This window comes from Leuresthes tenuis, unplaced genomic scaffold (genome assembly GCF_036924035.1).
Source record: "Leuresthes tenuis unplaced genomic scaffold, fLeuTen1.0.hap1 SCAF_5, whole genome shotgun sequence".
Lineage (NCBI taxonomy): Eukaryota > Metazoa > Chordata > Actinopteri > Atheriniformes > Atherinopsidae > Leuresthes > Leuresthes tenuis.
Genome location: NW_027325359.1, coordinates 27,061,119 through 27,132,768, shown reverse-complemented (window position 1 = coordinate 27,132,768; position 71,650 = coordinate 27,061,119). Strand labels below are relative to the sequence as shown.

At 41.7% G+C, this 71,650-nt stretch overlaps 3 protein-coding genes and 2 non-coding genes across 5 annotated transcripts; all 5 read left to right on the top strand.

Moving 5' to 3' along the window:
• The first annotated feature begins 2,693 nt into the window (after positions 1 to 2,693).
• LOC140307580 (uncharacterized) lies at positions 2,694 to 10,511 on the top strand. Its single transcript, XM_072386530.1, has 4 exons — positions 2,694 to 3,506; positions 3,602 to 3,682; positions 4,006 to 4,190; positions 6,407 to 10,511. Exons 1-4 carry the CDS (start codon positions 3,419 to 3,421, stop codon positions 7,286 to 7,288), a joined length of 1,236 nt encoding a protein of 411 aa, XP_072242631.1. The 5' UTR covers positions 2,694 to 3,418; the 3' UTR covers positions 7,289 to 10,511.
• A 2,668-nt stretch (positions 10,512 to 13,179) lies between these two features.
• On the top strand, positions 13,180 to 25,996 carry LOC140307582 (troponin I, fast skeletal muscle-like). Its single transcript, XM_072386532.1, has 5 exons — positions 13,180 to 13,280; positions 13,439 to 13,567; positions 14,885 to 14,974; positions 25,270 to 25,446; positions 25,603 to 25,996. The coding sequence occupies exons 1-5, from the start codon at positions 13,251 to 13,253 to the stop codon at positions 25,696 to 25,698; spliced, it is 522 nt and encodes a 173-aa protein (XP_072242633.1). The 5' UTR covers positions 13,180 to 13,250; the 3' UTR covers positions 25,699 to 25,996.
• A 5,068-nt stretch (positions 25,997 to 31,064) lies between these two features.
• Positions 31,065 to 31,136, top strand: trnaq-cug (transfer RNA glutamine (anticodon CUG)). The gene has a single exon. It is a non-coding gene; the product is annotated as a tRNA-Gln (tRNA).
• A 966-nt stretch (positions 31,137 to 32,102) lies between these two features.
• Positions 32,103 to 32,175, top strand: trnaq-cug (transfer RNA glutamine (anticodon CUG)). The gene has a single exon. It is a non-coding gene; the product is annotated as a tRNA-Gln (tRNA).
• Positions 32,176 to 53,311: 21,136 nt separating this feature from the next.
• On the top strand, positions 53,312 to 66,015 carry LOC140307581 (troponin I, fast skeletal muscle-like). The gene is made up of 7 exons (XM_072386531.1): positions 53,312 to 53,381; positions 58,486 to 58,521; positions 58,868 to 58,904; positions 63,332 to 63,460; positions 63,719 to 63,808; positions 64,513 to 64,689; positions 64,973 to 66,015. The coding sequence occupies exons 2-7, from the start codon at positions 58,511 to 58,513 to the stop codon at positions 65,051 to 65,053; spliced, it is 525 nt and encodes a 174-aa protein (XP_072242632.1). The 5' UTR covers positions 53,312 to 53,381; positions 58,486 to 58,510; the 3' UTR covers positions 65,054 to 66,015.
• Positions 66,016 to 71,650: the final 5,635 nt, after the last annotated feature.

Genomic DNA, 71,650 nt, shown 5'->3' with positions numbered 1-71,650 from the left:
CTTCCTTAGCTTCACATTTCGGACTGCTGGGATAGGCTCCAGCCCACCCGCTACCCGATTAACGGACTGTCGGTATAGAAAATGGATGGGTTCTTTAAAGCTTCTTCTGGAAAGACTTTCTGTGAATCCACTGCATGAGCTTTCTGTTCATCAGCACAACTGAATTAATAACTCATGCAAACTCAATCATTTGTATATGCAAAGGATTTAAAGAAAAAAACGACTAAATGGCCATAATTCTCTCATAGACTTACAAGTTACTCCAAAGAGTGGCTATGATGGTTTAAGTTTGTCACACATTGTATAAAATACATATATACAAGTTATTTATAAAAGTTATTCCTTGAATTGAGACTGTCCTTCGTCTAAAAATGACCCCATGCGTCATTTGCTCATGCAGGCCAAAACAACCCACAGTTACTTTCAAAGAATACGCCATATAGTATTCATGAGAGCAACTGCATATGATGTGTGAAAATGGCGTCCAGAGGAGTTACAGTCTTAGTCTGAAAACAATGAATTTTAAGTAATTAAATCAGGATTTTTCCTAACTCTAACCCAATAGTGTTATTGCGCCAACTCAAACAGGAAGTAATTCAAGTGTTTTTATAAAGTATTGCTGTGAAAAACGTAGTTATCCAGTCCCACATTTGAAAAAACACCAATTATTGAAAGTATACCTGCAGCATCCAGCTCTGCTTTCCTATGAGGACTTTGTGGTTTGTTAAAGGAAACAACTGAGTGACATTTGCTTTGATGCAGAAATACTTATATGAATCTTAACACATCTTTGCCATCTTCTCCCCCATATCAGAACATAATGGGACCTTCCTCTCTTGCTTATCTATCTCCAGCAGTCAGGTGAAGAGGCAGCTGGAGAGAGTGAACCGGAACAAGGATGCAGATCTATCTGGTGTCTGCCCCAGGGTCCTGAAGGCCTGCACAGAATGGAATGTGTTGCATGCCTTAATTGCAAAAATGAATGAATGTTAACAACAATGTTAACAAAATACGAAATATCTTGGTTCCATACTGTCTGCAAAGGGATAAAAGTAATGAAAGAATCAAAGCGCTTTTTCATTGTGTTTTTCATACATTACAACCTTTTCTGATTTTCAGGCTGTAATCACTGTCTTTTTTTTTTTTTAGAAAGAAATTCATTTTCTTTCACCCTGATTAATATTATTCAGTTGTAGGACAAAATCTTGTCTACAACCACTTTATTGTAGAAAACTGGGCCCCCTATCAAAAGCTTGATTCACCTTCCATGGGGTGACCCTTTCACATTTACAGTTACTGTGAAAATGTATTCTGCATACATACTGTATTTCCTTTAATTTCATGATTGACGATGTGTGTGTGTGAATAAATAGTAAACAGTAAAAATAGCTACCTCATTGTTAATGTGTTAATTCAAGGAGCTGTAGAAAACAATGGTGTGTAATTAAAATGAACAGGTTAATATGATAATAGTTTGAGGTGATAAAAACTGGGATTACGAGTGATGATAAGTATAAGAGAGAGAGTTTTCTGATCATCTCAAATCGCATCATGGCAGACATGACCTTCAATGTCAGGCTTATGTCCTGTGAATTTCCCTGCCTGCTTGTTGACAAAGGCAGCTAGATACACTCACACTTCATTATGAAGAGCTGTGACATCAGCAGTTCATTGGGTTACCAGGATACCTGGAAAGAGGCCCAGCCACCTAATTAAACACAAGAAGAAGAAACAGTGTGGACTCCAGATCAGCTCAGGGCCATTTGTTTTCAGACGGAGATGCTGCTGCTATAATCAACCTGCTGACACACTGAGAAATATCTACAAACTCCTTTCACGCACATGCGGTAAGTAAATTTGTTACATTGTGCTTTTTCCCCCTAAAGTGTGTTTGAACCTTCTTAACATGTATGTCTACTTTCATCATGCTTGAGTATTCAAAAATGTATTTCTTTATTAAAACAAGAAGGTCAAGTCAAGTTTTACAGGGAACAAATAAAAAGACTTGAAGTAAATTAACTTGACAGCTCTTTGGATATTGATGGCTTGACTAAAGCTCCGTTTTGCCTCATGAATTGGACCGCAGGGCGTATTGTCTTTAACAGGAATGACTTTCTGGATTTCATATCACTACAGCTTAATAATGAGGTTTTCATTCTCTTTGTCAGATCACAAATAAAAAAAAATGCTCACCGAATAATGGAGCTTTTGGTTCCACTTTCATGTGTAAGGACAAACATTTGAAGCTTTTAATGACTTGACTCTTTCAGTGCTTAAAGTTAAAATTAGGATCAAATAAAATAAAATCTATTAAATGACTTTGTGTCTATTGGAACACCTAGTCACAAGATCAATTTTATGATTTCTTGTAACATGAAGTAAGCATGATATTTAAGTAGGGATGTGATTAATATTACAGCCTTCGTTTTTAAAATTGAGAACGGAGACATGAAATCTGTTTTCTACAATAAAAACTTGCTGTTTGGAGTTGTATTCTACAGTTAAGTTGATAAAACTGGTTGTTATTTAAAAGAAAAGCCAAATATCTTAAAATGTCTCAATATTAAAAGGCGTCGTGTTTGTTGAATATAAAATGCTTTGCTCGGCTCTAATTAATTGGTAAATGGATTAAGCCCGCCCACCCGGGAGACCCTAGCACTGTAATCAAACATGTTAAGCAAGATTGAGTTTTGGAAACATGACCCATGTTGTTTCAGTTACATACAGACTCGATTATGTAGGTGTTTAAAGGCGGTTATTGAGCATTACGTGTCCTGTAAGACCAGCTTCAGGACAAAATGTTACCTGGTAAACGAGCTGCATTTTAACGGGTAGAGTCACTGCAGGGGGTCATGCTCGCGCGCACGGCGGTGACGCGACTGGGCTAGTGGAGGTGGTTAGGAGCAAGCCAACTCGTCACTGCACCTCAGTATGAATGAATACACACTCTTTAGCCGTGTGTATTCCAACACAACATGCTGTGGCTCTGACTGACGCTTTTTGCGCAGTGAACTGCGTCGCCCGCAGCACCTCGGCTTGCTCGCTAACCAGCGGTGGTTAGCTCGCTTACGTTCACTGTTTTGGCCGATGCTATTAAGGAAACGCTTCACTCTTCATGTAAGCCCGGGCTCCTTATGTGCATGCTTTAGCTTATTTCAACCTTGCGCCCCCACCAGCACTAACCAGCGGTTGGAGCGTCCCCCACTTTAACAACATGACTCACACTCAGCTAGCTGTTTGGTTGGGTAACATTGCGTTTAGCGGCTAACCTAGCTGCTGACGCTAGCAGCCGTGTTAGTTCATCTAAGGAAGAGCTGAGGTGATGTTTGTCCCATGGAGCTGAAGTGTTACTCGGCCTGCCAGATATGACGGGCCGCCTGAGCCTCCGTAACGTGCCTCTGTTAGCAGGAGGCAGAACATGGAAGCTGAGCAAGAGTGGACCAAAGAGCTGACTGCACACCAGCTGCTGGATCAAAAGGTGCTTTGCAAACAGAATGGGAGGCTCGGTAAGACTCTTGCTGTGTAATGCCTACTTTAAACAGTTAAGTATGGTCATCCCTCACTGAGCCACGTTTACTGCAAGGTGACTTCTCTTCCACAGGTTCAGGGACAGCTCCTCACAACATACTGAACACCCAGAAGACGCTGCAGATTCAGTCCATCTCCCGTTCAGAATGTGCTGGTAGGTGGAGACCTCTGTGCTCCAAATGCATTTCCCCTAAAGTGCATATGCTGCAGGATCTGATGAGTTAAAATATTTTTCGTTGTTACAGTTAAAGTGAGAAGGCACTTCACTGAAACATCTGAAGAGCTAAAGCATGATAATTAGCTGTTGGGATAGCTTCAGCTTGTGTATTTCTTTCAAGTTGCAAAAGTAGACCCAATCTCTACCAATAAAAACAACTTCATGAACACATTTGAAGAGGTTGTTTGTGAATGTGCAGACATGGCCACTGAGTGTCATCACTAACGGGGCTTCTGTAAATGCCCTCCTGTTTGTTTTAGGTTCCTGTCCAAATCTAATGATGAGTAGGAGTGAGCATGCAAATGCGAGGCCAGTCCCTGTGGCTCTCACCCCCCAGCTCCCTCCAAGAGCCCACCGGCCCCTCTGTGTGTCAGTCTCCTCTGACAGCAGTGGGCGCTTCAAGGCTCTGGAGACCCAGGAGTGGAAGAACAACCTCAAAGCTCAGGTAATTCCACAACACGCACATCTGTTTTTGTCCTGAGTGGGAGTCAGGAGTGAACCTGAACAAAATGCATTAGTGCCGAACAAAAATGTTATCTGTAGATGCACGAGTCATCAGAAATAAAAATGCTGTGCTTCATGGATAAATTGCAGAGATATTGCTGTTGGAGCCTGTAGACGTACATCAGTATGTGTTCAGGAGACGGTGAACCAACAATCATGGTAAACTGTAGCACCTGAGTCCTGCCGCTACAAGGTGAACACTGTGTGCTTTCATGTTTAACATTCGGCCTACACACTTTAGTGTTGAAGACCACTGAAAACTGCCCACCACCGCACCTTCTTATGTGTAAAGCACCATGATTCCCCTCTTCGGCCATCTCGAACCAGATGCCGGTGCTGCATTGGCACTACAGAACCACATCATTATGTGATAACTGATAACATCTCGTTCGATTTATAATTTGAGCCTTTCCCTGTCACACACGTCTTAATTGAATCAGTTTGTGTTGATGAACACTGTTAATACTGACACATGTTTTGAACTGCCGTCCATTAGGTATTAATGTCACCTCAAACAGGATTTCTAAATGCTTTTGTGAGTGAGCAGCTGGTGACATAAAAACACACTGCAGTAGTTGCAAATACAAGTTCAGTCATAAAGGATGACCTGAACACGGCGTTCAAACACTGACCTAAAATGTTATGCCGTTAAACACGAAAAGCAGAAGAATCATGAGCTCACGTGCTCCCTCACCGTCAGCTTCACGTCTCTGTTGAAGCTCAGTTTGCCATTGTTCTCACTTGGACTGTGGCCACTAGATGCTAAGCAGTTTTTTTTGATAAATCACAAGGGGTGTAACATTTTAACTGGCAGAGAGTTGGTGCTACTGCTGCACCAGTTTACCTGGGGCTGGTTCTGAGTTTGGTTCTGGCTGCAAATCAGCACCGGATATGAAGTGATTTATCGTGGGAATTGCTCATTGGAAAACAAACAAAAAACTGAAGTTTGCTGAAGAATTAAATTTCTTGCCTTTGAGTCTGATCAGTTTAAGTCAAACTCTGTTTTTCATCTTGTGGTTAATTCTGAGATTTTGTGTGCATCTCAACCAAGCCGACCAACCAAAAGTTCGATTTTTAATGTTCTACGCAGGGCTGTGGTCGTTGTCTGCTCTCCTTAGTGTGCAGTATTGCGGCGAAGCTTTCAACCAAACTCCACCATTACCTCTGTATCAGCAGCCTAACTCGATAGTAAAATGAGAATTCAGACAGAAGTGCTTCTAAACTTTCTCAGAGAAGATGACAACAGCTGTCATCTGCAGAAGGACATGGCAGCTGTTACTCCTAACACAGTGTGTTGCACGTTTGAATGAACTTATGAGCAATTTCTAACTGAGCAGGGCAGTGTTTAAAACCAATATCTGCCCACAGAATGGTGAGTTCTGTGTAGTTTGCTGACAGTTTGAGTGTCAGATGTACAAATGCACACCGCAGATAGTATAGAGTTGACTGTCTTCCATCTCCACACTGAAAAGGGAAATATTGTATAAAATGAAGCTAATAACTATTTTTAATAATGTAAATGCGTTTAAAAAGCCAGAGTTCTGCTCTCAGCTGCTCCATCCACTGCAGGTATGTTTTACACAACCACAGCACTTGTCAGACTGCAGTGAAATGTTATTTCATGACATGTTTTGACTGTCCTCATCACTGTTGAGGGTATGTGAGATATATGTGCGGCTCTGACAGATTGATGAAACTGTTAGCGTTGCTAACGTCTCGTGTCTAAAAAGGGCAATAAAATGTCCCGACCTCAGGGGGACCCATGGACGAGCTAATGTAGCCGGTTGAATCAATTAATCTGCTTCTAAAGAAAGTAAACATTCTATTTGCCAGTAACAAAGTTAAGCTTTGAAAATTGGATTTCCCTGAGCTAACGTTAGGCTAGCCGCAGGATGTTTTCAGTTTCATAGCACCAACTGACATCTGCCCAATGAGTGGCAAAGTTACCAGAAGGGCGAGTGCTGAGAGTTTCTCAGCAGTCACGCTGATAAGTGGCCAACGTCGTTCACTGTGGTTCTGACGAGGTTGATGAGCAGAAACTATTAATCATCCTGACACTTGGTCCTGTAAACAGCTGACATCACGGCACATTGTTGGGTCTGGTTTGGACAGAAACTCTCCAGTGAGAATTGTGTGTGTATTTGTGTGTTCTTGCAGATGGAGCAGGCTCATAGTGCAGGAGCTGCCAGCAGCACAGGTTCTCTGGAGCGAGCGTCTCTGTTCTGTGCCTCGGCCTCGACCGCAGCCTCGAGCTCCGGTCTGTCCAGCCCTGTGGAGATCCTCAACAAGAGCAAGTCCTCTAGTCGCTTTTCTCTCTTCTCTCCTCCATGGAACAGCAGTTCTGAGTCAGACTCGAACCCTCCGTCCCGTTCTGGCTCCAAGAAGTTGCGGAACTACAGTAGGAGAGCTGCCACAGGGCCGGCCGGAGCCAGGGGCCCTGATATGCCCGAGCCCAAACCTGGCGGACCAGAACACTTCCAGTACTCCGAACCTGTCATTTCTAAGGTGACTGATTACATCTTTGTTGGTAACCTGAATGCAGCATACAATGGGCGCACGCTTTGTCGTAACAACATCGACAGTATCATCGACATGAGCAGTGTGCCAGGAGAACCAGGCCCCTCCCTCAACATCATACCCTGCACATGCTCCCGCGGTGCCCGGCACAGCTGGTCCCGCCTCAAAGTGGACATTGGAGATGTGCCTGATGCTCTCGGCAATGGCTCAGGACTGAAGCACCGCTGCTTTGAGGACATCAACGAGTGCATAAATGCCTCCACTGAGAAGAGGAAACGTGTTCTTGTCCATTGTCGGGACGGCTTCTCTCTGGCGCCGACCTGTATTATCCAGTATCTGATGGTGAAGCAGAATATGAGGCTGATCGCTGCCTATGAGCTCCTGAGGGCCAAGTACCCAATCAACATTCGCGAGTGCCACCAAAATGTATTGGTGAGTTTAGAGAGAGCGCTGCGGCCGGGCGGCAACATCGACCCAGAGTGCTTCAAACAGGCCATCTCACGGAAAGTGGCATGGACCTGACTCCATCTCCCACAGTGCTCGGCTGCTGCTTAGAACTCTCTTTGTTCCTCCAATGGTATTGGATCTTTTCCAAAAGACAACCAAGGGCAGCTGTACTTCTTTTTGTAGACTGGTCTGCTGGATGTTATTGATCTCCTATCAGTTCAGTGGTTGTAAGAAACAGGAATTTGATGGTTTTTTTTTGTTTGTTTTTTCTTTCAGACCTGTAAATGTGATTTGGCTGTAGTTTCCCTCTTCATCCTTACTAGTTAGGAAATGCAATAGACTAAACTGCCATGTGTGCAACCTCTTGATAACAGTGTTCTAGTGTTGGGTGTATAGTGGATATAGTCCTGCTTCAGTTCTGTGCATTGCCTTTGTGTTGTTTTTCTATATCAGGGGAATTCCTATAACTGGTGATCTCAGGAGATTATTGATGTCACACTTGTACAACGTGGGAAGTGGTCTTTAGATTAGCTACATTCACACTTGGGAGAAAAATGCATCCCAAAGAGCACATAATATGAAGTAAATGTGTCCTGCCAGTTTACATTATAAACCTGTAAAATGTGTAATGCTGAATATGTGGGCTTATTATCTAAAATCAGTGAGGACACAACAGAGTGGAGACTTGAATTCAGGGGTTACTCTACATGCACAAAACACTGCTGCAGGTGGGGAACTGTCTCAGGCGTGAGAAAATCTCAACAGAGAAATTACGGGCACAGCTCATCATTTCACAGCTCATTTATGTTCTTTATGCTGATCATCTGCAGCGGTGGCTCCCTCTATGTGTCTGCCAGGTATGCAGATGTAGAGCACATCAGTCGGCTGTTTGAAACGTTAAAGGTGCACTCTGTCAAGAATCTTTTATTGCATAAACATGCAAGCACTTTTCTGTGGCAGCCAACTGCTTTGTGTGAAACAGCAGCTCGTTGCACTTCATCCTCACAGACTTCTGATTATCCACTAAATGTGTAATGAATTTATTATGTATGCAAATCTAAGTTTGACAGCCTCTGTGCAGTGAAAACTTTGTGCTGACCTTAGGGGGGCACGGACCCCAGGTTTGGAAACACTAAACGAGATCAGGACCCCCACCACATACAGCCCATATCTGATAAAATGTAACCCTCCTAATGACAGCAAAGAGACAGATTAGCATTTCTTTGACAGTGTTGTCTGCTGCAGTTAAACTGTTCTGCAAGCCGACTCCACAACAACATTGTTCTACTAACTGGCTGCTCTACAATCATCTTTTATTTTCTGAGATGGTCTGCTCACATTGATTATCTTTTAAATAAGGAAAACCAAAAGATGACTGACTGGCCAGTGGCTGGAAGTCCGTCCAACACGATGATTTATGTTGCTCTTTCTTGCTGACTGCCCTGTTCATTACGACCTGAGACGGTTGATAGTGATGATATGGAGATTCGCCATAGACTGTCCTAACACTCATATCTTGTCACATACAGTTTATCCCTCCTCACCTTTGTACAATTAGACTTTGAACGTTAAGTCTAGAACAAGCTTTCATTCTAAAATTCTTCTGATGCCAGTTGTGAACTGCCAACATCTGCTGGGAAAGCCAAGTTTGTGAGGGTGTGTTTGAAGTTAAGCTTTTCTTCCTGAAAATCTGCTACTCGAATCTTTATTTGGATCACATCTGCTCGTGTTGCACATGAACACCTGTTTTAATCTGACCCGTTTCTGTTCGTGAGCATTTCAGACCGAGTCCAGCCTGGACTCTATGGCCTGTCCTGTGTGGGGAACACTGTATCACCGGTCTGCTGCAGCTCTGTATAAAGTCCAGTATTAATGAATTAATGCCACTGAGCTGTGTTTTAAATTATATATATATATATATTTATACCACCACTTAACAAGTTTATCCAAAATTTAATTTTTCTGTCAACAAAGAAGGTCAAGGTGGGACGTCTTCTTAGCAAACAGGTGATCACACTGTGGCGGTTTGTCCAGGTGGGAGTCGGGCAGAAACACGGGAAAGAGCAGGTTGAGGCTAATGGTACCACATGAGTGTGACGTGCCTCTGATCAGGGTCATTCTGTGTATTTGGGGACAAAGCCAACTTTTCTCAATTATTTTGTTTGTTTGGATGGCAGTTGGAGAACAAACTGGGATGAGGATGTTTCACCTTTGAAGATGGAAAGATTTAGAAAAGCTGTGGCTTTATTGTGCCATGGTAATGCCAAACGGATGATGAGTAAAATGTTTTGGGTGCTAGTGGCATCCCTTTATTCAGCCATAGGAGAGAAGTTAATGGACAGAAAGGCACATGACCTACTGTATGTGGAAGTACCACAGAGTTCTGGACTCCTAACCTGCTGCAACTACGACCTCCATCTGAACTTCTGTACAGTTCAATCAGAATTAAATTTTAAACTTAATCATAGAGAGAAGCCAGGAAATATGTCCAACTCAGATATGATTAGATCAGAAAATCAATAAAGTCATACTTGAATTCACAGTCCAGACTGGCTGTCTAATGATGTGCGTCCACCAATACAAGCCTGGTTCTGGTTAGCTACTGTGCTAACCAGACTTAGCTTATTCTTTATGTTCCACTTCAGTTTACTGACAAATGGTAACGCCTACAGAAAAACATTAAGACACTTATTATTTTGTTTTTGATCTTTCTTACAGCCATGGGAAGAAGAGTTTGTACAGAACAGCTCAGCGTTTAGCCCTGACTGCTCAGTTCAGTTTCCATGTGAGAGGTGTGGTGGGAGTGGAAGTGGAAGTGCGGTGCCTTCGTTTGAAGTTGTCTCGTGACCACATGGGGACATTTGCACACTTTGTATGACTTGGCCTGTTGAAATGTCGTAAAATATTAAATATTTTTGGATGGTTTATTTAAAACAAAAGTATGCACGAGACATTTATGTAACGTGGTCTTTGCTGTGATATATTTGCTGTTCATCGGTGTACAGTAGCTGGGTTTTATTGACACAGGTGTTGATGAGACTGAAATACTGATGAGCCTCTGTAGTAGATGAAGTATCAGCAGATTTAGTTTTTTTGCTTGTAAATTCCTCATGTTGTCATTTCAAACTAACTAGATTTTGAACTCGTTCGCTCAGGTGATTTCTCAGTGGCCCAAAATGTTCTTGATGATTATGATGTTCAGAAATGTGAAGCAATGTATTTCTCATGTCATGTTTTTAAGTCTCATTGAATGTGTACTGTTGAAATATTAAAGAAGCTGATCTACTTGATCATTACTACGTTAAGTCGCCCATTGAATTGTACAGTAAGAATAAGCTCAAAGTGAAATAAAATGTGTGGATGGAAAGTGAAAACAGATTAAGAAGTTAGCTTTCGCACTTGGTTCAGTTTTCTTAATTAAATAAGCCAGTAACTTTGCTAAAATCATAAGGAAGTCTTGCTGTTGCTCATCATTTCTCTTACTTTGAAAATCCTGAGTAGGCTGAGTAGGTTCAGAAACTTTCTCTTTATCTTACAGGGACACCAGCTGTTAATGGTTTCTTAATAGCAGCCATTAAGTTAGTCTGGAATGATCCCTTTGAAAATCTCTGGTCTCCCACCTGCTGTGTCCTCAACTTTCATCACTTTTGCTCCCTGGTCCCTCTCGCTGAAAATCTGTTCCAGACCACAGATCTGTCCCACCCAGTAACTGCACCAGTCTCATTTATGATCATGTTTATTGAGTTATATATTGTTGAGTCTTCTCTGCACTTCCACCTTCACCTTTTTTTTCATCTTTTTAGTATTGTATAATAAGTGCCACAAGTGTCAATGTGAATGATTTAACAAGAAACACAATGCTTTGTAGAACCTAAACAACGTTAAGAAGCCTGAGCGTTAAGCATTTCGAAAGGTCATACTGCAATCAGCACAACAATCAAGACAGGTGGTTATTTATATTGTCCAAAAAAGGGAGGAGCCAGGGTGGGGGCCCATTGGTCAGTTTGAAAATTGACTCCCATAAAGAGAAAGACAGGGTTTCCTTCCTTTTTGGGAATGCAATATATATAAACTTCTGATGACAGAAACAGAGGTGCTGCCCAACTCTGTCGCATTCGTTTGTGTTCATCTTTAGCCAAAAGGTAAGGAATATTTAACTTATCTACTGCTGCTATTTACAGAAAAATCATTTGGCATACAGCTCCAAACAGGAAATTAGGTTTTTGGCTGTCAGGTGGAGGCTTTTCTTTAGCTTGAATGACAACAGATATGTTTCTCTGGATATTTTAACTGGCAAAGAAGTTAGCTCATCAGAAACTTCTACAGTAGAATGAGGGAGGTTGAGATATCCACTTGGGTGTCAATATTTTGGGAGCAAAGCTGTCAACGCTGCAGGTGTGGAATGCAACGGGACTAAGTTTGTTGGTGTAAATGGACTGAAGAGCTGGAAAATGATGGTCCCAGTGTTTAGTGCTGTGTTCTCACAGATTTAGAGAGAGCTGAGTGTGATATAGTGCTTTGATAGACAGCATCATTTAATGAGACGATCCTCGTGTTCCTTGCTCAAACTTCTCAGCTATTAGTAAAATTTGTTTAGAAGAAATCTAAATCAATGACAATGTTCTAATGCAGTAAAACAGCTAAGTTCAGCTGTGTTTTAGATGATGCAGTAAACTTTAAGAGGACTCAGATTTACCCTAAAAGCAACTATAACTTAAAAAAAGAAAGGAGCAGCATCACTGCAAACATTATTGAAAAAAGTGTGTCATTATTTTGGCCAACCGGACCTGGCATTATGACATTTTTGTAGAGAATATGTCCTGGTTGTTTGCTGTGTTCAGCTGATTCAGATTTTTAATTTGGAATCCATCATCTCTCAGAGATGTCGTTTTTCACATTCTGAATTTCACTTCAAGTGTAATTTTTTTTTTTTTAAATTCTTTATTTTTTTCTAAACATTTACTGTTATTTTGTTATGCATCCACTATAATTTAAGCAGACTGTCACTATATAACCATATTTGTATATATACAGTAATTATTACAGCAATTATCTATTGTTAATAGTTAACTGAATGCATTAAACATACATTTACGCAGATCTTTTTATGCTGATGATACTTTGTTTAATTTAATTAGTTGGCCCTGTCCATTACAGGGCCAATGCAGATATAAACATGTGGTTATATACAAGAGCAAAATGATCCAGTTATGCCTTTGGATGTATCAGTTGTGTTTCCATTTGAAACCATCATCGTAACAAAGAGTCAGTTTATAGTTACTAGTGACGTCTGAGTTGGGATCACCATCATTTGCTGACTGGATAAACATTCTCAAATGCAGCCAAGCCCATTTAGGTCTCCACTTTCTTATTGGTTGCTGTGATTGTTTGGCTTTTTCTGCTCTGCCTTTATTTTCAGATGATGGGTAATATCTCGGCCATGTCTGAGATGTTTCCATCAACAGGGTGTACCAGGTGTTTCCTAAAGATCTTCCAGACGACAGGCTTTGCATGACAAGGGTGTAGAGAGGGGCCGACTGAACCCAGATCCTTAACCTAATATAGACCTGAGGCTTTTCCCTGAGGCAGGTTGTTGATACTCACATCAGTATCGTGTTTCTTCTCAGTGGTGGTATTATTTCCAAAAGAGTGGACAGACGCATCCTTGGGCTGTTTGTAGCTTGACAAACACGCACTCACTGTCACATTTCCCTCTGTTTCTGCCAGCCACTGACTTTTTAATGTCTGAGATATAATTCTATATAATTGAGTACTTAATCACTTTGTCTTTGTATCATCACCTTTTTTTATTCTCTCTAAAATGCACAGTATCATGGTTCTTCCAGGGTTTTGAAGTTAAACAAACACCAACATGTCGGAGTGAGTAATTCTGGGTCTCATTTTTCTTCATATTAATCGAAGTTATTCACGCATTTTAAATCAACAAAACTGCTGCATCTAATTGAAAAATCATATACTGTAACTTTAAAATTTTGTCATAACAAATTGGTGTTTTCTTATATCTTTAAGAAAAAAGATGTCTTCAAGTCGCAAGCTTCATCTAAAGGTAAAATATTATTTTTTTCAAGGTCTTACACAACGAAGAAGCCCATGTTTGTTTGGTGATACATACTCAAACTTTACAGAAACTGTTGCTAATGAAAATAGTCTAAATGTCTTCGTTGTGCCCTGACGTTTGGTGTCATGGGTCTTTTTCTTTGGCAGAGTTTGATGCTGTCCATTGCTAAAGGTTTACTGGAGGAGGAAGAGAGAGAGCGAGAGGAAGAGAGGGAGAGGTACATGGCTGAGAGCATCCCTCCTCTGTCCATGCCGAGAACCATGCAAGAGCTGCAGGTGTGTCACAAACCAGAGCAACATTTATGTGAGAATGTATGTTTTCATTTAAAATAAGAAAACTGTCTCAGTAGTCATAAAAAAGAAATGATAATGTAAAAAAAAGGAATTTTCCAAACATTAAAGCAGACGGTTTGTATCTCTATGCTGAAACGATCCTGCCTTCAGTCTTGCTCTTCTAGCTTGCTGTAACCTCTGTCTGGTCTTTCACAGGTGAAAAACAGTTTAACTGGATTAAGAACAGTGAATGACTTGGACAGCAGAGAATATTCCACCTCCCATCCTGGGAAACTGTCATAGCTATAACCTTACTGCTGAATGATAGTATGGCCCTGTGAGTTTTGGTGTATTTGAATGCTTAGGAGAAATGTTCCTCTATGCCTCTGCATTTAGAGTCCACCAAAAAATGGCAAAGAGTATGTTTGTCAACAATTTAAAAATGTAGCAGTGTCAGAATCCATGATTTTAAATTGTGAGAGTCGCAACCATGTAGATTTTTGTAACTGTATAACCATGATCGTATATTCTAGCTCTAAGCGTAAACTTTTGTTTTCAAACCAGCAATCTCTCGCTCGAAGGCTTTTGGCACAGTACCTTCCACCACTCTAGCCTTCCCTGGACTTGTAGCCTGTTCAGCAGTGGTGAGACATGAGGTGCCTAGAACCTATATTAATTGGTCCTTTTGCACCTAGGCACACTGATGCATGTGGAAAACGAAAGCTGAGAATCTTTGCACTGACTATCATACAAAGTTGGGAGAACATATAACACATTGCAGCTTTTTGTGTATGGGTGCACACAGGTTAGAATGCCCAACTGGTCCTCATCTATTGCTGTCAGAATTTACATTTGGCACTAAAGTCAAACTGGGCCATAGCGCAATGGAAGAAGATGATTCTGATTCACAGAGGTTCAATGTCACAATTTACAGGACTTAAATGATCTGATACCGAAGTTATAGTGCCTGATACCATGGGACACATTCAGAGGTCTTGTGGAGCCCTAAATTGACAGATTATAGGGTTATTTGGTTGGGAAAACAATGACCTATAGAATATTAGATAAATGTTTTTAATGTTGAAGGTGGCTGAAATACCCTGATACCTGATACCATCAACTCTTAGTTCTGATCTCTGAATAACAAAAGCTATTTTTTTAAGTAGTTTTTTAAAGCACAAAAAAAAAAAGAAAGAATGATGCTTAACTGTCAAAGCAGGCTGCTTGTCCTGTAATGCATAGGTCAGATCACAGCTTAGATACATAATACAGGATGTACTGTAAAAAGTTATACACACAAATGTTTGTTTCTGTGCTCAGGACCTGTGCAGGGAGATCCACCACAATATCGATGCTGTTGATGAGGAGCGATACGTCCTGGAGATGAAAGTCAACAAAGCCAACAAGGAGGTAGATTAACCCAACACTCTACAAAACTTCTTTTTGATTGATAACATGATTCTGAATGAATGCAATAGGTTCTTCCTAATAATGGACAACATCCTAGCAACTTGAGTGAAACTTCATGGTCTAACTGAACTAAATTAACGTGCTGCATCAGCATTAATCTTTTGCTTCTGGTGTACATTTGAATTTTGCTCTTTTGCTTGTACATTTGAATCTTGCTAACATAACAATAGCTTTCTTCCTTTCTGGGACATAGCCAAACTAAAGAGTTGACCAGAAAATCACATTGTGCCAGTTCATATCAAAGTGTCCTCATTGTTTCTGGAGTAACATATAATCTCTCCATCCATCCATTTTCTACGCTTAATCCAATTCAAGGTTGCGAGGGTACTGGAGCCTATCCATGCTTCTATTTGGCGGGATGTGGGCTACACCCTTGTCAGGTTCCCAGTCCATCACAGAGCTGAAGAGTGTAAGCAGGAGCTGACCAAAGTCAGACTTCCTGAAACTTGCTCCATCCCACCAAAGGCTCAGAAACCAAACCAAAATACTACAGCAAGCATGATCATGACAAAATGTTGATGATCGACTCTGTAGTCGTATTAGACTTGTGACCAAATATCGGCAGAGCCGTCAACTTTAACTTGCACCTCTGGGAGAATTTTTCTCACATACCAGGGGAGGTTTGGGACATAGAATCTGAATGGACCGTGTTCAGGACTTCCATTGCGGAGGCAGCTTCCAAGAGTTGTGGCCTGAAGATTGTTGGTGCCTGTTGTGTCAGTGGACTGCGGTAGTGAGGGAAGCAGTCAAGCTGAAGAAGGAGGCCTTTCGGGCTTGGCTGTCCCAGGGGTCACCTGAAGCAGTTGACATGTACCGAGTGGCTAAAATGGCTGCAGCATTGGTGATTGCTGAAGCTAAAACTTGGGTGTGGGAGAAATTCAGGGAAACAATTGAGAGGGACTTTTGGTTGACCTCAAGGATGTCCTGGCAAACCATTCAACAACTCAAATGGAAAGCAGGAGCCTTCCCAGGTTGTGGTTAACTTGGGTGGAGAACTGCTGACCTGGGTTGAGGATATTGTTGGGCGGTGGAAGAAGCACTTTGAGGAGCTTCTTAATCCGCCTAGCATGTTCTCCAGTGAGGAGGCAGAGTCTGAGGACTCAGAGGAAGACTTGTCCATCACCTTGGCAGAAGTCAATGAGGTTGTTAAAAAGCTTCCCGGTGGGAAAGTGTCGAGAGTGGACAAGATTTTCTTGAGATGCTAAAGCTCTGGACATGGTGGGGCTTTTTTGGCTGACACACCTCTTCAATGTTGCTTGAAGGTCATGTAATGCAGGGAGTTGTGTTCCAACTACAGGGGGATCACACTACTCAGCCTTCGAGGGAAAGTTTACTCCAGAGTGTTGGAGAGGAGGCTCTGACCGATTGTCAAACTTCAGATTTAGGAGGAGCAGTGTGGTTTTCGCCCGGGTCGTGGAAAAGTGGACCAGATCTTTATCTTTGCAGAGTTACTGAGGGGATCATAGAACTTTGACCATCCAGTCTACATGTGTTTTGTAGACTTGGGAAAGGCTTACGACTGTGTTACCTGAGGGATTCTGTGAGGGGTGCTGAGGGACTATGGTGTACCAGAGCTGCTTTTACAAGCTATCTGGTCCTTGTATAACCAAAGGCATGTGTCTGCATTTTTGGTATTAAGTTGAACTCGTTTACACTGCATGTTGGACTCTGCCAGGGCTGCCCCTTGTCATCAATCCTCAAGATTGAGGATATATATAATCTCAAGATATAGTCATGGAGAGGAGGCATTCAATTAAATTCAATTAAATTCAGTTTTATTTATATAGCGCCAAATTACAACAAATTACATCTCAAGGCACTTAAATAATATAGTCCAATTCAATAGTCAATTGGAATTCAATTAATTGTAATCATAACCCAATGAAATCCAATTAATTAATTTCAAAATAATCCAATTAATTCATATCGAGCCAATTAAAAAAACAATATCCTAGCTAAGGAAACCAACAGATTGCACCGAAACTTGTCTTCAGTCCAATCTCCTGTCCTTAGTGTGCCTGTGGCGAACGACTCCCTTTTAACAGGAATAAACCTCTGGCAGAACCAGACTCAGGAAGGGTGGCCATCCGCCTCGACCAGCTGGGGTTTGAGAAGACAGAAAAGAGGGGGGAAAAACACCATAACACCATTCAAAGGATACCTGTTGGAACAGGGAAACACAAGTTAATAACCACAATAATGTCACATGTACATAGTATCATTTGAGAAATTAAACAGGGGAAAAAAGAGAGCAAAGTGAGGAAAGGTGTGACAGATGAGGTCCCCCAGCAGTCTAAGCAGCTTAACTTTGGGATGTTTCAGGATTACCTGAGCCATCCCTAACTATAAACTTTATCAAAAAGGAAAGTTTTAAGCCTAATATTAAAAGTGGAAAGGGTGTCTGCTTCCCGGACATTTACTGGCAGCTTATTCCACAAGAGAGGGGCCTGATAACTGAAGGCGCTACCTCCCATTCTACTTTTAGTAACTCTGGGAACAACAAGTAAACCTGCAGTTTGGGAGCGAAGTGCTCTGTTAGGAAAATACCTTACAATGAGATCTTTAAGATATGACGGAGCTCGGTCATTAAGAGCTTTATATGTGAGGAGAAGAATCTTAAATTCTATTCTGAATTTAACAGGGAGCCAGTGAAGAGAAGCTAAAACTGGAGAAACATGATCTCTCCGGTTAGTGCTCATCAGAACTCTGCAGCATTTTGGATCAGCTGGAGGCTTTTCAGAGAATGTGTGGGACAGCCCAATAATTACAGTAGTCCAATATTGAAGTAACAAATGCATGAAGTAGTTTCTCTGCATCACCCTGAGACAGGATGTTCCTGATTTTTAGCAATATTACGAAGGTGAAAGAAGGCAGTCCTAGAAACAAGTTTTATATGAGTCTCAAATGATAAATTCTGGTAAAAAATAACTCCAAGGTTCCTCACTATAGAACTCAAAGCCAAGGAAATACCATCGAGAGTAACTATATAACTAGACAATTTGTCCCTGAAGTGGTCAGGTCCAAAGAGAACAACTTCAGTTTTGTCTGAATTTAGAAACAGACAGTTCTGAGTCATCCAGGTCTTTAAGACATACTTATAGTCTGACCAACCTATTGGTTTAATCTGATTTCATAGATAATTACAGCTGAGTATCATCAGCATAACAATGGAAATTTATGCCATGCTGTCTAATAATGTCACGTAATGGAAGCATGTATAAAGTAAAAAGAATTGGTCCAAGCACAGAACCCTGAGAAACTCCATGACTTACTCCGATGTGTGAGGAAGATTCTTAATTTACAAGAACAAACTGGAATCTCTCATATAAATATTACTTAAACCAGCCTAATGCAGTTCCTTTAATCCCAATAACATGTTCAAGTCTCTGTAACAGAATGCTGTGATCGATCATATCAAATGCAGCAATGAGATCCAACAGGACAAGCACAGAAACAAGTCCACTATCAGAGGCTAAGAGGAGATCATTGGTAACTTTCACCAGTGCTGTTGATGTGCTATGATGCACTCTGATTCCTGACTGAAACTCTTCAAACAGATTATTTCTATGTAAATGATCACAAAGTTGAGCTGCAACTATTTTTCAAGAACACGTTGTTTGCTTGACACCATCTAGACAGCTTAGACAGTTAGAAAATGATTTAAAAGCAAATAAAGCAATAATGTTTATGCATTTGGCAGACACTTGGCAGGGGAACCACCATCAGGGACACCAGGACCACCACCTTCAGCTCTCAGCACCTGAAAGGACAATATGAAACAATTAGTGGGAGTTGATCCTCAAAAAGAAAACAAACAAACAAGACCAAACAATAAAGCAGTTAAACAGTAAATCAATTAGCACCGAGAACAGAGGGTAGCCAAGAGCGAGATCAAACAGCACCGCTGGAGTGACGGGTTAAGCTTGTTTTATAGTTGACGCGGTGACTTCTTGAGGTAGCCAGGCGGGGTCCAGTGACCAGGGAGTGCCATGCATTGCTCCTTGTTTTGCCAAAGAATCTGTCAGGTCGTTCAGTTCTTTGTCTTGCCCCGGTACACGTGAGTGAGCTCTGACTTTCTTCCAATAAATTTGCATGTCATTAGCTTCAATGGCATGATTACATGCCAGAAACAATTCCCTATGTTTCAGTGTTTTTCTGTTGGAAGTCAGGAAACCATTACGTTTCCAAGTGGCAAGATGGCAAGAGAAGCTGAGACAAGCATAGTTGGAGTTGGTGCAAATCAATAAATTTCTTACCCCATGTGCCATAGCGAGTTGCAATGTGATTAGGACATCCGCATATTTTGCCACCACGCGTTTATCCTGGTCATATTTTTTATACAGACCAGCGCTTAAACAGTGAGCTGAGGATCCCACCTCAAGGTGGAACTGTTCGTCACAGTTGGGATAGGCTAAACATGGTGCTGTGCACAGTTTGTCTTTGAAGGTTGACATGGCCTTTTGTTGTGGCTCGGCCCAGGCAAAAGGTGTCTCCTTTTTAAGTAGTTCGTCAAGCGGTTTTGCTATGTCTGCATCGTTTTCAATGAACTGCAGAGAATAGTTACAGACTTCTAAGAAGCTGCGAAGCTCAGAGATATTTGAGGGTGTATTATTGTTACTGATGCCCTGAATGCTTTTCATCTGTGGCTATACACCACTTGGCCCTACTAGGAGACCGACATAATCTACATTGGTGTTGCACCACTGACACTTAGACTGAGATTTTTGCTCACTCATAGTGGTGAGTACGTGTTCGATTTCTTGTATGTGTGCATCCAGGCTGGGACTACGAAGGAGAATGTAATCAACGTAAATGAGGTTTCCTCGATCGTGCGTAGATGATTTCTTGTATAGGTCCCTGGGATGCCAGAGGGATCTTATACTGACGCACAAAGGTTGGTGGTGCATCGGGTAGAGTAAGCTTAGTAGGCGACTACTGAGTCCTGGTCGAGAGTCATGACCAAGAAGAGCGCGATTGTCTTTGAGGGTTTCGTGTAGACAACGCTGGTTGTTTGGTGTCCTGATAGCAGTGGAGGTGAGATGCGCCCAAGTATTAGGATGCCTAGCTCAAAGTCATGGAAACCAGTGCTGATAAACCAGCCCAGGGGCATAGTCTTTGGAATCAGTATGACTTCCTCATCGGTGTTGCTCACTAACAAGAATGTGGTCCTAGAATCTAGGCCAAAAAGAGGTGTTGCTTCCAGGGACAGTCCAAGCTCAAAGAACAGTGGTGAGCGTTGGAATAGAGCTTGTGAGTGATTGAGATTCTGGCCTGGTTGCATATATAACTGAGGAGGGACATTTGCTGTGTGTGCCTCTATTGTGGCGTGTTGGGCGTTAGCCACTTAACATGCCTCCGGGCTCGTTTGTCCTGATTTCAGATTGTCTATATCAGGCAGATAAGAAATGTTGCGCACTGTTGTCAGTGACCACAGGACATTGTATTTTTTCGCGTGAATTTTTTTCCAGAAGTTGAAGGCGACGAAACAAACAACGAGATGGAGAATGCGCCGTTGTGCATCGCGTTTGTGCCATAACCATGCTTATCACAAATGTAGAGGGACGTAGCTTCATCTTGCTCTTCGTTCGCCATCTTTCTCGAGTGCCTTAATTTTGTTGTTGTTGGTGGTGAAGATGTCAACCGGAAGTGGCTCTATTAGCGATAGTTGAAATGGGTACAGCGCCACTTATCTACTGTGGTATTGCATGCTTTGTGCCAGTGATTCGATTTATTCACCGCCATGTAACAAAGGATAATTACCCTTGCTCAGATAAGGAGCATAACCAAACTATAGCTATAATCGAGTTAATCTCATCATGTAAACCCACTGAGTGAGTGTCGGTATTGGATCTGATGGGAATCGGAAAGCCTTTTTCACCATCTGGAGACTGACGTTTACTAGAGCAAGTGAGTCATATTGGTCCTTACTGATTGCAGATTTATCAGTCCACAGAGGTATCATGACATCATCTATTTGAGACTCTTGCAGTTCAAGACCTCCGAGTACCCGTGGGCAGTAATGTGTCACTGACGGTTGTAATGTGCACAAGAAAGTGTCTTGCTGTGCTAGGAAACTTTATCTAGTGTTAATTTTTCTGACAACTCGAGCAGAGCTATTTGCTTGATAGCGTTGTGCTTTTCACTTTCAAGGACATAGCAGCTGAAGTCTTCGTCGCAAGGAAAAGTAATCGTCAGAGGTTCTCGCACCTGTGCTCACACTTTCAAGCGTTTGAAATCGAGTAGAGGGTCGAAGCAGTTCAGAAGATCTTTTCAGATAAGCAAAGGAATGGACTCAAGAGATGACACATATACTGGATGAACCAGAGTCATTGGACCAATCGATAATTGTATCAGCGATACTGCTGATAGAGTAGTGTTATCAGAGGAGTATGGACGCACTTCCAGAGAACAGGGCTGGAGTTTTAACTCCTTGTTGCTGTGTTTGCTGCCTTGCGCAGTTTATTAAAGAGTGACACATTAAAGTTATGTCTGCGGCTGTGTTGAGGAGGGCTTCATGTCTCAGCATGTCCTCCAATGTCAAAGAGATGTAAAATTTTCGTGTGACTCCCTTTTCAGAGAGGCTGCACATAAATTGTTGTAGAAGTTGTCCTGGTCAGAGGAGATCTATTTTTGATCCAGCTGGACAACCAAGTCTGCACTACGTGGAGGAGGATTATTCACCTCCTCCTCTGCACTTTCCCAAGGAATCTGTGACTCTGTTTGAGCCCGTTGTGGGCCCAGCTCAGATTCTGGAGTGGCAGAATTTGCAGGTGGCTCTGCCGCTTGTTCTAGCTGGGGAAAGGAATCAGCTGGGAGGACTGTTTCAGGTGTCACAGCGGTTATGGAAAGGAGGTCAGACTTTTTGTCCTTTTTCTTTTCTTTCATTTCTTAGCAGCATTTCTAGCAGAAAATGTCGTCTTGACTGAGACCAAATGCCTCCTTTTCCTTTCCAGACTGTTTCTGGAAAGTCTTTGTTTGTCTTTTTGTGTGTTTCGTGTGATTCTTGTTGAGGTGGCAATTGGGACCACTCCGTGCATGGAGGTCTATCCTGGGATCTATTTCTGTAGTCGTTCTGGTTCTCCCGAACTGGGTATTTGGGGTACCGGTTGGGGGAGAACTTACTTCTGTGCGGGTTAAAAGGAGGTTTGTGGTTTCCCGCTTGTTCCTTACTAAGCCACCGAGGTTTCAAATAGCCATTTCCCTGATAAAAACGGTTGTGCCGGTGGTGTCTTGTGACCTCCACTGGGCTGCTCTGGTCAGGACTCTTTTGTTGGTTAGCTTACTGTTCTGAGCTCCTTCTACCTCCAAAGGCAAGGGTTCAGCGTTCAGCGTCTGGACCGTGTTATGTTCTGGCTGTTTAGCTTGTCTATGTTTTTGGAAACCTAGAGTGGCCCATTCATGTAGCTGCAGAATTGTGGCTACACAAGGCTTAGCCATGACTCCCAAGTGATGACTAGTAACTGGATGGAAGTTTTGGAAGAAGAAGTCTTTTTCCATTTTCCATTCCTTTGGAGCCAAAATAAGCCTTGAGGAGGCGGTAATAATTCTGCTGAGGCAGTTCATTCCGTCCCTGTTTAACCATCATGGCCTCTGAAACCAGACTGGGCCAACTCATCTGAAAACTCTCTTTCAAGTGTTTGGCAGAGATGTTTGTAGTAATTTTGGATGTAATCGAGTTGACGCACAATGAATCTACTTACTTAACGGCTGGATGTGATCTTTATCAAGTAGATTTTGTCACTAATAGATGCGTTTGGGAACGTTTGCAGGTAAAAATCTATGTCATCTAAATATGCTTGTGTGTCGCATGCTCCCCTAGGAGTGGGTTTGAACTTTGGGATTGTCACAGTCTGCCCTATCAGTTTATGTTATGTCACAGTTTGTTTAATCATGTCATGTTCTAGCCATGTTTTTCCCTTGTCACGTTCAGTTCACTCACGTCACCTGGCTCATTGTTCACAGCTGCACCTCATGTCACTGATCACTCCCTCCACAGTATTTAGCTTCCTGGTTTCCTTTCAGTCACTGCAGAATCCTCACCAACCCTTCATGCTTTGCACAAAGAGAAGTTTGATTACGTGCCTCATAGCCACAGTTTGTTATCATAGTCATAGTGTTTATTTATAGTCTTTGTATTTCATAGTTCTGATTTTGTTCCACAGTTAAGTGTTTTTGATCCGGCTCTGCCGCGCCTTTTGTTCCTGCTGTTGCTCCCCGTTTTGTGGAATAAATTTTGCTTTTGAACCAAGAGAGCTGCATCTGGGTCCTACCTCACCACCAGTCCCTGACAGGGATGTTGCAAGTGATTTTATCTAGCTCCCGATCAGAGGGCCCCTGTGGGGTGTGGTTCCCTAAAGCAAAGAACAATTGCTCAAGCTCCTGGTTGTTCTCTTTTAGTTGAGTAATTTCTTTGTTTGACTGCTCAACCTGGGTTGTTAAGTTTGCTACTTGGGCATTAGCTTGGCTTACTGCCCTTTCAGAAACTCCCAGAGTGTGTTGGAGGAATTTATTTTCCTCCTGTAGCTGTGATATTGTTTGTGCTCGAGTTTTGAGTTTTTCTGCCGCTTGGTCCACCACCTGATGTGTGTGTTTAAAACGTGCAAAGAAAACTACAGCTAAGCTACCTAACATTTTTGTCAAGGCTTTATATCTTTGGGTGTTTTTGCTTCCACCTTTGCCATGAGCTCTGACATGATGGTTCCGAGTTCATTGGGATTAGTGCCTATTATTTTGTTAGCATAACCTGGAATTAGCTCTTCAGTCAAGTCCAACATCATATTTTCTATTGCTTTGAACGGGTCTTCAATGGCTGGATGTTTCAGACTGGGGTGAAGCCATGTTGATTTCCGTTGACGGGGTTACACCAGTAGTTTGTTGACTGGTTAATTGTTTATCAATCTATTTGCCCAGGAAAAACTAAGAAAGGTATAGATTAATTCTAGAATAATTTGAAGAGGGGAAGAAAGAAAAATGACCAGAACAGTTCTTCAACAAAGTTTTTCTTCAAAAACAACTATTAAACAAAATTCTTTCTTTTCTGATTTCTCCCCTTCCAATGGTACTATTCTTGGGTTATTGATGTGGTGTCACAATTTAGGAAGGATAGATATAATCTATCTATATAATCTATATAATAAATTATATACTGAGCTTCCTCTTCACCTTAAAGTCAGTTACTGTCAAAATCATTTGACTTTGTATTTTCACCCTTTGTTATTCAAATGGGTTATACAAGACAAATGTGTTGTTAGTATAGAAGTTAAGTGTGTGATAGAAGGTTGTTTCAGTTCAGCCACTTTAGCTAGAGGGTTTTAATGATGTGATAAGTGTGATTAACATTCAAGTAACTGTCATTCATTGGTACACAGCCCAATAAATGTGATTTCTTCCTTTCGTTTGCAATTAACCAAAGCTGCCAGCAGATGACACTAAGGCTCGCCCTTGTGTTCCCGGTAGGCAAGGTTGAGAGGGAGGGAGAGAGATGGCATTGACGTCACTAGTGACAAAATTTTTGCACCGCCCACTGATAGTGTCTCACCACTCGGGCGGCTATTTGATAGTTTGCTTTCTTGAGCGATGGGATCACTTCCTCTGTCACACCGTTTACTAAAACAGTGCAGGAGTGAAGACGCAGAGGCCTCAACAAACTTTTAAACAAACAACTTTGCAAATGCTCAGAGACACAGCGGTCTCAATTATAAAAAAAAAAAAACAACACCCTGACTTCATGTGTTGTGTGGGAAGTGAGATGCAGCAGCCGAAAGTGTCCAGAGATATGTGATTTAATAAAAAAAAAAAAAGCAGCCATTAAGTGTAAAAGCTGTTATCCAAACGTTCTTTACCACATTTAGATTCTCATTAGTAGAAATAAAGACCTACTTTATACTTCTACTTAAATGGCTTTCAATGCTTTGAGTGCTCCTTATAAAAATTTGGAGAGATAACAAGCTCTCTTGGTTGAAACGCATTGAAATGATATGTATCCATGAATTAGACACGTAGTAAACACTCTTTAGTGCTTGTAAAGAAGACAATGAAACTTATTTTCTTGGCTTTTGAATAAATCTTGCCTTTCATCCAAAAAACTTCTTGACTTTTGACTGGTGAGGAATCAAAGCTCACAAAGGCCTGACTGCAAATATGATTTTCTGAAGAGTTTCCATCAAATGTTTAGACATGTGCTGAAACAGTTTCCAATGAACTCTGAATGTGGTGTGTGCATTACCCTTTTCCAGATAGATGACCTGAAGATCAAAGTTCAAGACCTGATGGGAAAGTTCAAGAAGCCTGTCCTGAAGAAAGTACGCATGTCTGCTGACGCCATGCTGAAGGCTCTGCTTGGCTCCAAACATACAGTCAACCTGGAACTGAGGGCCAACCTGAAGCAGGTCAAAAAGGAAGTCAAAGAGGAGGTGAGAAACTATAGGACTGTGCAAAAAGTAGAAAATACAGCGGCCAAAAGAAGATGACTCATGTTCTGTGTTGTCCATTTGTTTTTTGTTTGTTCCATTCATTCTTAAACTTACCATCCATCCCAGTTCTGACTTTCTGACATCTTGCTGTTTCAGGATAAGGAACTTCGTGATGTTGGTGACTGGCGCAAAAACATTGAGGACAAATCTGGAATGGACGGAAGGAAGAAGATGTTTGAGGCAGAGGCTTAAAATAAGTGGCAACAGTATTTTTAGAATGTGTTTGTAATAGACGCATATGGACTGGTTACATTGTCCTTTTAAAAGCAAAGATTAATCTTCTGAACCGTCTTGTAAGCTGCTGAAACTGAACAAAGAAGCAACACCTGTTTAAGAAGTCCTTTTCTCTTACTTATGAGAATACTGCATTTTTGCCTAAAATTATGGTAGTCTGTTTCATCAATAATATAACATCAATATTTGCAGAACCTAAGAAAAAATATAATCTGTTTATCATTAAAACATGAGGTGGTCACAGTCTCAAACAGGACACCAGGTGGAAGTATTTGAATGCTTTTTGTTGGACTCAGCACCAGTTTATCTAACGATCTGTTCCTGCTTCAGTTAAGAGATTCAAAAATAAAGAATAAAGATATTTCAGTCAGTGTTGGAAAACATTTTTTCATGTCTTGTGAGTTTTCATGTTAAAATAAAACAAGAAATTGATCAGTATTATTAGGTTCTGAGAGAAAATCTCAACAAAAAATAGAAAGCTAAAATACTGACTTCTCAGCCAACATTTTGTGTCTTCTTCTGAAAGTCTTTTTAAGTCTTTGAAGCTGCTGCAGCCTTTAGTTGCGGTTTGCTGCGGTGCTCTTCATTCTCTGTCTCCTTTTTTATTAAATGACTGAGCATATTGAGTTTACATGACAATCACAACAAAAAACTAATGTGTTGTGTTAGTCACACAAAAACTGGACTCAGTTTTTGTAAACATATTAGGCATGTAAACATATTAGTCCGACCAAAATCGTACAAAATCAAAGCTTGCAAAACTGAACTGACAAACCCATATAATGCAGTTTGGGATCAAATTACTCCTGCATGTATTCGCTCAACTTAACTCAAATGGGTCAAGGTGTTCCTCGTGTTCTCCAAAGTTCCAGCTTTTTACATCTATTTGGGATTAATACAGCTGAATTCTTAATAAAGCTGTTTTATTCATATATTTTTTTGCTTCTTTTGTCAGACGGTTAAACACAATAGAAACTGGGACTGAAAATCAGCCCATCCAAACTTTAGTCATTGTGGCCCTTTAAAGCATGACCAGACTTATAACTGCAGAATCATATGATAAAATCAATATTCAAGTAACTTGAAGATGATGTCTGTGCATTCAGCTGTACTTACATGTACTATGATCTCCCTCATGTACTATGAGGAACATTTTCTCACAGTCTGACTAATGCTCAGTTACCCTCTGACTCCAACATCATGTTCTGACTCAATTACCCTCCCCCACATGTACACTGGAACAAGCACAGTGGTCTGAATGAATGGCCAGGTAAAACTAATTTTACCTTGACTTAACTGTGCATGTAACTGAGTAACAATTGTTTTTCATGATGTGACTTAAGAGGTTATAAACTTACTTAAAAACAAGTCCAAATCTATAAAATTCCCAAGTATCTTTATTAAAACGTGGAAGTTTACAATTCTAAGTAAACCTTGTACAATTTGTCTACTTGCTAATATGAACTAGACAAGTTCTGATTGGAAGTACATAGTCCCAAGAATGGGAGGATGTAAGTACAGTCATCCTGCATTTGGAATATGAGTGTACTTTGATGCTGTCAAAACTGAGCTTGGCTCTGGAGTCTGTCCTGCAGTGTCTTTGTCATGGTATAAAGAGTAGAATATAAAAAAAAAAAGTTTTGTATGTATGAAAATAATCCACCCCTGCTTTAAAAAGGCATACATGTGACCCCCTTGTCTCATTGCATTGAACTGTGAATATTTGAATTTGCCCCCCATCTCTCTCTGTCCTTTTAGTGTGGCTGTAGTTGCTCACCACCCTTGATACATCTGCTGCATTTAATCAGCAGACAGCTCATAATATGTTGGTGGTGTTAGAGAAATCTTGTTCCCTCTCACCATTTCGGACAATTTATGCCCAACATTTGGATGGGTTTTGTTCCTTAAGTCAGTTACCTATAAAATATGGGATTAGCATGACATTATTATTTGAATTCCATTTTAAATTTGCTACTCTTTTGGTTGAGACAGTTCTAATAAAAGAAAATCCATCTTTATTGGAGAAGATAATACTGTTGAATATCTGTATACAGCTACATTACAGTTAGTTATGAACAAGTATTAAGTTGCTTAGTTGCATGCTTAGTTGCTCATTCCACCCAGTGTGTGTTAATGACCCACAAAGAGGTTGAATTCAGAGGTCAAACTAGTGTGTATGTGAAAGCACGCTTGGGGATATACAGCATTCTTCTTCTTAAAATGGTCATCATAGAGGTCGGCTTTGGTGGTGATCCTCAGCTTTCTGTAAGTCTAGTCAGTGTTTTTGCACAGATTACATGCAGGTATATGTAGAGTACCTGCTCAATCTCTTGATGTGCATTACATTAAATTGTGGGCTGTAAGTAAAAAAAAAATCTAAGAACATTTTTCTGGGATGTTGAGTGCTAGACCTGCACTTCTAGGTCTGACTAGATTGATCTTGAGACTCAAAGAAACTAAACAAACTGATAAAGAAGGCTGGCTCTGTGCTGGGTCTGCTCTGAAGCTGATTGTTCAAGATTAATGCTGTACAAGTTGCATTGCAGCTGGATCCCAGCCTATCCCAGTTGCCATCAGACAAGATGTGGGTAGGGAGTCATTATATGACATTATGATTTCCCTTTGACATTTATAAATGATTTGATCTAGTTTAATTTCATACGCCAATTATCATCTTGAGCCAGAAAATCAGTGTGAGCTCTGAACACGTTCTCTCTGCCAGAACAGCTGAAGTAGGTACCATTATGTTTATACGTCTTTTTATAGGGCTCAGCCAATGGAAAATAGCTGAATTATTCACAAGGCAGTGAGAGGATTTTCCTCTCTTGAGAAATGTATCTAAGTGCATTCCTACCATAACGCCATTAATGCCTGTTCCATTCCTCACATGCCACGCTTGTGAGATCTTAATATACAATTATTTGTCATAAAAATAATGTGATGAATGATTTGTCTGTTCATTTCTATGCCACTATTTTACAACAAGCCAACTAATACTTTAATAATTTACCTAACTTTTAAAGAGTAACCACTGTTTATTGTAAATTAATTTAGGATACAGGATTTACCTTCAAGGTAAAAACTGCACATGGCATATTGACAGGTTTCTTATGTACAAACATTACTGCATGCATCTAATGCAGCCAGGATTGTAATTTTTATTTTTTTTTAATAAACATTGATTCTCATCATTTGTGAAATATGTTGTATGAAATCCAACGAGTCTGGCCACTGATTCAAAAATAAAGATCCTGTCACCTTTCCTCCAGCCAATGGCAGCCAGCCTCTTTCAGTAACTCCACCGAGAGGACTTTAGTTAGGAGCCCTGGACTCCCCCGTGCACGGTTTCAGCTCTGATCCTGGGTGGTGGAAAGGATGTTGGGATCTGGCTCAAAGGACCAAGATGTCAGAAAAATTCTCTCAAAATTAAGTCGCTGGATACAATGAACACAAAACATTTATTTCTTACAAGAAAGAGACAAATCCGCACAACCTGTCTGGAAGCTGGCTCAGAGATGTCTGACTCACAAAATGATGCTATTGCTATTTATATTATTTAGGTTTACTGGCCACACAATGTTATGGGAAACTGAGTCCAGAAAGCCCGCCTTTCGCCCGATGACTGCTGGGATAGGCTCCAGCCCACCCGCTACCCGATTAACGGACTGTCGGTATAGAAAATGGATGGATAGATGGAGTCCAGAAAGTCAAAAACAATTTCACTTGCAACACAGTGTTATGAGAACCAAAAGGTAGAAGGAAACCTCACCGCTTCACACAAACCTTTATTCTTGGAGCTTTTCTCATACTAAAACGCTTTTTATTTTATCAGGGTTCCATGGTGCAATGGCTAACACTCTGGAGTCCGAATCCAGCAATCTGAGTTCAAGTCTCAGTGAAATGCTTGTTCAACACCCGCAGGAAGACTTCTATCAGTCATACAGCCAAAGGGGTGAGGTTACTTACTATAAACACAGCTGTATATGCATCTCAACCCTGTGAACCTCTTAACAAGGACTGCTGGTGAGAACAGAGAATCCAACTATTCCATGTCAGTGGAACCAACACTTGTGTAAATTCATTTCTGTGTTCCATCAACACTTGACTGCAAGATTTTCAAATTCCAAACGGATAGCTTCCTTTAACATTGTACAAAAAACCCAGATGTGAAATCCTTTTAGGATTACTGTCAAATGACCTCATGTGACAGCAGCACCCCAGGATGGACATTGCCCAGCTTGCTACACAGTGAGATGTATTAACAATAATTGAGCAAGATAGTTGGTGAAGGCAAAAGGTAAGCCTCCTTGGAAATATTTTACAGTGAGTTACTATGTGCAGGAATAAGAACTAATCTATAGTGAGCTTTATTTGACTTGCTTGTTCATATTGCATGTACAACCACTAAGCACTTAACAGACAACAGAAAAGACTAATGATTAGAACAAAACCCCAGTATTTGCTGATGAAAATGACTTATGAAAAAGTGGGCTGTCCAGCAAAGGTTGTGTGGGCCACTTTCCATCTCACCTCCTTGTGCCCTTTGGTGTTGCTGGTGACATCATCGTGCTTTCTGATGCACATTCCTTCTGACTGCTTATAATTTGCCATCCATCCATTTTCTATACCCGCTTAATCCAATTTAGGGCCACGGAGGCTATACAAGGTATAATTGGGCGAGAGGCAGGATACACCCTGGACAGGTTGCCAGCCCTGTTCTTTGGGTGTGTATTGTTCGATGGTCACCCCCACTCTGGTGAGGGGGGGCTTCTTACACCTTGGAGCAAGAAAATGAGTTGTGGCCACGTACGCGTGAATGATATGAGGAAGTATAAGAGGATCTCACAAACTGTTGTTGTTGGGAATTATTGTGTATGTTGCCATGTACATGTTTCTATGTTGTTCAATTAATTAATTCCCCAAAAGAGACTGTAAAAGACGAGTCTGACTGCTCTTTTTTCCACGACCCTCTCGGCCCATTTTCAAAACATCTGTCGCTGTTTGACATGCAAAACGGGCGTTGGTGTGCAACCCCCAGCTCCAAAGTTGCGCTCCTCATCAGGGTATCGACCCCCGGTCTTCTTCGTGACAGGCAGAGACACTGGCCACTGTATGAACGAGGACCGGCATTCTCAAAAAACGTCTTCCTTCTCAATGCCAAAGCATGCCCGATATAGGGAAAAGGTAGGATTCCAACCTTTGACCAGAGAAGACACAATCTGTTCAAGCGTCGCTTGACTTTCGTGTTTACTAAAGTTGGTGATAATGACCCCTGACATGGTCCCTCATATGGTACACTGGTAGTCTAAAGAGATGAGGCAAGGGGTTCCATGGTGTAATGGCTAGCACTCTGGACTCTGAATCCGGCAATCCGAGTTCAAGTCTCGGTGGAACCTCCTGCTGAGAAAAGTCCCCTGTTCATTGATGTATGGTCAAAAATTCCTGCATTGCAGGATTAAAACTTCATAAATAAGTGAATAAACAAGAGATGAGAACCCACCAAAAAGACTAAAGTTTAGCACAAAACCCCAGTATCTGCCAATTAAAGTGACTTATGAAAAAGTGGGCTGTCCATCTCAGCTCCTTGTGTCGCTGGTGACATCATCGTGCTTTCTGATGCACGTTCCTTCTGACTGCTTATAATTTGCCATCCATCCATTTTCTATACCCGCTTAATCCAATTTAGGGCCACGGAGGCTATACAAGGTATAATTGGGCGAGAGGCAGGATACACCCTGGACAGGTTGCCAGCCCTGTTCTTTGGGTGTGTATTGTTCGATGGTCACCCCCACTCTGGTGAGGGGGGGCTTCTTACACCTTGGAGCAAGAAAATGAGTTGTGGCCACGTACGCGTGAATGATATGAGGAAATATAAGAGGATCTCACAAAATGTTGTTGTTGGGAATTACTGTGTATGTTGCCATGTACATGTTTCTATGTTGTTCAATTAATAAATTCCCCATAAGAGACTGTCAAAGACGGGTCGACTGCTCTTTTTTCCACGACCCTCTCGGCCCATTTTCAAAACATCTGTCGCTGTTTGACATGCAAAACGGGCGTTGGTGTGCAACCCCCAGCTCCAAAGTTGCGCTCCCCGTCAGGGTATCGAACCCCGGTCTTCTTCGTGACAGGCAGAGACACTGGCCACTGTATGAACGAGGACCGGCATTCTCAAAAAACGTCTTCCTTCTCAATGCCAAAGCATGCCCAATATAGGGAAAAGGTAGGATTCCAACCTTTGGCCAGAGAAGACACAATCTGTTCAAGCGTCGCTTGACTTTCGTGTTTACTAAAGTTGGGGATAATGACCCCTGACATGGTCCCTCATTTGGTACACTGGTAGTCTAAAGAGATGAGGCAAGGGGTTCCATGGTGTAATGGCTAGCACTCTGGACTCTGAATCCAGCAATCCGAGTTCAAGTCTCGGTGGACCCTCCTGCTGAGAAAAGTCCCCTGTTCCTTGATGTATGGCCCACAGTCCCTGCACTGCATGATTTATACTTCATAAATACGTGAATTAACAAGTGATGAGAAACCACCAAAAAGACTAAAGTTTAGCACAAAACCCCAGTATCTGCCGATTAAAGTGACTTATGAAAAAGTGGGCTGTCCAGCTCAGGTTGTGTGGGCCACTTTCCATCTCAGCTCCTTGTGTCGCTGGTGACATCATCGTGCTTTCTGATGCACGTTCCTTCTGACTCCTTATAATTTGCCATCCATCCATTTTCTATACCCGCTGAATCCAATTTAGGGCCACAGAGCCTATCCAAGGTATAATTGCGCGAGAGGCAGGATACACCCTGGACAGGTTGCCAGCCCTGTTCTTTGGGTGTGCATTGTTCGATGGTCACCCCCACTCTGGGATGGGGGGAACGTCTTACACCTTGGAGCAAGAAAATGAGTTTTGGCCACGTACGCATGAATGATATGAGGAAGTATAAGAGCATCTCACAAACTGTTGTTGTTGGGAATTACTGTGTATGTTGCCATGTACATGTTTCTATGTTGTTCAATTAATAAATTCCCCATAAGAGACTGTCAAAGACGAGTCGACTGCTCTTTTTTCCACGACCCTCTCGGCCCATTTTCAAAACATCTGTCGCTGTTTGACATGCAAAACGGGCGTTGGTGTGCAACCCCCAGCTCCAAAGTTGCGCTCCCCATCAGGGTATCGACCCCCGGTCTTCTTCGTGACAGGCAGAGACACTGGCCACTGTATGAACGAGGACCGGCATTCTCAAAAAACGTCTTCCTTCTCAATGCCAAAGCATGCCCGATATAGGGAAAAGGTAGGATTCCAACCTTTGGCCAGTGAAGACACAATCTGTTCAAGCGTCGCTTGACTTTCGTGTTTACTAAAGTTGGGGATAATGACCCCTGACATGGTCACTCATTTGGTACACTGGTAGTCTAAAGAGATGAGGCAAGGGGTTCCATAGTGTAATGGCTAGCACTCTGCGTTCTGAATCCAGCAATCTGAGTTCAAGTCTCAGTGGAACCTCCTGCTGAGCAAAGTCCCCTGTTCATTGATGTATGGTCCAAAATTCCTGCACTGCAGGATTAAAACTTCATAAATAAGTGAATAAACAAGAGATCAAAACCCACCAAAAAGACTAAAGCTTAGCACAAAACCCCACTATCTGCCAATTAAAGTGACTTATGAAAAAGTGGGCTGTCCAGCTCAGGTTGTGTGGGCCACTTTCCATCTCAGCTCCTTGTGTCGCTGGTGACATCATCGTGCTTTCTGATGCACGTTCCTTCTGACTGCTTATAATTTGCCATCCATCCATTTTCTATACCCGCTTAATCCAATTTAGGGCCACGGAGGCTATACAAGGTATAATTGCGCGAGAGGCAGGATACACCCTGGACAGGTTGCCAGCCCTGTTCTTTGGGTGTGCATTGTTCGATGGTCACCCCCACTCTGGGATGGGGGGAACGTCTTACACCTTGGAGCAAGAAAATGAGTTTTGGCCACGTACGCATGAATGATATGAGGAAGTATAAGAGCATCTCACAAACTGTTGTTGTTGGGAATTACTGTGTATGTTGCCATGTACATGTTTCTATGTTGTTCAATTAATAAATTCCCCATAAGAGACTGTCAAAGACGAGTCGACTGCTCTTTTTTCCACGACCCTCTCGGCCCATTTTCAAAACATCTGTCGCTGTTTGACATGCAAAACGGGCGTTGGTGTGCAACCCCCAGCTCCAAAGTTGCGCTCCCCATCAGGGTATCGACCCCCGGTCTTCTTCGTGACAGGCAGAGACACTGGCCACTGTATGAACGAGGACCGGCATTCTCAAAAAACGTCTTCCTTCTCAATGCCAAAGCATGCCCGATATAGGGAAAAGGTAGGATTCCAACCTTTGGCCAGAGAAGACACAATCTGTTCAAGCGTCGCTTGACTTTTGTGTTTACTAAAGTTGGGGATAATGACCCCTGACATGGTCCCTAATTTGGTACACTGGTAGTCTAAAGAGATGAGGCAAGGGGTTCCATGGTGTAATGGCTAGCACTCTGCGTTCTGAAACCAGCAATCCGAGTTCAAGTCTCGGTGGAACCTCCTGCTGAGAAAAGTCCCCTGTTCCTTGATGTATGGCCCACAGTCCCTGCACTGCAGGATTTATACTTCATAGATAAGTGAATTAACAAGTGATGAGAAACCACCAAAAAGACTAAAGATTAGCACAAAACCTCAGTATCAGCTGAAGAAAAAAACTTATGAAAAAGTGGGCTTTCCAGCAAAGGTTGTGTGGGCCACTTTCCATCTCACCTCCTTGTGCCCTTTGGTGTTGCTGGTGACATCATCGTGCTTTCTGATGCACGTTCCTTCTGACTGCTTATAATTTGCCATCCATCCATTTTCTATACCCGCTTAATCCAATTTAGGGCCACGGAGCCTATCCAAGGTATAATTGCGCGAGAGGCAGGATACACCCTGGACAGGTTGCCAGCCCTGTTCTTTGGGTGTGCATTGTTCGATGGTCACCCCCACTCTGGGATGGGGGGAACGTCTTACACCTTGGAGCAAGAAAATGAGTTTTGGCCACGTACGCATGAATGATATGAGGAAGTATAAGAGCATCTCACAAACTGTTGTTGTTGGGAATTACTGTGTATGTTGCCATGTACATGTTTCTATGTTGTTCAATTAATAAATTCCCCATAAGAGACTGTCAAAGACGAGTCGACTGCTCTTTTTTCCACGACCCTCTCGGCCCATTTTCAAAACATCTGTCGCTGTTTGACATGCAAAACGGGCGTTGGTGTGCAACCCCCAGCTCCAAAGTTGCGCTCCCCATCAGGGTATCGACCCCCGGTCTTCTTCGTGACAGGCAGAGACACTGGCCACTGTATGAACGAGGACCGGCATTCTCAAAAAACGTCTTCCTTCTCAATGCCAAAGCATGCCCGATATAGGGAAAAGGTAGGATTCCAACCTTTGGCCAGAGAAGACACAATCTGTTCAAGCGTCGCTTGACTTTCGTGTTTACTAAAGTTGGGGATAATGACCCCTGACATGGTCCCTCATATGGTACACTGGTAGTCTCAAGAGATGAGGCAAGGGGTTCCATGGCCGTACCCGCCGGTTTTTGGACTGCCTCAGAGGTCCTAACACTTCCGAACACATTCTGTCAGGTCCGAACAAGGTCCGAACACTTTCCTAACGACATCAAAGAGTTCCTAACGAGGTCCGAACAAGGTCCGAACAAGGTCCGAACAAGGTCCGAACACAGCCAAAAATGGGGCAAAAGGGACACGTGACGTGACGTCGGAGGGGGCGCGGTTAACGCTTTTGAGTGTCGGCCATATTTTTCTTCGCATACACTTGTGACAAGCACGGGAACAAGGTTTGTAAACTTGATTAATACTCATAAAAGTAACGCCATGTATAAGCCGAATGTTAAACCGTGGGACAAACAATATGCAATTTAATCTTCCGTCCTCTCGGCACTTTATCCAAGTTGTATTTCAACTTCCTTGTAACGTAGCCATTTTGCCAATGGAAGTTCTGCCTGTAATAGCATCGCTGTTCATACCAGCATTGTGTGGCGACGGTGGGGATGTTAGTGATATGACAGAATCAGAAGACAAATAGTAACTTATTTTTTTGTTTATTTGCCTTATAAACTCTGCCGATTCCTCGGGGAAAGCCTTAAGATTTTAACTATCTTTTTTTGCATTTATTGTCCGTCAGTGCAATAGTAATTAATCGGCTATCTGTGGTGTTTTCTCCACTCTGGTAACGGAGCCTGGTTATGTGTTTGAGCAGAGCAGACAGATGTGTCCAGATGTATTAACCCTTGTTTTCTGGTCATATTTTTGTTACTCAAGCAATGTTTGTTGGTCTGGTGGACCCGCTGCATTTTTGGGGTTTTTAATTCAACACAATCAAACAATTTTATGTTAAAATACTCTACAGATGTTTACTTCATCCCAATTTCAAGCAATATAAACAACAAGGTTTTTTGGTATAACTATCATGTATTATTCATTTACAACTTTTTTACAACTTTGAACATTTACAAAACATAAGTAAGATCTCAATCTCAGCTTGGCTGCTGACCACTTGGTCCTGGGGCCTGCTGCTGTCTAGCTGTGGTTCATTCTCATTTAGGAGATAGCTGATGATTAATGTCATCCTCTTCTAAAAGTCACTGTCAGACTCTGAATTTGATCTTCATATTCTGAAACCTCCTCCCCCACATTGTCATCAAATGTGTCTGTCTTGACCAAAATCAATTTCAAGGCCTTGTGTGCGATGAATCTTTTGGTTGTTGCGGAGAATCGGTTGTATTAGTAGTTATCACTGGGAAAGCTATATTTATTGCCCCCCCCCAAAAAAAAAGAGGAATATGATAACAGGTGCAAGTGCGTGAATGTCGGTTTGACACACGCACATGTGTATAATTACAACAAACAGTTTGAAAGTAGTGTTTGTTTTACAGATCACCAAGAAGCTGGCTGGCGCTATTGGGGACAGTGCTGCATGGATGACAAACATCGGCAACGAGTTTGGCCAGGTTCTGAACTCTGTTTTGACGACGGGTGAAGGTGCAGGGTTGGAAGAGTTGTGCCATGGCATCGTCACTCGATACAAGAATGCGGGCCAAGCTGAACCTGAGGTCATCTATGTTGACCGGGACTGCTGCAGCCAGTCAGGTGGGTAAAAATGATAAAATTCTTCATCAAATATACATTTGAAAAACTGTGTGCCACACACACACACACTGTTACCACTCCACTTGTGGGAGGAGGGGTACTGGCAATTGGGCAGCGGCTGACTTTGTTTTTCACAGGTGTGTCTTCAGTGGTCAAACTCTTCCACCCATGGAGGTCTGCAGTGCGCTTGGACAGCTTCCATTTCATGCGGCGTTTTAACTGCGGCGTTAAGTTTACGTTAAGTGTCTGTCTGTCTGTCTGTCTGTTCGCAGACGATTGCTCGTCTGTTACTGTGTGATTATTGTTACAATGTTAATAAAGTTTGATAATTTTACTTGAACCAAGAACAGCCTTCACATTTTTATTTAATTTCCATTTGCAAAACAGGACGACAGTGAGTGTGAGTGACATCCATTTAATGCAATTGTCAAAAGTGAAGCCAGAATTACTTGGAGAATTATTTTACATTTATTAATAAAACCCAACACTTTTTGTCTCAACAAAAGATTTTTTAAAAATACTTTCTTTGCTCAATTTGGAATTTGTTTCATTCACTTGTGTTGCACAAATAGTGATACAGATAGATAGCTAGTGTTAGCCCGATTTTTTCATTGGAAGCCCAAGAACAAGCTGGAGAAATCGTTTATTAAAAAAGTATTTATCATTGGTCACATAGTAAAGTATATTGCAGCGCTGGACTCGGAGTGCCAGAGCTCCCGCAGGAAATCCGTCAGGCCGAGCCCCGATATCCGGAAACATGTCATATTTATATTGAGCTTTATCTCACAGAAGTTGTTTTCACACTTGTCAGAGTATAATTGGCCAGTTTTTAGTGGCATGATCAGGCCAGTTGCTGTCCTTGTTGTGTTCTTTGGATGTGAGAAACAATGTGTGTGTATGTGTGAGTGCAGTTTTAGGCGTGGATCTAATGTACCAGACCTATCTACTCTACTAGAGATGTTTTGTCTGACCCAGTTGTTTATGTCATTCTAAAGTCTTGGACCCTTTTAAGGTCATCGATTGTGTAGTATGAACAGAGTGGAAAAGTACCAGCTAGGAACATTAAGGAAAATACAGAATATGAATTTATAATGTCTAAGATCAAAGCCAATTATAACACTAGTCTCTCAAATAATTGAGTGTACCAAAAAAAGAGGGGAAAAATGATGGGAGACTTATTTACATTTACAGTTATACACATTTTGTGTGCTGCCCCCTAAAGTAGGCTTTAGTAATGTCCAAAGCACTGTGGTATGTTGGGGTGTTGCCACAATACAGGTTCGAATCCCACAAGAAACATGAAAATTAAACGGATGATAAATCTTGCAATAAGTGCAGAGGTGTGTGTAAACAATGTTGAGAAGATAAGAGAATAGAGAAAAGTGGATATAGTGTACGTTTTCCTCCTTTTTTTCTCCTTTTCTTTTTCTCTCTTTCCCCCCCCTCCTTCCTCTTTTTTTCCTTTTCCCCCCTTTTGGGCACCTTTGGTCACCCCCACTCTGGTGAGGGGGGGGGGCTTCTTATACCTTGGAGCAAGAAAATGAGTTGTGGCCACGTACGCATGAATGATATGAGGAAGTATAAGAGCATCTCACAAACTGTTGTTGTTGGGAATTACTGTGTATGTTGCCATGTACATGTTTCTATGTTGTTCAATTAATAAATTCCCCATAAGAGACTGTCAAAGACGAGTCGACTGCTCTTTTTTCCACGACCCTCTCGGCCCATTTTCAAAACATCTGTCGCTGTTTGACATGCAAAACGGGCGTTGGTGTGCAACCCCCAGCTCCAAAGTTGCGCTCCCCGTCAGGGTATCGACCCCCGGTCTTCTTCGTGACAGGCAGAGACACTGGCCACTGTATGAACGAGGACCGGCATTCTCAAAAAACGTCTTCCTTCTCAATGCCAAAGCATGCCCGATATAGGGAAAAGGTAGGATTCCAACCTTTGGCCAGAGAAGACACAATCTGTTCAAGCGTCGCTTGACTTTCGTGTTTACTAAAGTTGGGGATAATGACCCCTGACATGGTCCCTCATTTGGTACACTGGTAGTCTAAAGAGATGAGGCAAGGGGTTCCATGGTGTAATGGCTAGCACTCTGCGTTCTGAATCCAGCAATCTGAGTTCAAGTCTCAGTGGAACCTCCTGCAGAGCAAAGTCCCCTGTTCATTGATGTATGGTCCAAAATTCCTGCACTGCAGGATTAAAACTTCATAAATAAGTGAATAAACAAGAGATGAGAAACCACCAAAAAGACTAAAATTTAGCACAAAACCCCAGTATCTGCCAATTAAAGTGACTTATGAAAAAGTGGGCTGTCCAGCTCAGGTTGTGTGGGCCACTTTCCATCTCAGCTCCTTGTGTCGCTGGTGACATCATCGTGCTTTCTGCTGCACGTTCCTTCTGACTGCTTATAATTTGCCATCCATCCATTTTCTATACCCGCTGAATCCAATTTAGGGCCACGGAGGCTATCAAAGGTATAATTGCGCGAGAGGCAGGATACACCCTGGACAGGTTGCCAGCCCTGTTCTTTGGGTGTGTATTGTTCGATGGTCACCCCCACTCTGGTGAGGGGGGGGGGGGGGGCTTCTTACACCTTGGAGCAAGAAAATGAGTTGTGGCCACGTACGCATGAATGATATGAGGAAGTATAAGAGCATCTCACAAACTGTTGTTGTTGGGAATTACTGTGTATGTTGCCATGTACATGTTTCTATGTTGTTCAATTAATAAATTCCCCATAAGAGACTGTCAAAGACGAGTCGACTGCTCTTTTTTCCACGACCCTCTCGGCCCATTTTCAAAACATCTGTCGCTGTTTGACATGCAAAACGGGCGTTGGTGTGCAACCCCCAGCTCCAAAGTTGCGCTCCCCATCAGGGTATCGACCCCCGGTCTTCTTCGTGACAGGCAGAGACACTGGCCACTGTATGAACGAGGACCGGCATTCTCAAAAAACGTCTTCCTTCTCAATGCCAAAGCATGCCCGATATAGGGAATAGGTAGGATTCCAACCTTTGGCCAGAGAAGACACAATCTGTTCAAGCGTCGCTTGACTTTCGTGTTTACTAAAGTTGGGGATAATGACCCCTGACATGGTCCCTCATTTGGTACACTGGTAGTCTAAAGAGATGAGGCAAGGGGTTCCATAGTGTAATGGCTAGCACTCTGCGTTCTGAATCCAGCAATCTGAGTTCAAGTCTCAGTGGAACCTCCTGCTGAGCAAAGTCCCCTGTTCATTGATGTATGGTCCAAAATTCCTGCACTGCAGGATTAAAACTTCATAAATAAGTGAATAAACAAGAGATGAAAACCCACCAAAAAGACTAAAGTTTAGCACAAAACCCCAGTATCTGCCAATTAAAGTGACTTATGAAAAAGTGGGCTGTCCAGCTCAGGTTGTGTGGGCCACTTTCCATCTCAGCTCCTTGTGTCGCTGGTGACATCATCGTGCTTTCTGCTGCACGTTCCTTCTGACTGCTTATAATTTGCCATCCATCCATTTTCTATACCCGCTGAATCCAATTTAGGGCCACGGAGGCTATCCAAGGTATAATTGCGCGAGAGGCAGGATACACCCTGGACAAGTTGCCAGCCATGTTCTTTGGGTGTGTATTGTTCGATGGTCACCCCCACTCTGGTGAGGGGGGGGGGGGCTTCTTACACCTTGGAGCAAGAAAATGAGTTGTGGCCACGTACGCATGAATGATATGAGGAAGTATAAGAGCATCTCACAAACTGTTGTTGTTGGGAATTACTGTGTATGTTGCCATGTACATGTTTCTATGTTGTTCAATTAATAAATTCCCCATAAGAGACTGTCAAAGACGAGTCGACTGCTCTTTTTTCCACGACCCTCTCGGCCCATTTTCAAAACATCTGTCGCTGTTTGACATGCAAAACGGGTGTTGGTGTGCAACCCCCAGCTCCAAAGTTGCGCTCCCCATCAGGGTATCGACCCCCGGTCTTCTTCGTGACAGGCAGAGACACTGGCCACTGTATGAACGAGGACCGGCATTCTCAAAAAAACGTCTTCCTTCTCAATGCCAAAGCATGCCCGATATAGGGAAAAGGTAGGATTCCAACCTTTGGCCAGAGAAGACACAATCTGTTCAAGCGTCGCTTGACTTTCGTGTTTACTAAAGTTGGGGATAATGACCCCTGACATGGTCCCTAATTTGGTACACTGGTAGTCTGAAGAGATGAGGCAAGGGGTTCCATGGTGTAATGGCTAGCACTCTGGACTCTGAATCCAGCAATCCGAGTTCAAGTCTCGGTGTATCCTCCTGCTGAGAAAAGTCCCCTGTTCCTTGATGTATGGCCCACAGTCCCTGCACTGCAGGATTTATACTTCATAAATAAGTGAATTAACAAGTGATGAGAAACCACCAAAAAGACTAAAGTTTAGCACAAAACTCCAGGATCTGCCGATTAAAGTGACTTATGAAAAAGTGGGCTGTCCAGCTCAGGTTGTGTGGGCCACTTTCCATCTCACCTCCTTGTGCCCTTTGGTGTCGCTGGTAACATCATCGTGCTTTCTGCTGCACGTTCCTTCTGACTGCTTATAATTTGCCATCCATCCATTTTCTATACCCGCTGAATCCAATTTAGGGCCACGGAGGCTATCCAAGGTATAATTGCGCGAGAGGCAGGATACACCCTGGACAGGTTGCCAGCCATGTTCTTTGGGTGTGTATTGTTCGATGGTCACCCCCACTCTGGTGAGGGGGGGGGGGGGGGGGGGCTTCTTACACCTTGGAGCAAGAAAATGAGTTGTGGCCACGTACGCATGAATGATATGAGGAAGTATAAGAGCATCTCACAAACTGTTGTTGTTGGGAATTACTGTGTATGTTGCCATGTACATGTTTCTATGTTGTTCAATTAATAAATTCCCCATAAGAGACTGTCAAAGACGAGTCGACTGCTCTTTTTTCCACGACCCTCTCGGCCCATTTTCAAAACATCTGTCGCTGTTTGACATGCAAAACGGGCGTTGGTGTGCAACCCCCAGCTCCAAAGTTGCGCTCCCCATCAGGGTATCGACCCCCGGTCTTCTTCGTGACAGGCAGAGACACTGGCCACTGTATGAACGAGGACCGGCATTCTCAAAAAACGTCTTCCTTCTCAATGCCAAAGCATGCCCGATATAGGGAATAGGTAGGATTCCAACCTTTGGCCAGAGAAGACACAATCTGTTCAAGCGTCGCTTGACTTTCGTGTTTACTAAAGTTGGGGATAATGACCCCTGACATGGTCCCTCATTTGGTACACTGGTAGTCTAAAGAGATGAGGCAAGGGGTTCCATAGTGTAATGGCTAGCACTCTGCGTTCTGAATCCAGCAATCTGAGTTCAAGTCTCAGTGGAACCTCCTGCTGAGCAAAGTCCCCTGTTCATTGATGTATGGTCCAAAATTCCTGCACTGCAGGATTAAAACTTCATAAATAAGTGAATAAACAAGAGATGAAAACCCACCAAAAAGACTAAAGTTTAGCACAAAACCCCAGTATCTGCCAATTAAAGTGACTTATGAAAAAGTGGGCTGTCCAGCTCAGGTTGTGTGGGCCACTTTCCATCTCAGCTCCTTGTGTCGCTGGTGACATCATCGTGCTTTCTGCTGCACGTTCCTTCTGACTGCTTATAATTTGCCATCCATCCATTTTCTATACCCGCTGAATCCAATTTAGGGCCACGGAGGCTATCCAAGGTATAATTGCGCGAGAGGCAGGATACACCCTGGACAAGTTGCCAGCCATGTTCTTTGGGTGTGTATTGTTCGATGGTCACCCCCACTCTGGTGAGGGGGGGGGGGGCTTCTTACACCTTGGAGCAAGAAAATGAGTTGTGGCCACGTACGCATGAATGATATGAGGAAGTATAAGAGCATCTCACAAACTGTTGTTGTTGGGAATTACTGTGTATGTTGCCATGTACATGTTTCTATGTTGTTCAATTAATAAATTCCCCATAAGAGACTGTCAAAGACGAGTCGACTGCTCTTTTTTCCACGACCCTCTCGGCCCATTTTCAAAACATCTGTCGCTGTTTGACATGCAAAACGGGTGTTGGTGTGCAACCCCCAGCTCCAAAGTTGCGCTCCCCATCAGGGTATCGACCCCCGGTCTTCTTCGTGACAGGCAGAGACACTGGCCACTGTATGAACGAGGACCGGCATTCTCAAAAAAACGTCTTCCTTCTCAATGCCAAAGCATGCCCGATATAGGGAAAAGGTAGGATTCCAACCTTTGGCCAGAGAAGACACAATCTGTTCAAGCGTCGCTTGACTTTCGTGTTTACTAAAGTTGGGGATAATGACCCCTGACATGGTCCCTAATTTGGTACACTGGTAGTCTGAAGAGATGAGGCAAGGGGTTCCATGGTGTAATGGCTAGCACTCTGGACTCTGAATCCAGCAATCCGAGTTCAAGTCTCGGTGTATCCTCCTGCTGAGAAAAGTCCCCTGTTCCTTGATGTATGGCCCACAGTCCCTGCACTGCAGGATTTATACTTCATAAATAAGTGAATTAACAAGTGATGAGAAACCACCAAAAAGACTAAAGTTTAGCACAAAACCCCAGTATCTGCCGATTAAAGTGACTTATGAAAAAGTGGGCTGTCCAGCTCAGGTTGTGTGGGCCACTTTCCATCTCACCTCCTTGTGCCCTTTGGTGTCGCTGGTGACATCATCGTGCTTTCTGATGCACGTTCCTTCTGACTGCTTATAATTTGCCATCCATCCATTTTCTATACCCGCTTAATCCAATTTAGGGCCACGGAGGCTATCCAAGGTATAATTGGGCGAGAGGCAGGATACACCCTGTACAGGTTGCCAGCCCTGTTCTTTGGGTGTGTATTGTTCGATGGTCACCCCCACTCTGGTGAGGGGGGGGGGGGGGGGGGGGGGGCTTCTTACACCTTGGAGCAAGAAAATGAGTTGTGGCCACGTACGCATGAATGATATGAGGAAGTATAAGAGCATCTCACAAACTGTTGTTGTTGGGAATTACTGTGTATGTTGCCATGTACATGTTTCTATGTTGTTCAATTAATAAATTCCCCATAAGAGACTGTCAAAGACAAGTCGACTGCTCTTTTTTCCACGACCCTCTCGGCCCATTTTCAAAACATCTGTCGCTGTTTGACATGCAAAACGGGCGTTGGTGTGCAACCCCCAGCTCCAAAGTTGCGCTCCCCATCAGGGTATCGACCCCCGGTCTTCTTCGTGACAGGCAGAGACACTGGCCACTGTATGAACGAGGACCGGCATTCTCAAAAAACGTCTTCCTTCTCAATGCCAAAGCATGCCCGATATAGGGAATAGGTAGGATTCCAACCTTTGGCCAGAGAAGACACAATCTGTTCAAGCGTCGCTTGACTTTCGTGTTTACTAAAGTTGGGGATAATGACCCCTGACATGGTCCCTCATTTGGTACACTGGTAGTCTAAAGAGATGAGGCAAGGGGTTCCATAGTGTAATGGCTAGCACTCTGCGTTCTGAATCCAGCAATCTGAGTTCAAGTCTCAGTGGAACCTCCTGCTGAGCAAAGTCCCCTGTTCATTGATGTATGGTCCAAAATTCCTGCACTGCAGGATTAAAACTTCATAAATAAGTGAATAAACAAGAGATGAAAACCCACCAAAAAGACTAAAGTTTAGCACAAAACCCCAGTATCTGCCAATTAAAGTGACTTATGAAAAAGTGGGCTGTCCAGCTCAGGTTGTGTGGGCCACTTTCCATCTCAGCTCCTTGTGTCGCTGGTGACATCATCGTGCTTTCTGCTGCACGTTCCTTCTGACTGCTTATAATTTGCCATCCATCCATTTTCTATACCCGCTGAATCCAATTTAGTGCCACGGAGGCTATCCAAGGTATAATTGCGCGAGAGGCAGGATACACCCTGGACAGGTTGCCAGCCATGTTCTTTGGGTGTGTATTGTTCGATGGTCACCCCCACTCTGGTGAGGGGGGGGGGGGGCTTCTTACACCTTGGAGCAAGAAAATGAGTTGTGGCCACGTACGCATGAATGATATGAGGAAGTATAAGAGCATCTCACAAACTGTTGTTGTTGGGAATTACTGTGTATGTTGCCATGTACATGTTTCTATGTTGTTCAATTAATAAATTCCCCATAAGAGACTGTCAAAGACGAGTCGACTGCTCTTTTTTCCACGACCCTCTCGGCCCATTTTCAAAACATCTGTCGCTGTTTGACATGCAAAACGGGTGTTGGTGTGCAACCCCCAGCTCCAAAGTTGCGCTCCCCATCAGGGTATCGACCCCCGGTCTTCTTCGTGACAGGCAGAGACACTGGCCACTGTATGAACGAGGACCGGCATTCTCAAAAAAACGTCTTCCTTCTCAATGCCAAAGCATGCCCGATATAGGGAAAAGGTAGGATTCCAACCTTTGGCCAGAGAAGACACAATCTGTTCAAGCGTCGCTTGACTTTCGTGTTTACTAAAGTTGGGGATAATGACCCCTGACATGGTCCCTCATTTGGTACACTGGTAGTCTAAAGAGATGAGGCAAGGGGTTCCATGGTGTAATGGCTAGCACTCTGGACTCTGAATCCAGCAATCGGAGTTCAAGTCTCGGTGTATCCTCCTGCTGAGAAAAGTCCCCTGTTCCTTGATGTATGGCCCACAGTCCCTGCACTGCAGGATTTATACTTCATAAATAAGTGAATTAACAAGTGATGAGAAACCACCAAAAAGACTAAAGTTTAGCACAAAACCCCAGTATCTGCCGATTAAAGTGACTTATGAAAAAGTGGGCTGTCCAGCTCAGGTTGTGTGGGCCACTTTCCATCTCACCTCCTTGTGCCCTTTGGTGTCGCTGGTGACATCATCGTGCTTTCTGATGCACGTTCCTTCTGACTGCTTATAATTTGCCATCCATCCATTTTCTATACCCGCTTAATCCAATTTAGGGCCACGGAGGCTATCCAAGGTATAATTGGGCGAGAGGCAGGATACACCCTGTACAGGTTGCCAGCCCTGTTCTTTGGGTGTGTATTGTTCGATGGTCACCCCCACTCTGGTGAGGGGGGGGGGGGGGGGGGGGGGGGGGGGGGGGGGGGGCTTCTTACACCTTGGAGCAAGAAAATGAGTTGTGGCCACGTACGCATGAATGATATGAGGAAGTATAAGAGCATCTCACAAACTGTTGTTGTTGGGAATTACTGTGTATGTTGCCATGTACATGTTTCTATGTTGTTCAATTAATAAATTCCCCATAAGAGACTGTCAAAGACGAGTCGACTGCTCTTTTTTCCACGACCCTCTCGGCCCATTTTCAAAACATCTGTCGCTTTTTGACATGCAAAACGGGCGTTGGTGTGCAACCCCCAGCTCCAAAGTTGCGCTCCCCATCAGGGTATCGACCCCCGGTCTTCTTCGTGACAGGCAGAGACACTGGCCACTGTATGAACGAGGACCGGCATTCTCAAAAAACGTTTTCCTTCTCAATGCCAAAGCATGCCCGATATAGGGAATAGGTAGGATTCCAACCTTTGGCCAGAGAAGACACAATCTGTTCAAGCGTCGCTTGACTTTCGTGTTTACTAAAGTTGGGGATAATGACCCCTGACATGGTCCCTCATTTGGTACACTGGTAGTCTAAAGAGATGAGGCAAGGGGTTCCATAGTGTAATGGCTAGCACTCTGCGTTCTGAATCCAGCAATCTGAGTTCAAGTCTCAGTGGAACCTCCTGCTGAGCAAAGTCCCCTGTTCATTGATGTATGGTCTAAAATTCCTGCACTGCAGGATTAAAACTTCATAAATAAGTGAATAAACAAGAGATGAAAACCCACCAAAAAGACTAAAGTTTAGCACAAAACCCCAGTATCTGCCAATTAAAGTGACTTATGAAAAAGTGGGCTGTCCAGCTCAGGTTGTGTGGGCCACTTTCCATCTCAGCTCCTTGTGTCGCTGGTGACATCATCGTGCTTTCTGCTGCACGTTCCTTCTGACTGCTTATAATTTGCCATCCATCCATTTTCTATACCCGCTGAATCCAATTTAGTGCCACGGAGGCTATCCAAGGTATAATTGCGCGAGAGGCAGGATACACCCTGGACAGGTTGCCAGCCATGTTCTTTGGGTGTGTATTGTTCGATGGTCACCCCCACTCTGGTGAGGGGGGGGGGGCTTCTTACACCTTGGAGCAAGAAAATGAGTTGTGGCCACGTACGCATGAATGATATGAGGAAGTATAAGAGCATCTCACAAACTGTTGTTGTTGGGAATTACTTTGTATGTTGCCATGTACATGTTTCTATGTTGTTCAATTAATAAATTCCCCATAAGAGACTGTCAAAGACGAGTCGACTGCTCTTTTTTCCACGACCCTCTCGGCCCATTTTCAAAACATCTGTCGCTGTTTGACATGCAAAACGGGTGTTGGTGTGCAACCCCCAGCTCCAAAGTTGCGCTCCCCATCAGGGTATCGACCCCCGGTCTTCTTCGTGACAGGCAGAGACACTGGCCACTGTATGAACGAGGACCGGCATTCTCAAAAAAACGTCTTCCTTCTCAATGCCAAAGCATGCCCGATATAGGGAAAAGGTAGGATTCCAACCTTTGGCCAGAGAAGACACAATCTGTTCAAGCGTCGCTTGACTTTCGTGTTTACTAAAGTTGGGGATAATGACCCCTGACATGGTCCCTCATTTGGTACACTGGTAGTCTAAAGAGATGAGGCAAGGGGTTCCATGGTGTAATGGCTAGCACTCTGGACTCTGAATCCAGCAATCGGAGTTCAAGTCTCGGTGTATCCTCCTGCTGAGAAAAGTCCCCTGTTCCTTGATGTATGGCCCACAGTCCCTGCACTGCAGGATTTATACTTCATAAATAAGTGAATTAACAAGTGATGAGAAACCACCAAAAAGACTAAAGTTTAGCACAAAACCCCAGTATCTGCCAATTAAAGTGACTTATGAAAAAGTGGGCTGTCCAGCTCAGGTTGTGTGGGCCACTTTCCATCTCAGCTCCTTGTGTCGCTGGTGACATCATCGTGCTTTCTGATGCACGTTCCTTCTGACTGCTTATAATTTGCCATCCATCCATTTTCTATACCCGCTGAATCCAATTTAGGGCCACGGAGGCTATACAAGGTATAATTGCGCAAGAGGCAGGATACACCCTGGACAGGTTGCCAGCCCTGTTCTTTGGGTGTGTATTGTTTGATGGTCACCCCCACTCTGATGAGGGGGGGGGGCTTCTTACACCTTGGAGCAAGAAAATGAGTTGTGGCCACGTACGCATGAATGATATGAGGAAGTATAAGAGCATCTCACAAACTGTTGTTGTTGGGAATTACTGTGTATGTTGCCATGTACATGTTTCTATGTTGTTCAATTAATAAATTCCCCATAAGAGGGTATCGAACCCCGGTCTTCTTCGTGACAGGCAGAGACACTGGCCACTGTATGAACGAGGACCGGCATTCTCAAAAAACGTCTTCCTTCTCAATGCCAAAGCATGCCCGATATAGGGAAAAGGTAGGATTCCAACCTTTGGCCAGAGAAGACACAATCTGTTTAAGCGTCGCTTGACTTTGGTGTTTACTAAAGTTGGGGATAATGAGCCCTGACATGGTCCCTCGTTTGGTACACTGGTAGTCTAAAGAGATGAGGCAAGGGGTTCCATGGTGTAATGGCTAGCATTCTGGGTTCTGAATCCAGCAATCTGAGTTCAAGTCTCGGTGGAACCTCATGCTGAGCAAAGTCCCCTGTTCCTGATTAGAAGAATACCCCAGTGTCTTCTGATGAAAATGACTCATAAAGAAATGTCAAGCTCCAGTGTTCTGGGCCACTTTCCATCTCTCTTTGGTGACATCATTGTGCTTTCTGATGCACATTCCTTCTGGCTGATTATAATTTGCCATCCATTTTCAATACCAATCCATCCATTTTCTGTACCCGCTTAATCCAATTTAGTGTCACAGAGCCTGTCCAAGCCATCATTGGGCGAGAGGAAGGGTACATCCTGGACAGGTCGCCAGTCCATCACTAGGCCCTTATTATTTCCTATGCTTTCCAATTTGAATAGCACAGGAACAATAAATTACCCACTAGACTGCTAGATTTGTAAATTCCAAAAGGATACCTTCCTTTAACAGTTTACCAAAAAACCCAGAGATGTCAAACCAAAAACAATGCCATGGTAGTCAGCGAAAGGAAGGCTTCCAAAAAAAGCTGCACGCCAAAGCCATTATCTCTCTTAACATGGGAAAGACACCAATCTTCCCACCTATGACAATGCCGTCTTGTGGTTTTATCTAGCTGTAAAGCATTTTGAATTGTCTTGTGTACGAATTGCGCTCCACAAATGAACTTGCCTTACCTTGCCTTGCCTTAATGGATATGATTATATTAATCAAATCAATCTCAATGTGTTCACACACAGAATCATGAATCACTTACCAGTTACCAGGTGTCCCACAACGATCAATCTTGGCCCATTATTTTTTCCTTTATACAATAACTTCTATTTATGTGTTCTAGTTGCAATATCTAAATGGTATGAAGAAGAAATGTATGAAATGTATGAATTTTGCTCTACAAATAAACTTGCCTTGCCTTGCTGGATGATCTCTTCAACTGTTTTGTCAGTGGCAGGTGTATAATGTATGAGCTCAAGGTATCTAGCTGGCTGCAGAGTACTTATTTGTGTTGTGGAAATTATTACATTTTTAATGCCTTAAACTTAGTCATTGAAGAATATTGCAAACTAATTACACTTAGATGTAGAAATAAGTTCTAAAGGCAGTGAAACTGGAGGGTTTGTTAATCTGTTTACTGTAGCAAACAGTACACGAGAGTTATTACTGCAGTTTTTGATGATTTCAGAAAAATAACTCTCCCTTGTTCTATGCAAAGTCTGGTTGAACACACATAGCTTTTCTTTGTAAATCTCATAATGAATCTGGAGCTTTGACTTGCGCCATTTCCGTTCGGCTCTCCGGCACTCCCTTTTCTGTGCCCTGACCGACTCTTCTTTTCTCCATGGCGCCCTTTGCCAACTTTTAACCATTCTAACAGGAGCAATGGTACATTTAAGAGACTTTATGTGTAAGAATTCAACAGGTCATCAACATTAGAACACAGGGTGTTCTGAAACCTAATCATTTCCATAAACCGTGTCCCTGTTCTGTCATTAATGACAGACACAAATGATCAGATAAAGCAACATCGACAACCTTTATATTTAAAATAACAACACCCATTGAAATGAGCACATCAAGAGTGTGCCCTCTGGCGTGTGTGTGTGTGTGTGGGGTGCTTTTCTTGGGCTACATCCACGTGCACATTCAAGTCCTCTGTAATGACTAAACAGTCAAAAGCAATGCACATGACTGAAAGTAATTCAGTAAAATCATCAATTCTGTAGTGGTTTGTAAATGGTGATATAAAGCATGGAAGATTTTTTTATCTCCATTTTGAATGGCACATACTCAAATGATGAAAAAACCCCAAATGACAATTTGTGGGTGGGTATATTGTCCCACATATTGTGCCATGTCTCTGTTAAAAACACAGAATCAAGATTTTGAGTGTAAATAAAACCATAAATTAAGAATGATTTGTTACTTAAAGATCTGACATTGAGTACTGCATGTTTGAGATTAGCTAGAGTTGAACTGGATGCTGAGTTCTTGCAAGGGATATGAATATGATTGAAGTGTTTGTGTGGAAAAATCCAAACTAGATAATTTAGACAGAATAACCTAATGTTTAACTGTTACGCCGTTTTTATTACGGGGAAGGTGGAGCAGAAGAGCGGGTGACCAAAATGCTGGAGGGGGAAACTCGAGAGGGCAGAAGACGATGGGGAGAGGGTCTGGGAGAGGAGCGGGTCCAGAGCGGTAGGGCAACACAGGTCAAGATGTCTGAGGAACAGGAGGAGAGGGTCAAAAATAAGTCGGGAAACACAGGGAACCACCAAAAAACAATGGAGAGTCTCAGAAAACACAGAAGGAAGCAAAAAGGGCTAATTCCTCTATTCAATTTGCTCTCACAGCCGATAGGATCAGAGTGGCTTGCACCTAGCCCTGGTCCCTCTCTGTCTCTCTCTTCCTTGCAGCACACAAAGCTTGCATTGATCCATTCTCAGCTGACCAAGCCAAGGTGAGCATATGGCTGAGAATCTACCGAGAGATGACCCAGAATTAGCTGGAATGATAGCTACAACAGGACCAGAAGAAGCGACCATAATCTTTCTTCAAGAGTACAAAGGATTTACACCAAAGACTGAACTTTAACTAGACACAAGACCATTTCAAGCCCTTTTTCCTCAAGGATGGAACATTTTCAAGTACTGTCGTAACGCACTGGATATTAGCATCAGTGTCACATGGCTAAGCATAAAAAATACCTTTTCTTATAGTGTTTCTTTTCAATGGTTTTGTAAAGTAAAGTAAATAGAGAGCACTGCATGGGATGCTGGAACTTATGTCCTTTGCTCTCAGGCTCCAAGTGCTCCAAATCTGCAATTAATCAATCACATCAAGTCCTGCAATATAAAAGATGGATAACACAACACTATAGAAGACATGATAGGGCCATCACAAGACCAATATTTTTTTAGATTGATACTGGGTTTTAGTTATTAGTTTCTAACTTTAATCAGTGGTGTCCTGTGAGTAATAACTCTTGTTGATAATTTTACTGAATATCAATAATTGTCCTTGGACACAGTCCAGTATAGAAAGGAATGGAGGCGACTGTGGTGGTGCGTGCTGGAGGTGCTACTCGTGCTCAAATAAAATCTCAAATAAAATCTGAAATCTTTATTTACAAAACTGCTAATGGAAAAGTGATAGTGGAGGATGAGTTCCTAGGCTGCGAGTATGACATTAATTATAATGCGAAAAAGAGTAACATTATGAATAAAAAGCAGGGAGGATCATAAACTATTATTTCCTGATTTGTCTCTCTCTGGTATTGTTCTGAAAGTGTGTACTTCGGTTTAGATACCTGGGAAATTATATAACTGATAGTCTGGCTGATGATAGATAGGTTGCACTATTTAAAGCATACTGTACCCCTTTGTATACTGCTCATGTGTGGAGGTCCTATAGACAAAGTAGTATGCAGAAACTCAAAGTGGCATACAATGATGGAATGAGGATGCTGCTTAGGATGCCAAGATGACTAGTACAAGTCAATTGTTTGCTGGTGTAGGCATCTCCACTTGTGATGTTGCATTACACAATCTTATGTACAGATGTACTGTATGTGTAGAATAGCGGACTCTACAAACAACTTCATCTTATCACTGATTAACCCTGCACAGAGCTCAGTCAGGTTTTACTCTAATATGTGGAACCTCTGGTGCTTCAGCCTTTTTGTACATTTGTGACAACGTGGATGTTTTTCTCCTTGTTTTTCTTATGCTTTGGCCTCTATTTGTGTTCTTTTTCTTGTATTTGTTCTGTACATTTTTTTATTGTATTCAAGACTTCTGGTGAGGTGATTAGTTGAGGAGAAAAAGTTGACTCTAGTTTTGAAAATGTGTTTTAATAGTAATTGACTGTTATTGCAAAAACAAACAAACAAAAAACTCTCAAAAGAAAAAGATTAATCAACAAACTCTTTGTAGAAAGCTTGGGATGTCCTTAAAAAAATTCTTGCGCCATTTCAGTGACCATAACGGCTGTTTTTTTAAAAGCTTAACATATTGGACTGAAAAAAATGAACCAGTTTTAAACATTATCAAACATGTGAACAGCTGGGTTTATGAAAAGCCTGATCAACTATTACATTTAAGCAGTCATGATTCTCATAGCTTGTTGGACAACATTGGTACCCTTACATACCCTAAATTTGTAGAAGCAAAAACAAAAATGGAAATTTATGTAAAACTGAATGCTGAAAATCTAACGTTTCTAAGCTAAAGTCAGAATTTGCTTTTCATAGGCTGTAAAGTTAAGATCTTTCTCTATATATTTGAAGTTAACCAGCCATTTTCTATGCCCTCTTAATCCAACTCAGGGTTGCGGGGGGCTGGAGGCTATCCCAGCTGTCATCGGGTGGGAGGCGGGGTACACCCTGGACAGGCCGCCGGTCCATCACAGGACATGCACGCTTTGATTTAAGTGTTTTCCTGTTTCATATCAAATGTGATTTTCATCATTACATTACACTTATGTGAAAGATGTGAATTAAAATTTTACTTTGTGCTTTAATCTTTTCCCTGATTTTGTTTGAAAGAAACATAATGACAAGATAATATGGACAACAATCTTAAAGGGCGGGTTATTTATAATAAGGCGAGCCGATGAAGGGGGCAGATGACACTGTACTGTATTTCCTGACCTTGCCAGCTCATTGGTTTGTTCAGTAATCCATTTCCATAAAGAGAAATTGGAGGCTTTAGAGGGCTATCTGTGATTGCAATATATACCTTCATAACACTTTGTCTGACTGGGACTTGGTCTGTGTCTCTGTGACTCTGTCTGGTTAAAGTAAGACTCTTTTCTTTGTCATTTTTATATTACTTTAGACTGTTCACTTGTGAGAAAGCATGCTATCTACTAAGCAATTGCATGAATATGATTTTATTTTGTCAGCATGCAGCTGTTAGGAACACATTTGTTCACATAATGGTGTGCCAGTGGATGGTTGCAGAATCTTTTATGTTTCTTCTCGTATTCGCCAGACTATGTAGACTGTGACTGGCAGCTGCTGTTATTTTACCAAGTGATTTATCCCATTGTCAGTTAGGTTAAGTGTACAGCGACAGTAAAGCAGGAGGCTGGATGTCTTTTGAGAGTTATCATAGGAAGTAACTGATAACGATCTAGAATTTTTGCAATTTACAAACAAAGTAAAAGGGATATTATATTATTGGTTCTACTTTTTGTTTGGTGTGTGGTAAATTTTACAGCAGACAGGAAATATTTGGTTTTTATAATGCCTCTTTTATGTTCATAACAGATTCTAAACTTCAAAGGAATAGTTTTCTGTCTTGACATATCCTCAGTCTGCTGCTCGGGTAAACTGGTGATGTACAGTTTGATGATGAGGCATGCTGAAAGGCAACACCACTACAAGGCATGAACCTGAAAATGAATCCATCAGTGTTTATCCTCCTGTCAGCACTTAGGTGGGGGATGTTCAGAGGAAATTCTGGTCTAATATGCTGCAGATACTAGGCCTGTCTCTCGTGTTCATTTTACATTACCGTTTAAAGCATGCCTGCTTTTCTTCAAGCATTCTAATATTTAGGTGACAGGGAAGGCTTGATTTAATTCACTTTCACAGTAGAACAGTGATTTATCTTTGTTTTATCATTTTTGTTTGTTTACTTTTAAATGTTTCGATCAAGCCTGAAGCTTTACTTTGTCAAGGTTCTTAGAACAAAAAACTGTTGAAAGACAGATTTTGTTTCAGTGTTTGGCGTCAGTCCTCATGTGTCACATCAATTCACTATAATTTAGACCTTTTTTAAAAATAAGATTAATCCAATACAGGATATTGATCTGATTTAGTTTTCATTTTTTACTCTTCTTTTGGTCAGTAAAAATTTAAGATCCTGAGCTGCAAGATACCTTTTTGCGTGGACTGAAGTGCTTCTTGTTCACTTTGTCTTTTTTTTATTCAGTGTGAAGCAGATGAACATTGTGCGCTTATGATGTCAGCCTAGTGACAAGTTATTTTTGTGACATGTTCTAATGTCTTAGCTGTCTGATGGACATTCTGTGGTGTTGGGTTACTGTAAATCCCTCCATCCTCCCCTCAGAGATGAGCATACCCTTAAAAAACACCAACACTTAAGACAAAAATCAGGGGCCCACATTTAAACCTAGCTGTTCTTATTCCATCTCCAGAGATACATGCTGCTGTGTCCTCCTAGTTTTGAGCATTTAAACTATACTATTAGCCCTACAGATTTCTGCTCCCTCAGTTGCCACTTTCCTTTGCCTTACCATTTGTTTTTGGGCTATGTATATAAGGATGCCTGCAGTGGTTTTCACATGTATTTATTTAAAGGTGATCTGGCTTTATTTTTTTTTCATCATAATAAAGACGTTTGGAACAGCTGTGGATCCAGGAATAGAATCTTAATCCACTGCACCATTGCTCTTTCTAAATGTTACAAGCAGCCCAGGCAGCAACTATCCAACCTCCAAGGACCTCTGGAGGAATCTCTAGACTACTACTCTGAGGGCTGTCTACAGTGCCTTGAAAAAGTACCCCTCCCAATTTTCCTATTTTAATTCTTACCCTAATTACTAGAATTAAATAGGATTTTTGCGGGGATTTATATCATTCAACACAACATGTCAACCACTTTAATTTAATTTTTAATTGTAAAGGAAAGAGGATGAAAAAAAATCACTAGTGCATAAGTGTTAACCCCTTACCCCGAGATCATTGCTTTCCCCCCTGTAGCAATTACAGCAGTTAGTCACTTGCGGTATGTTTGTATAACTTGGCACATCTCGCCCCTGGGATTTTTTTCCCTTTTCTTAGAGGCCGAGGTACTTCAGCTCCTTACAGCTGGATAGGTTCTGATGGTCTACAGCAATCTTTATGTCTTACATCACCACTGATTCACAATGAGACTAAGGGCTCAGCTTTGATATGACTTTCCCAGACACTGCAGATGAAGAACATCCAAATCATGATCCTACCACCACTATGCTTTTCCTTGACGGTCATAAAGTTTAGTTTTAGGCTAATTTGATCAGATTAACTTCCTCTTTCTGTTTGGAGTCTCCTTTTAATTTTTCTTTAAGCAGCTGATACTCGTCCATAAAGCCCATCTCACAAACCAACGTTCCAATCTCTGCTGCAGAGCTGCACACCTCCTTAAGGTTACTATTGGCCTATTTCATACCTTACCTCAGAACTTTGTCCCTGACCTGTATCTCCATTGTGTGCACTGTGCTGTTTGCTCAATGGGATCATAGACTCTACAGTCTTTCACAGACTCTGTACACTGAGATTGTACACATGGACTTAGCTGAGCTGATTTAGTGACTTCTGAAGGTAATTTGTAGAATAATGTCCTAATTTAGGACTTCACGTTCAAGTGGAGTTGGAGAAAAAGCTTGGTTTTTGAGTCATGAAAGCAAAGTGCCAAACACACAGCACAAAATGCAAAGTGCAGAAAACAAACAGAATAAAACTGGACGAGGACTATTACTGGTGAGTATGAGAAACTAGGACAGAATAAATGGGAAACTGAACTAAGATCAAGACTGAGAAAATGACAACAAACTAAATTGAGACCAGAGGGGTGTTCCACGAAACTGGATTAAGGGAAAGGCTGGCTTATCTCGATAAGTCTGGCTCATTTAAGAGAAAGTTCCATTCCACCAAAGTGGCTTATTTGAATGCCTGCTGAGTAACCATGGTAACTTATGCTGCTGAACTAGCCTGCTCCTGGGCAGGCTAACGTTCAAGCTTAGCTTAGCTGTGTCTCGAAGAAAGTCTGTCCAGCTGAAACACACTCCCGAAAGAAAGTTCCACCTGGTGGAATTCCGCATTCCCGCAACTCATGTCTTGTATAAAAAACAAAACAAAAAAAAAGTCAGATGGTGTCTCCCACCACTGACGGACATGGGCACACCATCATTATAACTGAGAGACTGACATTTTGAGGGAAAGTGATCAATACCGTCAACATACTGATCCCGCACACTTTTGGGAACATATCCCGAGGAGGTCCCTCCCTCTATTCCTTCCTCTAGTGGCCGCCCTTGGTCGCTGGTTAGAGAAAGTTCCTCTGCTGGTGTGAGATTTTCGGAAATATGTTCTTGTACTTTACTTTCACCTGCTGCCAGGTTTGCTTCTGGTTGTTAAGATTGCTGCTGTTGAGATGAAACAGTGAAGAATTAGTATGTAGGTGTCACGTTTGGTGGTTGTTCGTGTACGTGGCGTGGTGAAGTAAAACCCGGATGCAGATATTTCAAAGGAAAAACTTGATTTATTTAAAAGGAACAACAAAAAGCGTGGCTGAGCCGGAATACAATAACTTAAATATGAAAAAACTTGACAACAACAAAAAACCTAGAAATAGGAAAAATCTGACATGGGAAGCTATGGACAAACCTGATAACTTTGACTCATGAGTGACGGTGAGGATTTCGCAGTGTGTATGGGGAACCTGGAAACTAAATACTGAAGGGAGGTGATTAGTGATTCAATTAAATTCAGTTTTATTTATATAGCACCAAATTACAACAAATTACATCTGAAGGCACTTAAATAATATAGTCAAATTCAAGCCATTTGGAATTCAATTCATTGTAATCATAATCCAATGAAATCCAATTAATTCATTTCAAAATAATCCAATTCATTCACATAGAGCCAATTCAAAAAACAAAATCCTAGCGAAGGAAACCAACAGATTGCGCAGAAACTTGTTTTCAGTCCAATCTCCGGTCCTGAGCGTGCCTGAGGCGACTGTGGAAAGGAACGACTCCCTTTTAACAGGAAGAAACCTCTGGCAGAACCAGACTCAGGAAGGGTGGCCATCCGCTTCGACCAGCTGGGGTTTGAGAAGACAGAAAAGAAGCAAAAGAGGGGGCAAAAACACCATAACACCATTCAAAGGATACCTGTTGGAACAGGGAAACACAAGTTAATAATCACAATAATGTCACAGGTATATAATATCATTTGAGAAATTAAACAGGGGGAAAAAGAGAGCAAAGTGAGGAAAGGTGTCACAGATGAGGTCCCCCAGCAGTCTAAGCCTATAGCAGCTTAACTATGGGATGTTTCAGGATTACCTGAGCCATCCCTTACTATAAGCTTTATCAAAAAGGAAAGTTTTAAGCCTAATCTTAAAAGTGAAGTTTCTTGAAGATAGACAGGGACGCTCCTGTTCTGGTAGCGCTCGGTAGGTCATTCCACCATCGTGGGATGACACATGAAAAGAGTTTCAATTGTCTTAGTCGTGGTGTAGGCACTGCTAGATGACAATCCTGGGACGAACGGAGGGACTGAGTTGTGACATAAGCCTTTGCAAGAGCATTCAAGTAGATGGGAGCCGTTCCATTAAGCACTTTGTAGGCCCACATCAGTGACTTGGATTTGATCCGGGCGGCTAAGGGTAGCCAGTGGAGTTCAATGAACAGAGGGGTGACGTGCGCTCTTTTAGGCTGATCGAAGACCAGACGCGCCGCCGCGTTCTGGACCATCTGCAGAGGTTTCATAGTACAGGCTGGGAGACCAGTTAGGAGAGCATTGCAGTAGTCAAGGCGGGAGATGACCATGGCCTGCACCAGGAGTTGGGTGGCATGTTGGGTTAGGTATGGTCTGATCTTTCTTATGTTTAGTAATGCAAAGCAGCATAAACAAGCAACCGAGGTAACATGATCTTTGAAGGTTAGTTGGTCATCAATCACAACACCCAAGTTTCTAGCTACCTTTGATTGATCAAGGGATAGGGGTAGGGTTTTATGTGTCAGTTGCAACTTGTGAGACCTACTTTTTGCACAAGTGTATCAATTGTCTAAGATTAGGCTTGAATTTGTATTAAGTGCTTCAGAAACACTTAGATTATAAAATAAAAAAGGAGAAAATTTTAATTCAGTCTTGTTTTTTGAACAGATAACATCAAGATCCTGCAGCAAGCATGGCCACTGAGTGAGTATAATGTAAACTATGTTGGGATTGATTGTCCAGCAAAAGTCTTAATCTGCAAATATGTTAAAAGACTATTATGTGAATACAAAACTCTTCACAATGAGTTTCATTTAGACCCATTCAGACAGCACCTCAGACGCTATATATACAGTTAGTATATATATATGTATATGTATATATTTATAAACACATTCTCACTTACACAAAGATATACACAATAGGGTGCACCATGGGGTTTATTATCATGCAAAGAGACACTAACACAGTTCTAAATTAAATTACACATAATGGTCCAACTTTGTGAATTCCTCAAGTCTTGTTTATAATTTTGTGCCTCTCTCTGCAGGAAAAGACTCTCTGCAAGACGTAAGCACACTCTGAAGGTGAGAACCTTTATGCCCATACAATCCATAGGACACAAATACATTCTTTTACACAATCTTTGCTTTTGTAAAATATCTCTTCAATTCTTGATTTTGTTAATTCATATTTAATCGAGTCTAACAGATGTTTAACCAAAAAATGGTGCAAAAATCCAGCTCTTGACATAATTGTTTCACATTTGGTACTGGTTCATTTGAATTTGGCACAGGTCAACCTCTGCTTAAGAGAAGAGCACTGATCCAAATTTGGACCCATCACCTGAATTGAGTCTGCTAAACGTGACATAAAATAATACTAACTGTGATATTTTTCAGAGAGCAATAATTGAATTAACAGGCAATTAAAAAAGTTAGCTTTTAAAAATCAACATATAACCTGATAATTTCTTTACTGGAATGCTTTTTAATTATTGAAAAGAGAAACAAGCAAAAAAAAAAGAAATAACCAAAAAAACCTCACTTTTCATGCTTATCCAATTTACTAGAAGAAATGCCATGCCTGTTTTTTCGGGGCATGTACATGCTGCCTGTTGCCCTGATCACTAATGACTGTGTCACATCGCTGGGAGCAGTGCTGCCACTGCCATTATCATAACTGGGGTGACAGCAACAAAAGAGAAGTTTGTCATTTTAAGGCTCTATGCTGTACCTGCATCATGCACTGAAAGTCTTTTTCTTTCTTTCTTCTTTTTTTTGGTGCAACCTTTGAGTTTTGTTATGCTTTTCTTGTTTAATTACCCAGATTCCATTCATCCATTTTCTACAATCACTTAATCCAATTCATGGTCACAATGAAGTTGTAGCCTATCTCAGCTGACATTGGGCAAGAGGCGGGGTACACCCTGGACACATCACCAGTACATCGCAGAGACAAATGAGACAAACAACCACACACACTCACGCCTAGTGCCAATTTAGAATGACCAATTAACCTAATATGCACGTTTTTGGATGGTGGTAGGAAGCCAGAGTACCCAGCAAGAACTCATATATGCATGACGAGAACATACAAACTCTTCACAGAAAGGCCCTAGCTGCGATTCAAACCAGGAGCCCTCTTGCTGGGAGGCTACAGTGCTGCATCTATGTTCCAACCATTGTAAGTTCTGCTCTAGAGCATCTGAGTGATTGACAGCAATACAAGAAAGGGACACAACTTCTCTAAGGTGGGGATATGTAAAACTATTTAGTAGACCATAGTCAATCATATCGAAGCACTTCCCCAACACCACCTGCACCCCCATCTCGGCAAGTAACAACACACTGTGGACCAGCTCATTAAAGCAATCGATTTTAAACTGCATATTTCCTTTTCTTAGTCCAATAAACTGGATGGTTAATTGGCCCAATTGTTCAGTGGCTCACTTGAGAAAACTTGTGCTACCCCTGATGGCCAGTTCACCCATGGCTGGACCTGATCTTCATATTGCCATCTAACAGAAGTTCGCACAACATGTCAGAGGAGACTTTGTCTGTGGCTCAGCAGGGTGAATTACTTGAGCAAAAGAAGGACAAGTATAAACCTGTTGTGTCACAACAACAAGAGAAAAAAGGGCAGGGAGATTGGTTACCTGATCATTTTGCATACAAAAACTCAGTATGATCAGAATTTTGGTAATGAATGCTGCTAATTCAAAAAGTGTAGAAACAGATAAAGTTGTGTTATTTGACTGTAAATGGAAAAAAAATTACAGTCACTAATCCATTCCAATTTGTTGATTGAATTAGATCTCACATCAACCCATCTAATTTCGAATGGGTTTTCCACAATTAACCATTAATGCTGATACAGTTATGTTAAATCTTATTGGGTTAGGTGCTCCATCTTAGTTTGCTAACTTGCTAAGATTTCTAACTTCAGGAGTTTCAGTCATCTTACAAGGAAGGAAATCAAGAACATTGGTGTCAACATGAGAAATTCAGCAGGAGTTCATGATTTATCATCAAATTTGATCATCTTAATTATCAGACAACTGATCTATGGGATATTCATCAAACAGGAATACTACCTGCTGACCTTAAAACTGCTGAAGTAGTATGTACAACTGAGAGTAAATGACTCAATCCTGGTCCTTACTCCTAAAATCCACGAATCATCCTTCCACAATCTTTTGTTTTGTTTGTGTCCAAGATGAGGTGATTGTTCCCACACCATACCACAAAGTGACTGACTAGTTGACTACTCCCTGTGCTTAGCCTCTCGTCCATCACTGATATACGCAATAACTGCTGAGTCATTGAGTATTTCTAGAGATGACAGGACTCTGAGTTGTATTGGAAGTTTGAGGTGCACAGAGTGAAGAGAAACAGTGAAAGCACAGTCCTTTGCGGTGCTCACGTGCTGCTGATCACCTTCTGCAAAGACAGCCATTCAGTCTTACAAAATTTTGTCTGTTTGTGAGGTAGCACTAGAGAAATCAAAGAACATGATCTTCACTGTGCTGCCTGCTTTGTCTACATGAGAGTAGGCTCACTTGGGTAGGGTGGTGATGGCATCTTCAACACCAACCACAGGACAATAAGAAAATTGTAGTGGACAGGACTTGCTTACTGAGGTAAGCCGATAACAGTCTCTCCACGACTTTCATGATGTGGGATGTTAGAGCAACTGGTCTATAGTCACTTAGGGCAGATGCATGAGACTTTTTTAGGTACTGGAACAAAGCAGGATGTCTTCAGCAGCACTGGGATTTTATCTTGCCTCAGACTAAGGCTGAAGAGGTGCTATAGAATCCCACATAGCTGTTCTGCACAGGCTTTCAGGACCCTGGGGCTGACATCATCACGACCTGCAGCCTTGTTCTGGTTCAGTCTTTCGAGCTGCGTCTACATCGGACAGCTAGAGATACATAGGTTGAAGGGGGCGTTTGAGGAGATCTCAGTGTGTCTTGATGTTGGGGGAAAAGTTATTGAGATTGTGTTAGGATCTATGATGGAGGTGGATGGGGACATTATAGAGGTGTGACAAGGAGGTTGTGGGTACAGGGAGGATATGAGGTCTGTGTTGCTGGAGGCAGAGGAGGAGCTCATTGGCTCTGTCCAGGCTTCCATCAGTTGAATCCTTTGCAACCTTAAAGCCTTTGACTTTTTCATCCCTGACCACACATCTCTTACATTGTTCTGCTTGTTTTCTATCTTTTTCTGTACTCCTCCTTGCTCTCTTATTTTCAACAGTCCTCAATAACCCCCTGTCTCTCTCCTGAAGCCTTTCTTTTTTACATTCAACAGCATTTTCAGGTCACTGGTGGTCCAGAGTTTGTTACTGGATCTGCAACTATAACATTTGCATAGAAAAAAATCCAACTTTTTATTTTCTCTGTTTGAATAATTCACAAACTGTTGAAAGGTTGGGGCTGAAGCTGAGAAGCTAACTTAATTGGAATCTCTAGAAATTGCCATGCAATGGCAATGACTGGTCTAATGACTTCAGACTGTGTTGGTAGCCATGCCAGGTAATAAATACACTGTGGCCAGTAATAATATAGATTAACTCTCTTGCTAGATAATATGGATGAAAACTCACAGCTAGCAGTTCAATGTCCTGGGTACAGACCCACTCCATCACAGCAACATGTTCAGGCTGACACCATCTGTTAATGAGAAGCACTGCTATATCTCCACCTTTGATTTGGTCACTGCTCCAATGTCTTCGTTGGCTCCTATAATCTTATAGCCAGTTAGAGCAGTGTTGCAGTTCGGTATATGATCCTATAGACATGACTTACAAAAACACATACTGCATTCTCAACATTTTTTCAGTGCTCTCCAAAGACCTCCCAGCTTGCCCATTTTGTTTGCTAGTGATCTCACATTCTCCATTAAGATTCAGGAAGACCTCACTTTTGCTTCTTCCACCTGTTTCTCCGTCTTGCTCCTGCTCAACCTCCATGTTGCTCCTCATCAAATCATAAAGAATTTAGAGGTTTTTTTGTGGCTTTAGTTGACAATTGAAAAGTTCAATTAGCTGCTCCTGTTTGTAAATTACTCTTGCATTGGCGTTGCAACTCATGTTTACAGTCATAATACAAGACATGTCAAATTAACTATCTGGTGTTCCATCCTGGGCGCGGTTAGGTCCATATATTTTTTGTCTTTAAAGGGAAAGGCTAAGGAACAGTTTTATATTAGCATTTCAGTCTATTTACCAATGAATTTCACGAATACAGTATGCTCAGTACACGTCTGGTGAGTCATTCTGTAATAATAGATGGACTGAACAAAAATCCACATATTTGCATAAAGAAGCATATACTTGAACCTTTTCTTTTATTTTCAACTTTCATGGGTTCATGATGCTATGTTTTTTTCTTTGTTTTTGTGTTGTCATTACCTACTGTTCTACTTGCAATGCACAATGAGACTTTTAAAAAATCTAATCTGTTCTTTTGTTGTTGTGTCTGCTACTTTTTCCTTTTATCTATCTTCAGAGTTGCATGCTTGTGGTGGCAAATAATTTGTTGGAGGCTGAAGCTACAGTAAAGGCTGATGAGCGGGAAAAGTTCCTGGCAGAGAAATGTCCTCCCTTGGAGCTGCCATACTCCAGGGACGAGCTCATGGTAAGAATAAGTAGCACAGATTTGACAACACAGATGCAGCGTTTAAAAAAGAGAGAACCTTAAAGATCGAAAACATAGTCAACTGCCTATTTCTGTTTCTGCATTTGTCTTGACAAGCTGTGTTGGGCTCTTGCAAAGTTTTTGTGGAGAAATTTGCACATTTACCTCTGCTGTTTTTTCTTTATTTTGTATGTTTAAAGTTTAAAAATGTCCAAATATATATATATATATATATATTATAAAGTTGTTTGTCTTCAGGAACTTTGCAAGAAACTTCATGAGCAGATTGGCATAAGTGAGGAGGAGAGATACTGCACAGAGTTTAAACTCAACATGGTGCTGAATGAGGTGAGATATGTCCCCCTCTGGTTTGACACACCAAGAAATCAAAAATAAGGATTTGGTAAAATTAGCTGTTTAAAAATCTATTTTTTCTGTTCTCCACTGTGTCTTCTCTCACTTGTATTTCAGTCAGGTTAATTCATTCAAGATTTAGCATTGTCTTCGTCTTATCTTGTTGAATCTGCTTTAAATAATGACATATTAGTGAAGGAAGACATTTTTTACATTTTTTAGCTGATCTTCAGGAAAATAAATGTTCAACAAAATGTATCAAACAATTGGACGGAAACTCATCTACTGTCTGTTTACTTGCCTGGATTTGGCTTCTATAAACTTTATCGCTATATACATACTGTATATCATAATTAAAAACTTTTCAACCACATCTGACTGAGGCTAACGGTGCGCATCTTTAAGACTGTTTATTAACTTATGAAGACTAAGGATGGGTATTATTAGGATTTCATTCTTACTGGTATCAATTCTCGTAATGTTTAATGGTATCAGTACATTGACATTACAAGACATTGTTACCAAAAACTACTCTCCATAATTTAAGAGAAAGACTTGACATGCATATTAAAATACTACAGTATGAGCTGAAAATCTTTTTAGATAAACTTAATAATGTCAGTCATATCTGCATCAAATCAAATGATAATTTGATTTCAGTTAAATTTTTCAGGATTCTGTCCAAAATCCCTCTACAGGTTAGGGACCTTAACATCAAGATTGTGGATCTGAGAGGGAAATTCAAGAGACCCAGACTGAAGAAAGTGCGTATGTCTGCTGATGCCATGCTCAAAGCTTTGCTGGGCTCCAAACACACGGTCAACATGGACCTAAGAGCCAACCTGAAGCAAGTCAAGAAGGAGGTCAAAGAGGAGGTGAGGGGCTCATTGCTCGATCTGTTTTACAAACACAAATATTACAAAGACAAATTTCCCTTTACTTATTATGACCTGATACAACAGATACAATATGTGCTTTTACCTTTCAAGCCTGATGTGACGTGTGTCGCATCAACCATTTTAATATGGAAGCATTTATCCCTTTGGAAAAACAAGAAAAATATGAGACGAAACATTAGTTCAGATGTATTTTGCTCCATATCACATTCATTTTTCATATCAGCCAAAGGACTATGGGAAATTTTGTTTGTGTTTGCAGGACAAGCAGTTGCGTGATGTGGGCGACTGGCGTAAGAACATTGAAGACAAGTCTGATAGGAAGAAGATGTTTGACAGTTAGATATGAGCTGACGGTGTTTGCCTTAAGATTGATTTTGAGGGCCTAAATCAGGCTTAGTGTCTTTATAACTGAAGAGTTTGACTCCAAAATGGTGAAAATCTTCTTTAGTTTTATTTTACACAGAAGATGATAGCTATAGAGGTTGTGATGAACAGTGTAAATGTGTAGATTCCAGATCATACTGGGAAGTGAAGATGAACAGTAGTTAATTGTGTGCAGAGAGATTACGGGGCTTTGGAAGCTTTGGCTGTGGTACAGTAAGTGATAGATGACTTTTACCTCCTAAATAAGATCACAAATACTTTTATTCAGAGCAGGTGTTGAGGTACTCAGACACTTTACTTTAAATTTTAGAAAAAACTGTTCATTTCAGAAAAAAACCCCACTTAAGTGGATGGTGCCGGGTTGGGGCTTTGATATCTCACTTTGGAGGAAACTCTTCAGTTAAATCTGAGCTGCCCTCTGCTTTTGCCTGTATTGTGATGTATTTGTACTATATGTGCTGGTGTCAGTTAGCATGAATTGAACCTTTTCTCTTCATAGGCTTAAATATACTCCTGGATCAAAATACTGATGTTCCTATGATCTACCGTCAAAAGTCTGAACAGTCCTCTCCATTCACTTGGAATGGGAAGGTGTGTCCAAACTTGACAGGTTCCGTACCTTTCTCAGAAGTACACTTAGTATGCTCCCATTGCTCTTAAAAGTGTCACTCAAGTGTCAGCTATGAGAATTGCGTACTGCACTGTAACCAGTTGTACCTGTGCATGAAATGACTGCAGATACTGTGATTAGTTTGCTGGAGCTGTGATTGCTATAGTAGTTAATTGCTGCAGTATTATGATCTTGAAAAAAAAATCTTAAAAATTTTGAAGAATTATTTTTAATGACGAATGTCATTTGCCATGGTTTGCCAACTGTATTACTCAATTGAAAGTTAACAAATAAATATTATTTGAGCTCACAGCAGAAGACTGCAGATCTAATCTTTACAGCTGTATCAGTACAAAGTGCCAGGATGGGAATTAAATTGCTGCTGTTTGATCCCCTAGTGGGGAGGTTACAGTATATAATAAATTCATAATCAGGCAGTTTTCTCGTTCAGTCTTCTTGATTTAGTTTAAGACATTTCTTTCTTTTTAATAGTAGCAGTCACCTGTATTCAGTCATATTGTGCTGGAAGGAGATATGCAGTGCCCAGTGTAAACAAGGAATATTAAACCCTGCATTAGATTGACAAGTTAAACCATATTAATGTCAGTTCAGACAAAAGCCCACAGAAAACAAAACTATTTTCCCCTCTTTTGTAGAAGTGTAACTCATCCAACTGTCTATCCTAAAATTCATCCTGTTTCATGTCTTTTAAACAACATGTTATGTAATCTTATCTTGTTTTTGCTGTTACATTAAATACAGAAACTTCATGTTCATATTGTTCATAATCTTGTTGAATTTGTACACACTTAGCTCATGGCACTCACACAAGTTCTTAAAAATATACATTTAGAAATTAAGGGACTTTTGAAATTAAACCACATTGAGTTTGGTTTGGTGTGTCACTTCACTACCTTGTTAATTGAACACAGAGATGGGGAACTGAAGGCGACACTACCATAAGCTAAATGTGAGAGAATGATCATTCATACCATGTGAGACATCTAAACTATGACTAAAAGAGAGTAGAAATGGCAACTGTGCCTAATATGTGGGCTTAACTTTTCATTCTAAGCAACACATACATATAACTATTGCGTGAGATTATTATGAAGACTATGGCATAAGCTCTAATGAATGTAACTTTGGGAAGTGAAGCTCATATAGCACTTATGTGGACAAGCTTGGGTCCTCCACTAGAGGCTTAGGAGTTTGAGTTTTCCACACAGTATCTTAGCTTTTTCTAGGACTGTGCTCTTCTAGACAGAAATCTCTGATGTTGTTCCTGTGATCTGCTGGAGCCACTCTCCAGTTTGGGTGTCAAGATGCGATTATCACTGGCACCACTGTTGTCTTCACTTCCCACTTCTTTTCTACTTCCTCTGTCAGTCTTTGGTATTTTCTTAGCTTCTACTGTTCATTCTCCTTGAAGTTGCTGTCACTTTGAATTGCTACATTTATCACTACTGCCGTCTTGTGAAGTTTGTCGACCACCGCAGTGTCTGGTTAGTTACCCATCATTGGTTTATCAGTCTGGATCTGGAAGTCTAAAGGGTCTATGCTCTGTCATTCTACCCCTCATATCTACCACTTGGTGTGGTAGACCCCAGCCTCTATTGCTCTTGTGCTCATCACCTGTTCTTTTGCTGCCATGATTAGTGCTTCCATTCTGTCTTTCAAAATGAGCCTTTTCTAGCCACTGACAGGACTGCTCGATCAGCCACTTATTCAAAATGTCAGTGTCGGGGTCCATGATTGTTCTTCCTCTTCGTCCTTCCCCTTCCCTGGGTTTCGTATGCTTTAGACATTCACTTAGCAGTCAATCTCTGATTGGCATCTTTCAGATGTATTCCTGGATCTTTATTGTTTCTTTCTGGATAGTGGCTCTGATGCAGACTAGCATTGAAGAGTTTTCTTGTCTTGATATTAGATTTACATTCACCAGGTTAATATATCAGTGATGTATCTAATAACTGGCAAGGGCATAAGCATTGCTGGCTTGGACTTCTAGGACCTGCCCTATTCTTTGTAGGTACTTGGTTGTGGCAGACGTCCTTGCGGCCTCTTCATGGTTATCGTTTTTTGGCAGGTCCTCAAGGTATTTGTAGCTGTACTGAACATCTGCTGTGATGTCTTCTGGTTGTTGATCATCTTGTTTCTCTTAGATATCATTGGACCAGATTTATCTAGTCGTAATGACATTCCAATGTCCTCGCTGTGTATCCTGGTAAGGCGGATCATTGAATCAATATCTCGCTCAGTCTTGGCATAGCATTTGATGTCATCTATGTCCAGAGTCATTTGATTGCTGCACTTCAAAATCAGTACTGAAAGCCACTCATTGTGATGATCTTACAGTCTCAAATGACAGTTTTGTCAGTACCTGATGTTTAGCTCCTCTGGTGTTACTCCCAATTCCTCAATAAGCCCTGCTCATTCATTGAGCCAGGAGCCTATTCCTTTTATCCACGATGATCCCTAGCAGAAGCTTACATGTCGTACAGAGGTAGGTTATGACTTGGTGGGTCCCATTCATTAGCAGCTGGTACATTTGTGCTGCTTGTCATCAAATAGTGCAGTTAGTCTAAATAGCCAGTATGATAGTATTGCATCAGGGCCTGGTGCAGTCTATCTCTTCATACTTGAGGCACTTTCTTGGAAGCCACAGTGATAGTCACTTCTTCTTGTTCTGGGAGATTGATGTGGTCAGCTCTCAGATCCACTAGCCATGGAGCATTGCTGTTAAATGATGCTTCTTTCTCCCATATACTCTTCTAGTACTGTTCAGTCTCAGCCCTGGGTGAGTCTATTCTTATCTCATTACCCTGCCACTCAGAGTACACTTTGGATGAGTCATCTGTTTAATTTTCCTGGTAACCAATTCTCTGGTGTGCCCTCTCAGTAGGGCAGGCAGAGAGTGCTGAAAATGATGATGATGAAGATGATGGAGACTTGTGAATGTGCACTACTCCAGTTGCTGGCTAGGAAGCTACAACAACATATTGACAGGAAGAGTCAATGTTTAAGAGTCATTAAGAGTTTTACTAAGTTTTAAAGCATAACAACACATGACTTCCAACCATACGTGTTTTAGCCAGTACCGGATCCTAAACATCAAAGTGTGCAACATGATGAACTGCCACAGCAAAGATTACAGAAGGATGTCTCTGTGTGGTAAATATGCTCAGTACCTCCTTGTGTGAGTAACTCCAAGCAGTGGTGGAAGCAACAAATGAATGTGTTCAGCTGTCTTGTGTATAAAGTAATTAACACAAAGTACTATTTGCCCCTTTAGCTAGCTGCCTTTTCATTCAGTGTAACCATGATACTTTAACTAAAATCTGTTAATACATCTAATGCCAACACAATACATTTAAATATTTAAGACATTTGAAACACCACTTTCAGCCCCCACTTGTGGTTATTTTTTTTTAGCTTCAGTCTCCATGCAAAGTCAGTGTCATAGTGGGCCTAGCTCATAATATTGTCATGCCTGAAGTGTAGTGAACAAATCCAGACCTTATTGCAACTGTGGCTGGGCTGTGTGCTGGCCAGATAAAAGAAACCACATCCATTGATTCAAGATTGTTGGTCTGAAAAAGCTGAACAGGGTCAATCTGGCCTTGCAACCAAAATACATTTTCTTGAAGACACCTCTGAAGCAAAAACAAATAATCATACTTTGAAATGTACATGCTGATCACTCCTTCCTTACTTGCAGTGGATAACATAGAAGCTTTAGCTCCAGTCGCAAGCACTATCCAGAGGATTCCACCATAAAAAACAATCCTGCCTTTTACTCATCGTGATGTGTAATCAAAAATGGAGTTGGAGACAATTGCTTAAAAGGAGGTCCTTCTGCATAATTATGCTAAAACATGCTTATACCTCTTGTTTGAGCTTTGGGCAACAAGTTGATATTACACCATTTTAGGACTGCAGACAAGCCAGAAAACATTGTAAAGGATGCCATTGGACCTTTAACGTGCAGCAGAGTTAGAGAAGAAACTATATAGAGACTGAAAATATTGTCATCATTGCAGCTGATCATTTTTAAGTAACTGCACCTCAATGATACATGTTTTTATTGAGTGAGTTTTAGCTTATTCATGCTACATGTTGTTCAATTCAATTCAGTTTATTTATATAGTGCAAAATCACAACAAATGTAATCTCAAGGAACTTAAATAATACAGTCCAATTCAAGCCAATTGGAATTCAGTTCATTGTAATCATAGTCCCATGAAATCCAATTAATTCAATTCATAATTGGTCCAATTCATACATACAGAGTCAAATCAGGCCTATAGCAGCTTAACTATGGGATGTTTCAGGATCACCTGAGCCATCCCTAACTATAAGCTTTATCAAAAAGGAACATTTTAAGCCTAATCTTAAAAGTAGAGAGGTTGTCTGCTTCCCAGACGTAAACTGGCAGCTTGTTCCACAGAGGGCCCTGATATCTGAAGGCTCTGCCTCTCATTCTACTTTTAGAAACTGGCCTCTCAGCCAGCTGCTACTGGCTGAGTGGCAGGGTACACCCTGAAAAGGTCATCAGTACGTCACAGGGCCAAATAGAGAGATAAACAACCAAACATGATCATACTCACAGTCAATTCTAATCACCAGTTACCCTAACATGCATGGTTTTGGACTGCAGGAGGAAACCAGAATACCTGGAGAGAATCCATGCACAGGTATAACATAAAAACTCCAGAAAGGCTCCAGTCGAGATTCAAACCAGGAACCCTCTTGATGTGAGGAACAGTGATAACCACCACATCATCGTGGAACTCTCCTCCCTGCGCGTTTGATCTAATATTCAGAACTTCTCTGGTGGTTTGAGTCAAATGAAAAATAATGCAAACAACCATCACAATGTTATATGGTTACTTGTGCGATTGTTGTTTTCAAGTCTCAGTTGCTACTTTGGTCTGGTAGTGCAGTTTTTAACTAGACATCAGACACTTTGCACCTGTATTTCACAGCCTCAACAATGTCTTGTGTGTTTGGGATGTCATTCCTCAGAGTTACTGCAGGTTATATTTGACCTCTGCTGACAACTGTATCATATCTTCAGAGAACAGCTGCTTTTCACTTAGACTAACACCAGACAGATTTAGATTTAAGAAAACAGCAGAGGATAGCCATCTGCTGTGAGGAGACTTTATATTCAACACCATACTCACAGCACATGGAATTGTCTCACAAATGCTAACTTCTCTTTTCTCTTTTTAGAGACATGAGGTAAAACATCATCTTTGCTCTAATCAGAGGCCTGAACGGCACTGACAACTTTCTCCGGGACTTACAGATACCATCTCTTCTTTAAAACTCATGAGTCATGAAAATTAAGTAAATCATTTGTGGAACATGTCTGATTGTTGTAGCTTTTACTTGGTTAGAGTAATTAAGGTTTTGGTTTCTGTAAAAAAATCTCTCTCTTTCTCTATGTATATACATAGAGAAAGATAACTGTATATGTATATTTACAAAACAGAAAGAAAAAAGTGTCTTCATGAACTAGCTGGCCCATGACTTCATTTTTCTGCATTAAAATGCAATAGAGAACTTTACTGCTGGGGCGATCAAATAATCAGTGGTTTGTGCTAATATATTTTATAATTCAAATTGCTTTCAGTAAGGCTGAAATTGAACAAATATTTAAATTGATACATGTAAAATAAAAAGATAAAAAAGCCTTGGTTTTTTGGAAAGCTGCAGGGAGACCGTGCTTGTCAGCCCTATGGATTCTGTTCACACTCTGCAATTTCCATTTCCTCCAAATCTCTACATGGAAGATGGAAAGTCTTAAAAAGTTAGCAAGACACACAAATTCATGGTTACTGCAGTAAAAGTAAATTTGACATACTTGCTTTCATATATGGTGGATTAAGAAGTAGATCTATGGACGGAAATAGGCCTTATTATCTATAGCTGAAA

Excerpts from the sequence above, each read along its gene's own strand:
- LOC140307582 (XM_072386532.1), top strand. The coding sequence starts at position 13,251 with ATGTCTTCAAGTCGCAAGCTTCATCTAAAG. Across the intron at positions 13,568-14,884 it reads GAACCATGCAAGAGCTGCAG|GACCTGTGCAGGGAGATCCA; the intron begins GTGTGTCACAAA and ends TTCTGTGCTCAG. Across the intron at positions 25,447-25,602 it reads AAAAGGAAGTCAAAGAGGAG|GATAAGGAACTTCGTGATGT; the intron begins GTGAGAAACTAT and ends TTGCTGTTTCAG.
- LOC140307581 (XM_072386531.1), top strand. Across the intron at positions 58,905-63,331 it reads GACGTAAGCACACTCTGAAG|AGTTGCATGCTTGTGGTGGC; the intron begins GTGAGAACCTTT and ends ATCTATCTTCAG. Across the intron at positions 63,809-64,512 it reads TCAACATGGTGCTGAATGAG|GTTAGGGACCTTAACATCAA; the intron begins GTGAGATATGTC and ends ATCCCTCTACAG.
- LOC140307580 (XM_072386530.1), top strand. The coding sequence starts at position 3,419 with ATGGAAGCTGAGCAAGAGTGGACCAAAGAGCTGACTGCACACCAGCTG. Across the intron at positions 3,507-3,601 it reads CAAACAGAATGGGAGGCTCG|GTTCAGGGACAGCTCCTCAC; the intron begins GTAAGACTCTTG and ends TCTCTTCCACAG. Across the intron at positions 4,191-6,406 it reads AGAACAACCTCAAAGCTCAG|ATGGAGCAGGCTCATAGTGC; the intron begins GTAATTCCACAA and ends GTGTTCTTGCAG.